Genomic DNA, 72,089 nt, shown 5'->3' on the forward strand with positions numbered 1-72,089 from the left:
CATGGGGCTCCAAGCTCAGTGCAGAGTCTGCTTAAGATTCTCTCTCCCTCTCCCTCTACCCCTCTCCCCACTCAATCTCTCCCCCCCAATCTCTCTCAAATAAATAAAAAGAAATCTTTAAAAAAATAGGGGGATAATATCGAATGCTCGTGAGAACACAGAGAAACTGGGTCTCTCGGACATTGCTAGCGGCAATGTAAAATGGTACAACCACCATGGGAAACAATTTGGCAGTTTCCCGTAACACTAAACATGCACTTACCATAGAACCCAGCAACTGCACTCCTTGGGCATTTATCCCAGAGCAATGGAAACTTCTATTCACACAAAAACATGTACACAAATGTTCACAGCAGCTTTACTTATAATAGCAAAATAATGAAAATAGCTTCAATGTCCTTTAATAGGTGAGTGGTGGAGCAAGTCTGGTATATCCATGATGGGACACGGGTCAGCAACAAAAATGAACTATAGGCGCACACAACAACCTGAATGGTCCTCGAGGGCATGACGCTTAATGAAAGAAGTCAGTCCCTCAAGGTCGCATGCCTTTTGAAGTATGATTCTACTTCTGTAACATTATAAGAAATGACAAAACCATAAACATGGAGAATAGGTTCATGGTTGCCAGGGAAGGGAGAAGGTAGGCAAGAGGGAATTCAAGAGTAGTGTGAAAGAGTTCTTCCGTGGTGATGGAGGGGTTCTGGATCTTCATTATGATGGAAGTTACATGAATCTATACATGAATACAATTACATAGATGCAAACACACACACTTCAAAAATGATGAGAACAAAATGAAGTCTGTAGTCTAGTTCACAGTAACATACCGATGTCAATTTCCTGGTTTTGATATTGTACTACAGCTTGATATCACCAATGGGGGAAGCTGGGGGAAGGGTACATGTGACTCAGTGCTATTTTTGCAACTTCCTAGGAGTCTATAATTATTTCAAAATTAAAAGTTACAAAAAGCCCTCTATTCATCATTTTCCTTTATTTATTTGCTTAATCATTTATTCATGGTATTAATTCAATGATAACCATCCATGTCAAAAAAAAAAAAAAACCCAAAAACCAAAAAACCAAACCCTCAAATATAGAGCGGATCTCCTTGTTTATTCTCAAAGCATCGCTGAGAGCTGTCCTCAGCCTGCTCATGATCCATGGGGACATTTGCCTTACACTCCATCTCTGACAGAAGCATTGCGGGTGGATGGGATTGTCTTTTGTGGGTGGGGCTGCATCTGGAGCATCCTCCAGGCTCTGAAGATTCACTCTTGGTCTGCCATCCATGAATTTATCCACATTCTTAAAGGACTTAATCTTTTCAAACATTGCCACTTCTACAGTCACTGAATTCCATGTGTTTATCCCCCTTGTTTAAAACACTTGCAATCAATGTCTGGAATTCTTTTAGCCTTTTGAAACTTCATGGGTGCCCCTCTTATTTGAGTCTATTGAAATCTGGTGAACAAGTTTATTTATTTTCTATATTTTCTATGTCTTTCATGAGTTCATAGCATTTGCTTATTTCTGCAAAGCTTTGCTCTTTCCATACTTGAATCCATACCCTTTGCACTTGTGCTCAAATGTAGGTTCCTCTTAATAATTTAGTTTGCCTTTTCTGATGTGTCCTCCACATGTCCTTCCTTAAGTGGTGGGATGAAATCACACACATTCCTGCAAGTGCTGACCCATCTCCGTGTTGTACAGATAGATGAAACCGAACTTTTAGTATCCAGAACCAATGAAAGGCTCTTTTACATGCTAAGTTTTAGAGGTATAAATTTTTCTTCTAGACTTTTTTCTTGTCTTGTACTTTTTAACCAATTGAAATATGCATAAAAGGAACACGAGGGCAGCCTCTATCAAAGGAACTGAGAAGCTGTGCCCAAGAACATCAGGCACTGGGGAGAAATGTTTCCAAGGTGCCCATAGCAGGCAGAAACAGGGAAGAGGAAGGAGGAAGGTAGCAGACATTTACATAATGACATCAACACATTTTAGCTGCCAGTCATGAGCCTGTCTTCATTTCTTCTTTCACGTGCTCCTCAAAGTGTGAGACCCAGAGTGACCCCTGGGTTTGTTGGCCCCAAGGACAACTCTGAAAGGAACTACAGTTTTTCTTTTGTTTCTAATGCTCCCCCAGAATAATGAGCAGGATTTTCTCATCCTGATAAGAAACGCACAGGGCAAATATTTTTAGTAAATAATCTACAGTGAATACTGTATCTGCTTTCTGACTGGCAACCTAAAGCCATCATTATGGTTTGATTTGTTTAGACCTGTCCGCTTTTAAAGTGTTTTTATACATTTGTCTATCACACACTTTCTCTCTTCTGCTTACTCAGTTGTCCACTCCTCTCATGTCATTTCTCATTTGCTTATTACCGGCAAGTCCCTGAGTGATGCCCTGGGGGCACACCACAAATAGAACTATGACATAGTCCCTACAGTCAAAACGACAGCAGCGTTTCCTAAGTGGGGCACATGGCAAAGCCCAAGCCAATCCAGCACATCCCACACTCCTGGCTACAGTGATTGGCTCACAGATGGCAGGGCTCCACAGACATCCAATCAGAGAGCCCAAGGGGAAGGAAGCTCTTCTCTCTCTGTATCCATAGCATGTAGAAGAGCCTGTGACACGTAGTGAGCCCTCAATAAATATTTTTTTTAAGATTTATTTACTTGAGAGAGACAGTGTGTGAGGGGAAGGAAGGTCAGAGGGAGAGGAGGGACAGAGGGAGATGGAGAGAGAGAATCCCCCAGGGGGCTCCCCCCTGAGGGGGGGGGGGGGGGGTGTCTCGATCCCAGGACCTTGAGATCATGGCCTGAGCCCAAACCAAGAGTTGGAGGCTTAGCCAACTGAGCCCCCGCCCCAGGCGCCCTTCAATAAATATTTTTTGAATTATTTAATTCTATGATTTTCTTCTCTGTTGTACCAGGAATCTGAGAGGACAGAGGCTAGCGCTGCCATCTTGCCACCACAGGCAGCCTGAGACTGAGCCAGCGGAGCACAAGCCACACAGAAAGGCGAGATTATATGATTACATCTGTGAGCCCTGATCTTGCCATGCCTGACGTCAGAGCTGCCCTTGGCCTTCTCTGTTACATGAGCCAATACGGTTCTGTTTTGCTTACTCCATGTTTGGTTGGGCTTATGTCACTGTTTACTGACCAAGTCCTAAATGAATAAATGAAAAGATCATGCCCCAGCCTTCAACTGGAGCATTTCAGCTCCTTGGAAAGGGACTATGGAGCGCAGGCACAGGGATCTGAGTGTGATGGAGGGCTTTTCACGAGGATGTGCTGGTGCCGGTGGGGGAGGAGTGATGGCAGCAGGTACAAAGAGTGCACTGGCAATGGTGATGATGCTTGTAATAACGCTGCTGAACCTGCTGATGTGGGTGATGCTGTTCATGGTGGTAATGGTGGTGGGGCAGGGACGGCCGCGGTGGTGGGGCAGGGACAGCCGCGGTGGTGGGGCAGGGACGGCCGCGGTGGTGGCCATTAGCACATTAAAAGTGACTCTCCTCCTGTCTCCTCCAACACTCTCCACCACCATAAACTGACCTTACAGCTGCTTCCAGAATAAGAAATCTTAGGTCTGAAAGAAACCTCAAAAAGTATCCAGTCCAGCCTCCTGCTTGAAGGCAGGCAAAGTAATTGTCTTCACTTTACAGATGAAACCACTAACGCTCAGCATCTTTGAATGATTTTCTCAAAGCCCTCCCCGTGAGCCAGGTACACGGCTTGCACCGGCAGACAGATCTGCCCACTTCATCCCCAGCTTTCATTCCTATCTACCTGCAGTGTAGACTCCACAGCAATGGTTCTCATTCCTGAGCATTAAGTAAAATGGAGCTTTCCATATCAAAGCCTCAGCCTCATTCCTGGTTGCCTGAATCGGCCTCTGGGGATGGGGTCTGTTATAAGCAGAACTGGGTCCCCCCAATATTCCTATGTTGAAGTCCTAACCCTCAGTATCTCAGAATGTGACTGTATTTGGAGATGGATCTTTAAAGAGGTAATTAAGTTAAAATGAGGTCTTTAGGATGGACCCTAATCCAATCTGACTGGTGTCCTTATAAGAAGAGGAAATTTGGACACAGTTACAAAGAGAAGACGATGTGAAGACACAAGGAAAGATGGCTAACTACAAACCAAGGAGAGGCCCCAGAAGGAACCAACCCTATTGACAATTTGATCTTGAACTTCTAGCCTCCAAAACCATAATAAATAAATTTTTGTTTGCTTAGTCTGTGGTACTTTGTGGCAACCCTAGGAAACTAATATAGGGTCGGTGCATTAGTATTTCTTAATTCTCCCCAGTTTATTCTAACAGTCAGTGTCAAGAATAATTGCCTTATAAGGTAAACTTACACTCCCCAGCCCTCATTTAAGACACTGGCCCACACTTTACTTGTCCAACCACAGATCCAACTTCCCTATAAAAGTCCCCCACCTCAGTCAGGACCTTTACTGCACCATCTCTTAAGAAGGCCATGCTAGTTCTTGGCACCACTCACTTGCTCCTGCTAGCTATTCCCCAACCCCAAAGTCTTCACCCCTCCTTTCCCCCCAAACCACATGCAATTCAAACTTTCATCAAGCATTTACTAGGCAAGGTGTTATGATGCTTAACCAAGTAACATATTTTTAAAGAAGGGACTTTCAGGGACCTTTGCTCCTAAACAATGTGGGGAGGAGTGGAGAGGGGGGATTTCAGCTTCACACCACACCTCTCAAGTTACACCAACTGGGAACCCATCTAAACCACCCCCTATTAAAAGCTTGACTCTAAGTTCTCAGAGAGCTAAAGCAGGAATTTCTTTTTTTTTAAGATTTTGTTTATTTTTAAAGATTTCATTTACTTATTTATTAGAGAGAGAGAGAGAGAATGCGAGCGGTGGGTGGGGGGAGGGACAAGCAGACTCCGTGCTGAGCATGGAGCCCAACCCCAGGACCCTGAGATCATGACCTGAGCTGTAACCAAGAGTCAGATCAGACGCTTGACCAACCAAGCCACCCAGGTGCCCCTAAAGATTTTATTTTTAAGTAATCTCTTACCCCCAATGTGGGGCTTGAACTTACAATCCTGAGATCAAGAGTCGCATGCTCTACGGACTGAGCCAGCCAGGTGTCCCTAGAGTAGGAATTTCCACCATGGGAGAGGAAGGGAGCAAGTCCTCTGTTCAGGAGAAGCACCATGAAAGAGTTGGGAAATTCCCCTTGGCAATCTTTGAGCTATGTTCTCAGTTCTTATGCCCAATTTTCCTTGTTCCAGATTGCCCTGCTACTCTACCAACTAATGTCAGTGAGAAGGGATGACCCTTAACAGTGAAGAGCCCAAGCTCGGCACTTGGAAGAACCCAGCTCAAATCCCAGCTCCTTCACTTCCTAGCTATCCGGGAGAGTGTCCTAAACTCGGGAATATCCAGGAGAGAGTACTGGGTGTTCTTTTGGTGCAGTGTTGGACTTGACTTTCTACTGACCAGGCAATTTTCATCTCTGTAGGGACAGAGGTTAACTTGTAAATTTTGGTCCAGGAAAGATGCAAATAATTTAACTCTGGGGGAAGAATTAGCTCCACGGGTTATGGTTTATGGCCCTGTTGGACATTAACCAGCTTTCTATCTAATCCAGTAATCTTTCTGTATTAATTTCCAGCTGCTGTAACAATGTACCACATCTTAGGGCTTAAAACAACATAAATTTATCTTAGTTCTAGAAGTCAGAAGTCCAAGATCAGTCTCATTGGGCTAAAATCAAGTGTCAGCCAGGTTCTCCTGGGGGCTCTAGAAGATGTGTTTCCTTGCCTTGTCCAGCCTCAAGTGTCCCCCACATTCTGTAGCTTGTGGCCTCTTCCTCCCTCTGCAAAGCACATCGCTCTAGCCTTCACTTCCCTCTTCTGTCTCTCACTCTGATACTCCCACCTCCTTTGTATGAGGACACTTGTGAGGATACCGGACTACCCAGATAATCCAGAATAATCTCCCCATCTCAAAATCCACAACTTAATTACATCTGCAAAGTCCCTTTTACATATTCATAAGTTCCAGCATCGGGACGTGGGCATCTTTGGAGGGTGGAGGGGCATCATCCAGGCTACCACACCTTTTTTAGATTTCTTGGTTAAATCACCTGCATTGACCTAAATTCTCGAATGCTCTTTGGGTAAACTTTAACATCGTACTGGTTCTCTCACTAATTAATGACTTAAATAAAATCTTTGACATGACGCAATTTGTACTTGAATTTAACTTAATTAATTTAATACTTACCGGAGGGTCATGAGGCGCATTTTTAAAAATTAGACTCAGCAGAGCTCTGTGACCCTAGGCAAGTCACTCAACCTCTCCAAATTTTACATCCCTGTAAGCAAGGATGAAATAAATAATAATAATACTTAACTTTGGGGGTTGCTGCAGTAGGGAACAAAGGAGACAATGTATGAAAAGCAATGGGTTCAGTGCCTCGTGCATCGTAAGACCTCAATAAATGTTAGATGCTGATAAGAACCGAGACCAGTGCTCTGGCCCTCTGTATCTCCACTTCCCTAAAACTCAAGTGCTGTGCTTAGCACTCCCCGTTTGCCTCTGCAGCTCTCTCTAACTTTAGCACCAGAGTCATCAAACATCAGGTACTTCCAGTTTGCAAAAAGGCACCCTCTCCAGGTGAAAAAGGCAATGCAACTCCAGCCAGAACACCTGGCTTGGCAAAGGGGTGCCGGCTGGTTTTCAGTCTCCGCTTGCCCTTCTCCAGCTGGGTCCCTCTGCCGCACACACAAACTGTGCACACCGCGTGGGGAGTCTCTATGATTTTAAAACTAATTGATCCTGGTGATGATCATAGGAAGCACTCACCATTGTTCTCTAGACAGAAGCCGAGTGATGTAATAATCCTCTGAGCAGAAAGGCAGGACTTGTCTTCGTACTGATTTCATGCCAAAACCTGGCAAAGTGCATCAGGCAATTGCTAGGAAACTTATTAGCATCAATACTACTATTCTTGCACAAGTACACACACACACACACACCAAAACTAAACTGAACTAAACTACATCTGCCCAGAACAATGGACAGTCCTCATTCAGCAGACTAACTACCAACATGTCCTCCTGTGGCATATATAATGATGGATGAAACTCTCCGCCCAAACTTAGTAACACAGCCACAGACACACTGTGACCACAGAGCTGCTTGCGCTCAGTGTCATGTTTACATCGTCAATACGTAAATCTACTACGTAAATATGTATCCTCACTCTATTCCTTAAAAAAGAAAAAAAATAACTAACGGTGCTTAAACTGAGCAAAGCAGCTGGCCCACTCGATGTGCTGCATTTAGATGACCGGGTCGCTGGTTAGAAATGCAGAGTCTCAGGACCCCCAGACCTGCTGCCTGAGAAGCTGCATTTTCACAAGAGCCCCAGGAAATTCAAATGCACATCCAAGCTTGAGAAGCTCTGCACTAGGAACTTCTGAGTGAAAGTGGTGGGTGGTAATATCCTTCTGAATAGCCATCCCTCTTTGTAAGGAAAAATCACAGCATTGCTACAAACCAGCAGGGATGTCAGGGAAGGGAAGTCTCGGAATCATTTTTTTCTACAAACATTCATTAGGGCCTGTTGTGTGCCCGATATTATTCTAGGTGCCGAGATACAGCAATAAAAAAATAGGAAAAAAAATCCCAGTGCTGGAGGATCAAATGAATAGTCTATACATGTCAAGTGGTGATAAACACTATGAAGCAAAATGAAAATGGGATAGGGAGGGTGAAATTCTTGCACTTTAAAACAATTTTTTTAATCTTTGTTTTCACATTTTTCTCTTTTGCTTCCAAAAGGAAAGGAGAGCGTAGCTCCGCAATTTTTGCCCTTTTACATAGTATGGATACTTGTGCAAAGATCCAAAGGAAACAAAGAGGCAAGCTTTGCAAATATTTCCTGGAATAGCGTGACAGGTAAAGGGAACAGCACCTGCAAAGCCCCAGGAAGGAGAAATTACAGCATGTGCGTATGTGGATGAGAGTGATCCATAGATGACTGCCTGAGGGAGAGGGAAGAATTGCTGATGAAGCTCTCATAGGCGGAAGAAGAGGAAATGGAGCACACAAGAGAGGCCAGCCCCACAGAGGAGCGTGGAGAGTCGGCCGAATAATCCCGGGGAAGGTAGAACATATGTGCCCAACATGAGTAAGCTGGTAAATAAAGTGGCAGAGCTCCCACAGGTTTCCTCTAGTGTTTACGATTTTTCCTTGAACTAGGAATCCAGTTTATGAGTTGAGAGAGAGAAGGAGAATACTGGAAGTATAAGAATAAGGCTTGGAATTGTGTAGAAGACAGAGTGAACCTACCAGGGAAGCGTGGGCTCGTTCAGCAGCACTGATCCCTCCTGGTGACACATTAGCATCCTCTTGTCTTTCTCCAGCCACGTTCACCTTCAAGTCTGGAGACGAGGAGAGAGTGGGCAGTTGGCAGTGAAGGAAGGGGTGGCAAGCACCCTCTTGACTCTTTGAACCTGCAACGGGAAATGCTTAGCGTTGGAATTTCCCTGGGGAAGGGGGCTCCTGGATGCAGGAGCCAAGCTTCAGGGCCCACCTGAGTTCAAATCCTGACTCTGCCACTTACTACTCTGCATCCTGGGGCACGTCTTCTCACTTCTCTGAGTCTGCACCCCCTTATCTTCAAGCTTCACTCATGCTATCCCCTCTGCCTGGACACTTCCTCTCCCTTTTCCAAGCCAAGGAAATGGTCTGGTCTGCTGCTTGAAGATACACACTTTAAATACTCAAGTAACTGATTGTGTTCATGCATTCATTCACTTATTCAATCATTCATTCAAGAAATACTAATAGCTAGTATTAGGAGAACAAATGGATAAACCCATTTTCAAATACAAGTTCTACCACTTGAAATAGACAGAAATAGCTGTATCAGAAAGTCTCTGATGGCTCCAAGGCTCAGTTTTCTCTTCTGCAAAACAGAAACATTAACAGAATCTTCCTCATAGGGCTATGTGAGAAATAAGTGAAATAATCAAGCTACAAAGACATTTAGAGCAATGCCTGGCACATGGTAAAAACTCAGTAAGTGTTGGTCATCCTTGGTCACAAATACATTCCGGTAGTGCTGGGGATACAAACATAAAGTGGGTCACTTGTGTTTCACACATCTCACACTGTAGCAAGGGAGACAGCATCTAGACCAATACATTATAATTGAGACGCAATTAGGTAAGAGCTATGCCAAAGACATTACACGTCAGTTACTACTGACACGTAATGAAGCAAAAGATTTCATTGCACCTTGGGAAGAAGAGAAGTCTTCCTGGGGTGATATTTGGAACAGTCTTCCAATGACCAGATGTTTGCCAGATGGAGAAGGAGAAGGGCATCCCAAGTTGAAGGAACAACATGGCCCCTTGGAAGGACACAGTGTGCCCAGGAAGCTGTGAGGAGCCACAGTCATTGGAACGGAGGGGACATGGAAAAGGAGAACAGGAGGTGAAGCTTAAGAGGCAAAGGGTCCCATGTGGGGAGGACCAAGTTTGCCGTTCCAATGTGATCTTATAAGCAATGGGCAACTGCATTGAGGTTTTTAGGCAGAAGAACAAGATCGGGCTCTTGGCATTAGACTGGAACATAGATGAGAGGAGGAGTAAGACTGAGGGTGGAGAGAGCATCTAGGAAGCTGTTGTAATAATGCCGGTGAGACAGGATAAGAACCTGAACAAGGACACTGACAGAGGGCATAGAAAGGAAGCTAAGGATGGGAGAGACCACTCAGAAGAAAAAGCCATAGGACTCAGGAATGTGCTGGGCTGGATATGGGGTAGGAAGATGAGGGAGTCATTCACCATCAGCCTATTAAATTCATGCACTTATGGGTTGCTGAAGCAGAGTTTAAAAATGTTTTAACAAGTGAGGCCTCCAAGTCCAGGGCAGCTCAACAGTTACTTTGGAGCATAGCTTCTTTGACTCTGATGAACACTTGAGCATTTCTTGGTAATCATGTAACAGTAAAGCAAACAGCATGCACTCCCTCAGAAAAGACTATACAACCATGTACCTATAATGCAAATATAATATTGCTATAATATTAACCATTATGCAATGTGTGTGCTGTAGGAGATGAGAAACAAAGAATATAAGACTTAGCTGAGGGAAAGATCTACTTCATGGAGGCGCTCATCCACGAGCACATTTTCGAAGGAAAGAGATGGGCACTCCAAGAGGGAGGAAATGCCTGAGCTGAGCAGGTGAGCAGGAAAGCATTTCTCAAGCATCCTGTGAGATGCTGCAGAACAAAAGGACCCACGGTCAGAAACAACGTAGAGATGCAACCTCCCATCACAGCACGTCTCCTTGGACATTCACAACCGTCTCAACATATTAAAGATCCTGTGAAACCCCACAGTTAAAAATAATTTGTCTAGGGGCACCTGGGTGGCTCAGTCGGTTAATCGTCCGACTCTTGGTTTTCAGCTCAGGTCATGATCTCGCGGTCGTGGGATCGAGCCCCCATTTGGGCTCCGTGCTCAGTGCCAAGCCTGCTTGAGATTCTCGTTCCCTCCTGCTCTGCTCCTCCCCCTACTCTCTCTCTCTCTAAAAATAAATAAAATCTTTAAAAAAATTATTTGTCAGGTGCCTGGGTGGCTCAGTCACTGGGCATCTGCCTTCGGCTCAGTTCATGATCCCAGGGTCCTGGGATCGAGTCCAGCATCAGGCTCCCTGCTCAGCAGGAAGCCTGCTTCTCCCTCTCCCATTCCCCCTGCTTGTTTTCCCTCTCTCGCTGTGTCTCTCTCTCTCTGTCAGATAAATAAATAAAATCTTTAAAAAAAAAATTATTTGTCTAGTGAAAAAAGCAAGTCAGTGGTTACAAGGGACATGCTGCAGGGAGAGGAAAGGGCACAAGGAAACATTTGTCAGGTAATGGACATGTTCTATATCTTGATTGGGATGGTAGATTACGTGGATGTATATATATGTCAAACTCATTGACCTGTACACATAAAATGCATATATTTTGGGGCGCCTGGGTGGCTCAGTCGGTTAAGCGTCCGCCTTCGGCTCGGGTCATGATCCCGGGGTCCTGGGATCGAGCCCCACATCGGGCTCTGTGCTCGGCGGGGAGCCTGCTTCTCCCTCTCCCACTGCCTGCCTGTCTGCCTACTTGTGCTCTCTCTCTCCCTCTGTCAAATAAATAAATGAAATCTTTTAAAAAATGCATATATTTTGCTGTACATTTTGTGTGTAAATTATATTTCATTTAACTTGATTAAAAACTGTAATAATCTGTTGGGTTTGTCTTGTGGTTTTTTTTTACTTTTGAGAACTTTTTAATTGTTTTCATTAGTATTCCCTCAAAAGGCCTGTTTCTTTGAACACCATCTGGAGAAACACCAGTGTGTTAGTTTCCTATGGCTTTTGTTACAAATTACCACAAACTTGGTGGTTTAAAACAACATAAGTTGATTATCTTGCAGTTCTAGAGGTCACAAGTCTGAAATGGGTCTCGCTGGACTAAAATCTCGGTGTTCCCAGGGCTGCGTTGGTTCTGGAGGCTCTGGGGAGGGAAGGATCGGTTTCCTTGCCTTTTCCAGCTTCCAGAGGCTCCTGCATTCCCTGCCTCAGGGCCCCTCTTAGCTTCATCTTCAAAGTCAGCAACCACATCACTCCAACCTCTCACTTCCCCAGCTCTCCTTCTCTGACTTCTGTCTCCCTCTCTCACTCACAAGGACTCCTGTGATTACCCTGGGCCCCTCACATCATCCAGGATTATGTCTTCAACTCAAACTACTTAACTGGGTCACATCTGCAAAGTTTTCCTCACAGGTTCCAGGCATTAGGACATCTCGGGGCGGGGTGGGGGGTGGGGGAGACATTATTCTGCTTAACACAACCAGTTTTTAGTGTAAAATCAGAGGAGTGCACAATAAGCCTGTAAATGAAGTTTGAGGCCAGGTCAGGCTAAAGGATTTGGTAAGCGACAGGCAGAATTTCTTTACCATTAAATTGGTACATATACATGTTTTAAAATATGAAAGCTATCATAGGGTATAAAAAATTTTTTTTCAGATCCCCAGCCATCCAGTCTTCCTCTCTGTGACCAAAAATGTTACTTACCACTTTCTTATATATTATTCCAGAAGCAATCCATACCTACATAATTCTTCTACACAAATGGTAGCATAGTATAAAAATTGTCCCAGTAACTTTCTAATTGTCCCTTGACAATATAAGTTGGATATCATACCAGAGCAGAACAAAGAGAGCTTCTTTTTTTTAAGTTTATTTATTAATTTTTTTAGTAATCTCAAATGCACAACCCCGAGATCAAGAGTCACATGCTCCACCGACTGAGCCAGCCAGGTGACCCCAAAGAGAGCTTCTTTATTCATTTCAAATGGATAGATAGCATTTAATTGTATAGACCAGTGATTCTCAACATGCTTGTTCATTAGAATGGCCTGGGGAGATTTTGAAAGATCCCCAGGAGTTCCAGCTATCCGCTCTCTGCAATAAACTGCCTCAGAAGTTAAGAAGCATAAAACAATGACCATTTTATTATGTTCACAATTTGGAGGGCCAAGAATTCTGGCAGGACACCGTGGGGACAGCTTGTCTCTGCTCCACAGTGACTGGGGGTGGGGGGGGGGCTCGGTGGGGTGGTCTGGATGGCTGGGAGATGGCAGGAATGGTTTGATTGGAGCCATGGATCAGGGGCTTTGATTCGGACATCAGCTGGAATCCTTGGTTACTGTCCACATCGTATTTGCAGAGGCTGAAATATGCAAAAATGCTTCCCGACTCATATGCCTAGGGCCTGGGCTGGGGCTGAATAAAGTACTCTCTCTCTCTCTCTCTTTCCCTCCAACCCATCCCCCTTCATGAAGCTAACTTGGGTCTCTTCACAGTATGGTGGCCTCAGGATCGTCAGACTTCTTACATAGCAGCGGGCTCACCCCAGAGCTTAAGTTCCGAGAGGCCAATACAGAAGCTACAAAGCTTCTTATAACTCAGCCTTGGAGGTCTCAGACTATCTATTTGATCTCCTTCTATTGGTCAAGCAAGTCTCTAAACAAGAGACTATTCCTATTTAAGAGAAGGGGAATTAGACTCTACCTCTCAATAGAAGTGGCAGAAAATTTGAGATCATCCTAATATACCACACCCAGGTGACCTGAATGTGCAACCAGGCTTAAAAACCACAGTTACAAATGTACCAGATCTTATTAACCAAGCCCTTATTGATGAGTGTGCAGGCTGCTTCCGATCCACTGCTACCGCCAGTGAGCCAGCCCTCGGTATGTGTGGCGGCCATCATTTCACATGTAGGTCAATATGTCTGGGATAAATTGCTGGGAGTGAAATTGGTGTGGATTAAGGACACCTGGGCTGGCTCAGTCGGTAGAGCATGTGACTCTTGATCTCAGGATCATGAGTTCAAGCCCCACAATTGGGTGTAGAGATTACTAAAATAAGGTGGGGGGGTGAAGAAAAAAAGAAATTGGTGTGAATTAAAGATTAGGCTCTGGAAGTTTTTTGTTTGGGGTTTTTTTTCCTCCATCTTTCTTTTTATTCTCAAAATATGGTAATACTAAAGTCCCAGAGGTATTGGACTGGGCTGGCCCTTGTGTGGGCTCTAGTGCTTTGGAGGAGGCAGAACTGAGTCCCCAGGAATGTGAAAGCATTATATCAAAAGGATAGCAGTAGTTACTGTGCCAAGTTCAACAGCCCAAGTCACACCCGGGGCATATACACAGCAGGGCTTGGGCTCTAGCTCTGGGGGAAGAACAGGGGGTGATAACTGCTCTGAGACAACTGAGCACAAGAAGAGGCAGTGCGCAAGGGTCTGGTGGGAGAAATAGGGAAGGTGAAGGAGAGGGATCTTCCTTTCCCTTCTCCTACGACTTAAGGGCAGAGGCACGTGACGCCAGCAAGGGGCCAAAGTAGGTAGTAGCTACCTGGATCCCATTAGGGAGAGGCCAGACCACTCCAGGGCTGGTTAGCTGGCTTTGGCAGGCGGTGGAATACTGGTCATTAAGAAGAGAGATAAACTGTTCTAATTTCTGGGCAGCTTGTTTCCCAGCCTCTAGTACTTCCTCATGATTGACCTTCTCCTTGGTGTCATAATCCAGGACGACTTTGTTAGTGATGAGGGAGAAGCCAAAGACTCAAAGTCCACAGTGCCTTGCCAACTACAACTTCTGGTACTGCGCTCATGCCAACAGCATCTGCCCCTAGCCTCAAAAGGGGGGCCTGCCCCCATCACACAGGTACCTTCCTTTCGCTCTCTCTGCTCCCCCATCTGTTTCCAGGCACTGTGAGCCTTCCGCCTCATATCCTGGTCAGAGGCATTGGACATGGCAGGGACACGAACTCCAAACCTTTCAACATCGGACCCTCTAAGAGGGTCCAAACCACTGAAGCCAAGTAGGCTGATGTGACCATGCATCAGCATGATTATCTCCAACCTCAAACTCGGGGTTGAGTCTTCCAGCTGCACTGGTGACCACTAGGGTGTCCACACCCATAAGGAAGAAAATCCTCACTGGGAATGTCACCTTCGAGCACGAGTAGCCTTCATGCATGGGGAACCTGCCCTGCACCATCACACAGGCTCTGCCATTCAGGAACCCAGACACCAGTCAACCAGCATGACCCGGCAATGTCTTTTGGAGAAAGTTTGGTATCTCACTGTAGTCAAAGCTCTGGGCCTCAGTTAATTTATCGGTCAGATTTCCTAACTCAGAACCACAGATGACTGCCACTTGAGGTTTGTGCTCGGTGTGGCGCAGAAGCCATTCACTAGTGTTCTGATCATCATCATACGTAAATTCGTTCTCCATGGTGCTGCCGCTGCCACCCTCTCGAGAAGCCCACCCTTCCCCTCTTGGATCCCATCTGCTGAGCTGCACTGCGCTGCGCTGAGCCCTACTCCCCGGGAGTGGTGTGCACAGTCCGGTACTGCAAGTTTTTGAGTGATAAAGTGACACATGCAAGTCTGAACTTGAGAAGATCCAGTCTGTCTGCACTGCCCAGGATGGAGCAGAAGCAGGCAGGAATTGCAGGCAGAGAGACCAGGCTGATTGTGGTCAGACTATCTGGGGGATAGATCATAAGGTCGAAGTGCAGCTAGAAAGGGACAGGTGAGTCAGAGCACCAAAATGCTATGCTTCTTGTTACAAGTGATGGAAGACCAGGCTGATGGGGTGATCAGCTTGGTGAGGGATGATAAGCACTGGAGTGCTCATGGCCAGTTCCTTAGAAGAGGTAGGACTTGAGATGGAGCGTGCAGGATGAGGAGAGCTTTAATAGGCAGCAAGGAAAAGGGAAGACAATCTTCCCACCAGCATTTCATGTGTTAGAAGACATGGAGGAAGCTTCTTTTTTTTTAATAAAGATTTTATTTATTTATGAGAGCGAGAGAGCCCATGTGCATGAGGGGGGAGGGGTAGGGGAGGGGCAGGGGAAGGGAGGTGCAGAAGTAGAGTCCACCTTGAGCAAGGAGCCCAATGCAGGGCTCGATCCTAGGACCCTGGGATCATGACCTGAGCTGAAGCAGACTCTTAACTGACTGAGCCACCTAGGCGTCCTGGAAGCTTCTTCTTGAGATAGATAATGCAGCTCAAGCACTTACGGCTTAGCGGGTGCCTGTCACATAGCAAGTATTCAAAACTATGATGCATTATTCTCAATAACAGCCAGTAAGGCCTATTAAAAGCTTAACAAATTGGGACATGACTTTGGACGGCAACTGTCAATGCTCTCGTTATTTCTCAACAGATCTATATGGAATGGGAAAAGCTTTGGTGAGGCCATAGGTTCCTGAACCATTGGCCCAATTTGAAACAGATAGTGGTTTCCTCATTCTGTCTTAGAACCTTCATCAGCTTCCCTTCCTTCCAAGGGAGAATCAGTGGGAACTGACACTAGCTGGACAGAGAATCCCTAGAATCCCATTCCTGTCCCACCATCACACTCTCAGCCTGGTATTCATCTCCTTGTCATCTTGTAAAACTTGATCCCAGGAACTGATTTTCTGTGGGGTACATTAACAAAGAAAAGATCCCAGAGCAAGTACGGAAAGGGTCTCACTATAAGCACTGGAAAGACTTTATCTGAAGATGTGTTCCGGTTCTGGGTGGCACGCGGTCATGAAAAGAAGTAGCATCTGGATAGTATCCTATGATATGGCTAACCCTAGTCATCCTTTGGGTCTTAGCTTAAAAAATCCTTCCTCCAGGAAGTCCTGATGACCCTGAAACTGTTTGAGTGCCCCCATATGTGCTTTCTTATACTCTGAATCTCCCTTGTTATAGCATTTACAACACCATTGTTATTCTTGTGTAAATGTCTCCCTTAGATAGATAGATAGATAGATAGATAGATAGATAGATAGATAGATACTCTCTTATAAACAAGCTCTTGTTTGCATGTCTCTGCAGTGAGAGACCCCAAAGTGACCCCCAATGACTCCTACTTCCTGTTGCCCAGGCCTTGGTATAATCCCCTCCCCTTGAATATAGGTAGGACCTGTGACTTTCTCCTAATCAATAGAATACAGCAAGGTGACCAGATGTCACCCCTATGGTTATGTTGGGTTACATAATACTCCGTTCCAGCAGACTGGAGCAGGAGACTCTGCTTTCTGACTCGAAGTAACTGGCTGTGTTGAAGAAGCCCATATGGCCAGGGAGCCTACAAGAGGCCTCTAGTTGCCATGGGTAGTTTCTACAGGTAGCTTCTAGAAGTGGTACCCGGGAAAGAAAAGTCAAGAAAAGAGATGGGGGCTGGGGGTACAGGGAGACAATGTTCTATAGCCTGATGGAATCCAGCAGACAGCCAGCCAAAACCAAGGCCTACAGTCTTACCGTGGTAAGAAATCAAACTCTTCCAGCAAGCTCAATGAGCTTGGAAGGCGATTTTTCCCCAGTCAAGCTTCCAAATCAGAACACCACTCAGTGGACATCTTGAGTCCAACCTTATAAGACCATGAGCAGAGGAGCCAGCTAAGCTGTGCCCAGACCCCTGCCCCACAGAAAGTGTGATAGAAAAATGTATATTGTTTAAAGCCTCTAAATTTGTTGTAATCTGTTACAGCAACAGAAAGCAAATATATCCCCACCAGACAGTAAGCTGTGTGTGGGCAGGAACCAATCCACAGGGCATCCCCCGTTGTACCTCCAGCACTTCCCACGGTGCTTAACAAATATGTGTTGAACGAATGTACATCATCCCTACAATACTTACAGAACCACTCTATAAGAAGGATTATTTTTACTCAAGTTTTATTAAGACTGAGAGAAGGTAAGTGACATATCCAAGATTCACCCTGAAAGAAAAGAGATAGGACTTGAACTAGCACCTCCTCGGACCAAACCACAAGCTCATTCACTAACATCACAGCTGTAGGAAGAGTGCAGGCTTTCCATCTTGGCAGAGCCAGTGGAAGCCTACACAAATTATTGTCCCTAGCCCACGCTTGGAGCAGACATCACTAATAAATCCCTGTAGGCTTTCAGGCTGCATCTATTGCAAACCCTCTCAACTCAGCATTTCGGTAGCCACAAGCAATTGATCAGAACTGACCCAGGAGAAGAAACCTATTTATCATCTGAGCTCTGAGTTCTATCTATATCTCCATGCAACTGGACTGGGGATCCATTCCTAGGAATGTACAGGAAATAATATGAAAGAAGTGAAAGTCTGGGCACAGATAGAAGTGGTACCCAGGAAAGAAAAGTCAAGAAGAGATACAGGGGCTGGGGGTGCGGGGAGACAGCCTCACAACACCTCCAGGCAGGAAATTCCACTAATGGTCCACGCTACAGCTGGGTTTTCTCATGGCTGAATTCCCCAAGTTAGCTGATGGATTCTTCCTTGCACAGCAATCAGGTTCAGCGATTAGAATCCTTTTTTAATTATCATCACGGCCATGCCGTCCCAGCCGATGACCCCACCAGGGGAGCAATGCATTGAACATGGGCCATGGCTGATATTTTTGTTGTTTTGACAATTAAGGTGTTACGTTTGCCTGAGGGGTTACAGTTTTGATATTTTAAACATTCATCTCCAGGAAGGAAAGCTCCCTGTTTCAACAAGGAATACCTAGGCTGCCATAAACGTGATGGAGCCTTGAAGTAAGAAAACAGATTGAAAAGTGAGGCAAACAGTCAATGAATTAGTTGTTTGGTTTTGATTCTATTTGTTAATAAACTGATGAAATCCACTTTGCTCTAGGCATTAAATAGACCAGGGTTACCAAGTGTATTGTGCTGACAATACCACCTCTCATGCCATGGCAGGCATTACTAATTAATCACATCATTCTCTCCTCCCTGAGTCCCAGCTTGGTCTTGGAAACCTTCCCAACACAGAGCTCCAAGCAGCCAATAACAATCTATCATTCTGGATCGCCAGGCAAAAACTACTTGCCATCCAAGATTACAGGCACAGCCCCAACTCACAAGTTATCAAACAAAAAACAGGAGAGTGAAGCTTTAGGATTAAGGGCACGGAAACTGGACTGAGAGAGTGCCTGGATTTGAAGCCCACCTCTGCTATCCATTAGCCATCCCATGCCTCAGTTTTCTCACCCATAAAATGGGAATCATCATAGCATCTACCTCGTTAAGCTACAATGATGATTATGTGAGTTCAAATAGGTTACAGATCCTGGAAGAGTACCTCGCAAGCATAAGCATTGGCTATTCTTATATTTTGATTCCCTTTGTTCTATGTACAAAATCTAGCTCTCCTGCTGGACTGTAGGCTCTTCAAAGGTAGGCACCATGCTTTGCCTTCTTTGCATCCCCAGCACGTAATACACAATAGGAGCTAAGTCAGTATTCGATAAATAAACTGTTGTATTAAATTCTTCCAGCCAGACTGGCAGACTCACTATTCCTCCCCCCAGTGCCTGGCACATTTCTGCCTCCTGTCTCTCCCATGGCTTCCCATCCCCCCACTCCTCCTACCAGCCTCCATCTCTTTAAGGCCCCAATTCATCTTCTTCATCCTTCTACTCTCCCCACCAAACCCACCCGGCCAATATTCACCTGATTTCTTCCCATCCTTTGGAGCCTGCCCAGCTGGAGTAGTTATTCACCTGCTCACCAAATAATTCCAGCTCTTTGCCTTCTGGGTACCTAGTGGAATTTTACTTCTTGCCCTGCCCCTGTGGTTGGATGTGACCCTATTAAAAGTCTGGCCCATGAGTGGAGAATCTGACTGCTGGTGTGAGACCCTCCCAATTTCAGATCTGTTTCCTCTGCCACAAGAACCAGCAATGTTCCAACCTGCGGCTGTTCCATCTGTCTGGTTCAGAGTGAAATTAGGGGGAGCAGAGCCACTAGCTGACCCACGATGGACCAATAGCATGAATGAGAAAGAAATCTTGATTTTTTTAAGCCGCAGAAATTTGTTGTTGCTATTTCTGCACCATCACCTGATTTATCCTGCCAGATACATTACCTTAAGGTCAGCAACCTCCTGCAAGCCTGCTCTAGCCACACTGACCCACAATAATTTCTTCAAAAGTGCAGGGGGAAAAGCCTCTTACTCATTTTTATCCCCAAATCTAACATAGTGTCTTGCACACAGTCAGAGGCCCAAACCCTGGAAAGTACTTAGCGCAGTACATAGCACATAGCAGCAGCTCAATAAAGGGCAGGTGTCCCATTCTCACCATGAGCTGTGAGACTGGTATTGTGACCCCAGGGATCAGCCAAGACACCAAGGCCTAAGTAGATCAGGCTCTGCAGCCAGGGGGCTCCTCAGTGGAAGAGTCCAGATGTCAACCCACGGCTGCCAGATGCCAAGTGTTAGACCACCATACCATACGCCCCCTAACACCAAACAGGGCCTCTCTCTTGATGGTCTAATTCTGAGGTCCTCAAGCCACACAGCCCTCTGACCTTGGGATCCGACAGAACCACCTTGCAGCTCTTAAAGTCCTGGTGATCAGGACAGCCTTACCAGGTAGCAACCACGAGCACTGCGTGTGCGAGCCCCAAGAGACCTCTTGTCCGTCTGACTTCCCTTCCGCAGAGCCTCATATAGTGCCAGCCCAAACAGGTACTTAATAAAGCTCCTTTGATAAAAATCTATGCAGCCAATAAGGCTCCACCATACCTACCTACCAGGTGATGCCAACACTGAGCAGTCGGATGCATGCAACGAGACTAACTAGTAGCAGCTAGTTAGGCAAAGGAGAAAAAGTGAAAAGGAGAAAAAGTGAAAAAGGCAAGGCAAAGGAGAAAAAGTGAAAAACGCAAGGCAAAAGGAGAAAATGTGAAAAAGACAGACGATGCACAAATGTTCGAAACCAAAGCTTTTATGCCTTCGAAACTGAACCCAGGGATATGGCAGGAACGCCTGTAGACAGTTGAAGGGCTTCTCCCTCCCCTGGATTGTTGCAGTGTTCGGGAGGCTCCAATTTCTAATCTCACAGGTCGGGAGTCAGCCCTGAAGTCTCTGTGCAGCGGGGTGGGTGTGAGTCAGCCCTGGAGCTGGCAGGGCCCCGGGCCTCGTGTGGAGTCCAAACCCGTCACTGACACATAGGGGAGAGCGGAGGCAGGAGTGGGTGTTTGCTGACAAGCAGCTTCATGGGAACGCTTGCCTTGGCATTTCTCAGTGCTGAATCAGGGAGAAAAGTTGGGCAGAGTGCTGCGGGGTTCCACTGAGGGGGAGGGGGAGGGGGAGAGGGAGGGAGGGAGACCAGAGCCCGAGGTGGGAGAGAAGCAGAAGCAAAGTGACCACCATCTGAAGGCCTTCTGGGTGCATTCCACGCTCTCTCCTGTCCGCCCTCGCCACAGCCCTTGTGGGAGGGGAAACCCCTCCGGGAACGATTTTTCTCTCCTACACAGGAGGAAACCGGGGCTAAGATAGATCAAGGGCTGCACAGCTAACTAGTGGCTAAAATGGAATTCAAACTCAAGTCTAACAAAAGCCGGATGTTCTCCAGCATCTGACCCATCACTTGACCCCCACCTCTGATAAACCCCGTCTCACCTTGGCCTCACCTGCTTCTCCTCCAAAGCTTAGCAGAAGCCAGACAGACAGGAAATGAAGGGGATGTGGAGAGAGGCCTTCACCTCTCAGACAGACTGGGAGGGAGTGAGCAGGACCCCAAATGCAGGAGCCTGGGTGAGTCTTGTTCAGCCCTGAGTAGGGCAATCCTACACCTGCCAATCCAGATGAAGAGAGAAAAATCCAGACCTCCCCATTCCTCCCTGATTATGTTATCCAGAGCAGCACTGCCTAATAAAAATATAACCCAAGCTACATATCGTAATTATAACTGTCAAGTAACCACATTTTTAAAGGTAAAAAGAAAGAGGTGAAATTAATGAATAATAAATTTTATTTAACCAAATCTTTCCAAAATAGTACTATTTCCACATGTAATCAACATAAAAAATTTATTTTTTATGCATGTCTTTTTTCTTTTTTTTTTTGGTACTAAGTCTTCAAAATCTGATGTGCACTTGATACTTATCCACGCCTCAACTGGGACTAGCATATGTGACTAGTGGCTACTGTATTGGATGGAGTAGATCTACAGGATATGAAAATATCCAAATGAATACAACCTCAATCTACATGATGCAAAGGGCTTTTTAACTATCATACCAGAAGGTTGATCTTTTTTGTTTACAGTTCTATGCATTTTAACACACGTATAGATTCATGTAATCACATGTAACTACCACCATAATCAGGATATGGAGCAGTTCCATCACCCCCAAAAAACTCCTTGGTGCTCTCTCTTTACTGCCAAACCTTCCATCCTCCCCTAATCCCCTGTACAAATGGAATCATACAGTAGGTAACCTTTTGAGATGGGTTTTTTTCACTCAGCATGATCCCTCTTAGGTTCTTCCTCTTTATTACTGAATTTTAGCACACTGTACGGATAGACCACGGTTTGTATACACATTTAGCTGCTGAATGACATTGGAATTGCTTCCAGATTGGGATGATTATGATCAGAGCTGCTGTAAATATGCAGACAGGTTTTGTGTGAACATGAGTTTTCATTTCATTTCTCAGGAGTGGGATTGCTAGGCCATGTGGTAACTGTATGTTTAATTTTATAAGAAACACCAAATTGTCTTCCAGAGTAGTTGAGCCATGTTTTATTCCCATCAGCAATGTGGGAGAGTACCAGTTGCTCTGCATCCTTCTCAGCACTTGATATTGTCAGTATTTTTATTTTAGCCATTATGATAGGTATGTAATTGGATCTCATTATGGCTTTAATTTGCTTTTCCCTAATGCCTAATGATGTTGAACATCTTTTAATGTGCTTCTCTGCCCTCCATATGTCCTCTTTGGTCATATGTCTGTTCAAGTGTTTCGCCCATTTTTAAATTAGGTTGTGTGTTTTTAAGGTCTTATATATCCTAAATACAAGTCCTTTGTTGGATATGTGATTTGTATAATATTTTCTCCTAGTCTCTAGGCTGTCTTTTTACTCTTATACATTGTCTTTCACAGAGCAGAAGTTTTCAATTTTTATAATGTTCAATTTATAAATTTTCCTTTTATGGACTTTGCTTTTGTTGTCCTTAGTTAGACCTAACCCCAGGTCTCAGAGATTTTCCTCATATTAAGTTTTTGAACAATAACTCACATGTTTAATACCCAAGGGGTTGTAACTCCTTAAAGAAATTCAGCTATGGGTTTTAGTTGTGAAAATCTACCTTGTCATATGGATTCATTCATCCACTCTGCAGATATTTAATAAGTGGAAAGTCATGACTAGTAAAGGAGAGATGATTAAAATTTGGTTCACAATAGTGGCTGCCATTAATTGAAGGTCTAGGGCCAATGGCCATATAAACATCCTCTATATCCTCCAATCTGGCGTTACTATCCTCATTTTACAAGAGAGGAACCTGAAGCTTAGAGAAGTAATTTTCCAGCCACACAGGCAAGTGACAGTAGAGTTAGGCTCAGCTAATTCCAAAGTCCTCAGGTGTGGGAGGGTTCTTTGCTTTCTAGCAACAGAAGACAGCTCTACCTGCCTAAGGGGGGGGGAGGGGGAGAGAGAGAGAGAGAGAGAGAAAGAAAGAAAGAAAGAAAGAAAGAAAGAAAGAAAGAAAGAAAGAAAGAAAGAAAGAAAGAAAGAAAGAAAGAGAGGGAAAGGAAAGAAGGAAGGGAAGGGAAGGAAGGAAGGAAAGAAGGAAGGGAGTAATCCACAGGTATTTCACAGAACCAACCCAACAGCTCAACCACCGAATCTTACAAGGGAAAAAAAAAATTAAGGAAGTTCAGAGATCTAGGTAGCAGGAAACATATAGATGTTAATGTCCGGACATCCATCCCCTTCGAATGAAGCATCTTTAACTATTTTTAGCCCTTTCGTGTGTCCTCTCTAGATTCAAATTCCCTGGATCAATCATCTCACTGACCTGTCATGGGTCATGACACCATCTTTTGCCCAAGGAATGATGCAACACCTTGATTGATGGTCCCACCAAGACTATGTCCAATTAGGGGCACAGTCCCCTTTCCTTTTTGAGAGGTAGTTACATGAATAGCAGGGCTATTACTGCAGGAAAAAGGAAGAATGGATCCTCGGAAGATAAAAACCACAGAGGCCCACGTTGGCAATGTTTTCAAAATTTTTAACCATGATCCATATTGAGAAATATATTTCACAAGAACGTGAATATATTCACACACAATTGAAATGAAATTTTCATATAACAGTGTGTCCCCTTACAATGTGTAGCACACTCAATATGTAGAAATGGATGTCACAACTCCCTCATGGGTCACAACCTGCAGATTGGAAGCACCACCCTTACCATGATTTCCTTCCTCTCCATCCATGAAGACTCCAGAAGGGAAGTGAGACAGGGAAGGGAGGAAAGCCAGCAAAGGGTTCACAATGAGAGTGCTGTCACTGTGGCATCTGGGGCTCTGTCCCACAGGAGACCCTCTGAGAAACTGTGCAGAACATGCCTCAGGGCTGCCCCACCAAAGGGCAGGGAAGCTGGAGGGTTCATCCACCCACTGACATTCCTCCATGTGAAGGCAGCACCCAAACCATTAATTTCCCAATACTTCCAGCCTGCCACCAGGTGAGGGCAGAGCTCCCATGGCCAGAGAACCCCCCCAAGCAGAGAGATGCAGGAAGCTTTGGGCTGTATGGAAATTATCTTTAGATGACCTCTGGGTGGGTCAAGAGTATACAGGTTGAAGTCCTCCTGCAAGATGTAACTGGGAGGAAGAAGCACTAACTCAGAAAGCCATTGTCAGTCATAAACACCTGCCTCCCTTCCCAGGCCACACCACATGGTCAGGCACATCCTGACCCAACCCCCTTATTTCTAAATTCACCAAGTGTGTCCTGGGCTGGCTGCCTGCTTCCTGCTTCAGCATTGCTGAAGGAAGACAGGAAGTCTGCCCAGCTGGTTCACTGGTCCAACCTGGCCCCTCAGATTCTCAGCCAACGTCCCAGAGAATGTCTCATTTCAGCCTACCATCTCTGCCACAGCATTTCAGTAAATATCCACCCTTGCCCTCCCCTTAGTCCCAGAAAAGAATATGACCCTACTCCTGTCAAGGTGCCAATGAAAACAAATATCCAGGACTCAGGGAGGGATCCAGCGCACAAACCTTGATTAATCACCTGCTGTTTGTCAGATTAAAAGACAGAAGATAAACTGACTTTGGGAGTCAGGTCCAATGGGATGGGAATAGAAGCAGCACTGGGCACGGGGCACAAACTCTTAATCAGCAATGCCTGAGGGCAGTGGGTCTTAACTCGGGTTGCAACAGTCACCTGAGGAGCTTTTAAAGAGTACTGATTCCCACCGGGAGATGGGGTGGATCTGAAGCACCCGAATATTTTTTAAATTCCCCAGATTCTAACACACAGGAAGTATAAGATGGGACAAGAAGGAAGAAATAACATTTCTTGTGGTGGCTTTCTTTTTGAGGTAACCTTCACATCTCATCTAATTCTCTCAATAATGCCACAGTAGCCACCCCCCCTTATCTGCGAGGGATATGTCCCAAGACCCCCAACAGGTGCCTGAAACCAGTAGGTACCAAACTCTATATATACTATGTTTTTCTCTATATATACATAGCCATGATAAAAGTTAATTTATAAATTAGGCACAGTAGGGGCACCTCAGTGACTCAGTCGGTTAAGCGTCAGACTCTTGATTTCAGCTCAGGTCATGATCTCAGGGTCATGAGATTGAGCCCTGCATTGGGCTCAGCAGGGAGTCTGCTTTGAGATTCTCTCCCTCCCTCTCCCTCTCCCGCTCCCTGTGTGCTCGTGCTCTCTCTCTCTCTTTCAAATAAATAAATCTTTAAAAAAATAAAAAATAAATTAGTCACAGTAAGAGATTAACTATAATATAATAGAACAGCTATGACAATACACTGTAGTAAAAGTTATGTGAATGTGGTCTCTCTCTCAAAATATCTTATTGTCCTGTACCCACCTTTCTTGTGATGATGTCAGATGATAAAATGCCTGTGATGAGATGAAGAGAGGGCATGACACAGGCATTTTTACCCAGTGGTAGACTATTTTTGACTTTCTGTTAATTCTTCAGGAGGATCACCTGCTTCCAAACCACCGTTGGCTGCAGGTAACTGAAAGTGCAGAAAACAAAACCAAGGATGAGAGGAAACTACTCTTTATGTTATGTATGACTGTACCCATCTCACAGGTGAGAAAACTGAGGCTGAGGGAAATCAAGTAACTCACCCAAGTCCCCAGTGTTATGAGCAAAAGCTCATGATAGAGCACCATCCAAGACTGAGTGCAAAGGCCATGACTCCTTTTACCTCACTATGCTATCCCGCCAGTAAAATTTTAATAAGATTAATGGTAAAAGGAAGGGAGAAGGAAAACATTTGAGATCAAGAGTGTCACTGGATAAATCAAGACCAGCCAAGGTAGGCAGGCGTGTGGGAAGGGCTCTGGGGCGCAGCAAGAAACCTGGGTACCTGAAGCTGTTCGTAGCACCAGGAAAAATGAGGCAAAGCCACCAAAGCCGGGGGGGGGGGGCGGTTGTTGAGTGCCAGCTAAGCCTCCCCTGTCCCAATGTCCCCTGCGCCTGGCTCTGCTCTCAAGAAGGTACCGCGTCCAAAGTCAGCTCACTGGGCCATTTTCTCATCAGATCGGACTGTGACTTGGAACGTCACAGCCAGACAGCCCGGGGTTAATCTCCCTCTTCTCCCTGGCCTCCAGGCCAACTATGTTCAGCTGCGAGAATAAACCAACATCACAGCAGACAGCTTTTCCTCATTTCTGTCACGGATTTCTCTATTCTCTGTGGCTGCCTGGCTTTCCAGGCTCAGAGGCCCATCTGGTTGAAGGGATGTCCTGCTATTTACAGCCTCCTCTGGGACTGCTCAAAGACAGGAGAAACCCTATCCACTTCTACTCCTCTGTGTCTGCTCCAGGAAACTGAATTGTATTTAAGCATCACATTTTCGGAAGGAAAGGGAACTTCAGTCTGTTCTTTCTTGATGGTATGTTTCAGCAACAAGATGCCCAATAAATGAAGGCAATCCTCAAAAGGAAAACTTCAAAACCAAGATCTCCCTAGCACGCTGTGCTTTCAAAGTCCAAAAGCATCTTTCAGAAAATCCTGGAAAATTGCAGAGCTGGAAGGGACCTACAGATCATCTCGCAGAAGGGGAAGCTTAAGGCCCACACGGGAGAGAGAGTCCCTTGCCCGATATCATGGCCTGAGGTGATAGCAGACCAGGGACTGGGACCTGGGGCTTTGGCCTCTTGTCCCCAGATGGCATTTTACTGGCAGTGACAGAGGACACACAGAAAAGCAGCACACAGAAGGTTGTCTCCCTCGGGCCCACCATGATCCATGCTGAGAAATATAATTCACCAACATACGCGCATATACACTCAGGACTGAAATGTGTGTATAGGAAGTAGAGCGGGTGCCAAGGAAAACACTGGATGAAAAACATGCAGGCTCAGCCCCAACTGTGAAGAAAACAAAGTGATCTTCACTATTTACCAACCCATCCCTCCCAAGTCGACTAAGCGGAGGGCCACCATACGACACCACTCCAGGGGGCATAACTCATGTCGTACTGTTAATCTGTATTTTCCAAAGGCGGAAAAGTAAGAGCTGAAATATCAGCTATTATTTTTCTTGCTCTGCATTAACAGCAGGAACCAAGGCATTAATTGATAACTACAGGATTCATTAAAAACAAATAGTAACTTAAGAACAACCCCGGGAGACTTGGCTTTAAAGATTCCAGAGAATGAATCTATAAAAGCAAGTTAATCATAAAGATGTCTGAAGGAGAGGACACTCAGAAGGAGCCGACTTAAGCCCGCACCCACGGTGCCTCTGGTCGGCATTGTTCTCAGTGCTTTGTGTATGGAAAGTCTCACAACAACCCTACGACATAGGTACTGTTACCATCTCCCATTTCACAGATGGGGAAACTGAGACGTACAGCGATCAACTTGCCAGTCACATAGCCAGGAAGCTGTGATTCAAAGGCCCCCTGACACTGTGTGCTTGACTGTTTACAACGTCGCCCCTTTGTAGGGGCCAGCTTATCAATGTGACCTGCTATGGAGAGCTGGGGGCAATTGCCTCCTGCCCTATTTCTCTCCAGTTACTGCAGGTGCCAAGCGTGAAGTTTGGGGGGTGGGGACAGTGAGGAAGCCATCCTGCTCCCTGTTCCAGGGAGGAGCCTGTCAGCGCTCTGCTCCAGGAAATCTGGGAAGGAATGATGATGTCCTCAGGGAGGCACAGGCCTGGACAGGAGTCCCAGCACCCGCAAATATCCACATGAGAGCCGCTGGGACTCCTCCCTTACCCCCAAGCCCAACCTTCTTCAGGGTAAGGAATGAAAGAAGGGAGAAAATGCTTTAGCCCCTCCCCTGGAGGCCAACAGAAAGGATTCAGAGTAACTTGAGACTCATCCAGCCCTCCTGAAGTCAATAGAGAGAGGAGATACTTTTTAATTCTTTCCTCTCTGCTACCTTGAGCAATTTCCTCAATGCTTCAGAGACTCCACCTCTTCGTCTCTCCACTAGAGCTCCTGCCACACATATGTTAATGCACTTGAGTTGACCAGTTGACGCAGTGCTGACCACCCGCTAAAAGACCAAGCGAACCAATACGTGATGGTTTGCTTCTGCCCCTTTGGGATAAAAAGGACACAGTTAAATTCCTACCCCATGCTCGTTATTTTTCCTTACCAACAGTCCCCTGTTTTCATTGAAGCCTTCAATATGCCCAAATAAAAGGATCGCCTTCCCAGGTTCCTTTGTGAGTAGAGGTGGCCTTCAGTTCTGGCAAATGAGATGTAAGGAGAAGACTATTTGGCGGGAGGTGGCTTTCAGGACCTTAGTTACTCTGGAAAACAGGGGGAACAAGCTCAGCTAGCATTTCCCTTTGCCCTTCCCTCTTCTTCCTTCTGAAGGTGAAGCAGCCAAGTTTCCACCATCAGGACAAAAACCATGGGCTGATCACAGAAACAGAGAAGGAGCCTGGGTCCTCAATAACATCCCAATGCTTGACTCCCTGCCTCTTGGTCTGTCACGTTAGAAAAATAAACCCCTTTCAGGTTTTCCATTATTTGTAGCTAACCACATTCCTAACTGATACTTACCAATTCCAGTCTAATATAGTGAAATAAACAAAATATAGAGAGAGCTGCAAGCCCGTTTGCTCAAGGTCATATCATGAATTGATTGGTGGCGAATCCAGGCCTGACGAGTATGTTGAGTCTTAAATTCCCACCCCAAATACTCTCCTAATAGATTCCATGCCCATGAAAATCCTATTTATGTCAAGAATAGGAATGAGCAGTTATAAAATATTTATATGGAAGCCAGTTGTGCCCATCTCTAAGAACCTCCCATCTAGAAATTTAAGTAGCCAAACTTATTTTTGAAAACCATGAATTTCATTTAATCTGTGCAAGTGGCCTTTTCAGTCTTGGGGCAAATCACACATGAAGCTCAGAGGAGAAGCTGACCATCTACAGAGCCCAGCTTCGCCCCTCAGTAAACACAAGGAAGCACCTTTGCACATCACACCGTGAACTCTACCAAAAAGAGCTGTCTGCCTAAAATCTATCCTAGAGAAGATACTGAATTTGCAAAAAGCAATGCTTTTGAACCACTAATAAATGTTTTATAACCCGATCACTTAGGAAGTCAGGATTGAAAAGCACTCAAATATAATCTTTGCACAGCAAAACTGAGCTTAAGGATATCATCCGCCCTGGATTGTTATAATTTAATGAAAACTATTTGCTAGCCTTGAAAAACTCAATTAATAAAATCATATTCAAACACTCTTGTTGAGAATTTACATCTGCAGTAAAGCTGAAGGGTGTGAGCTTGGTCAGGAGCTCTGGAACTTTTAGATCCCTGGGAGAGGAAAGCTTTTTCCTTTCCTTGGGAAATGTCCTTAGAACTGTCCAAATGGATGTAGGTAGTGGTGCTTAGAGCTAATTCTGCTGCCAAGCATAGCCACCAAGCAGGATGGCTTCACAGTGATCCGCTCCCCCCCCACCCCACCGATCCCAAGTGGCCTTGGCTGTGCTCATGTCCCTGTTTCCCAGGACAGATCCAGGTTGTCCAGCATAAAAACATGCCACCCAAACTGTGCCAGATTCTCTCTCATGGGAAGTCAAGACATAGACAGTAAGTCATAGTGATGGGGCTGGCAGCAAATGAGAAAGTGAGCCCACCGAATGCTGCCCCTGAGGTCCCAGGGGTTTGTCTAGTTCTTATCCTTCCTGGGATGGTCTGATTCTGTGAACTCTCCCAGCGCTTTCCTAAGAAATACTTCATTTTAGGGGCGCCTGGGTGGCTCAGCTCAGTTAAGAGTCTGCCTTTAGCTCAGGTCATGATCCCAAGGTCCTGGGATCGAGCCCCACGTCGGGCTCCTCTCTCAGCAGGAAAACTGCTTCTCCCTCTCCCTCTGTCTGCTGCTCCCCTTGCTTGTGCCCTCTCTCTCTCTCTCTCTCTCTCTCTCTCTCTCGGTCAAATAAATAAATAAATAAATCTTTAAAAGAAGTACTTTATTTTAGGGGTGCCTGGCTGGCTCCATCAGTGGAGCTTGGGACTCTTGGTCTCAGGGTCATAAGTTTGAGCCCCACCATGGGTATGCAGCCTACTTAAAAAATAAATAAAATAAAAAAATTTTTAAAAAGAAAGAAATACTTCATTTTAAACTTGAGCTAGATGGAATCAGTTTCTGTTGCTTAAGGAAAAAGTGTCTTAGTGAATACACTTGACACTCTTGTGCACTTATTTATTTGTAGGGTCCCAGAGTCAGAAAGACCAGCTCCTTCCCACATCCAAACAGAAATAAGCCGTCTTAGTCTTGGGCAAATAGGAGGTGACAGGGAGTCTCTACCTTAGTGTCTCCAGACCTCTCGGGAAAGTAGTTCGGAAATCCGCCCTCCTACTGTAACAGCGGAACCCCTCTTTCCCAGGTCCTTTCTCCTACCTGTTGGGGCACCAGCAGTGTGGCAGGTGGTTCAGGGTGGGGGCTTTGTAGCTGGACCCACTGAATTGGGACCCTGACCCTGCTGCTTCTAGCAGTGTGACCTAGACTAGTGTTTGACCTCTCCCTCAGTTTCCCCATCTAGAAAGAGGGGAGGTAACCACAGCACTTACCTCAGGGGGTTCTTGTGAGGATTGAGTTAACCCAGATGAAGTGCTCAGAATAACACCCCATCCTTAACTTCTCCAAATTTCTCCTCCTGTATTCCAGGCACCCTAGTCTACTTTCCAGAAATGCAGGCTCTTTCCCGCCTAGAAGTCTTAGGCGGGCTTTGCACATACTGTTTTTTCCACCCACGAATCCCACTCCACCCAGATCTCTTCCCAGACCTGTTCCCCATAGCCACCTAGACATATATTGCAAAAATGGCCCCAGTTCTCCGCCCCTCCTGTATCTACACTCACTGAACCCTTCCCATCAGGAGATATTCCCTGTCCATTGATCCTAGGCTTGCTTTGGCCAATAGAATTCAGTAGAAGTGAGCTTGTACCAGTGTTGAGCCCAGGGCCTCAAGAGACCTTGCATGTTCCCAAGCTCCCTCTCGGACCCCTGCCCAGCCACAAGGCCAGGCTAGCTGGCTGAGTGATGACACACACAGGCACCAGCCTCCACCCTTACCCCAGCCTACAACCAACCAGCCCCCTGAAGCAGAGCTGCCTCGCTGACCAGCCTCTGACCATAGAGGCATGATGCTCTCCCTGGACCGGCTGAGACTAGAAGACCTGCCCAAGGGAACTCAGCCCAAATTGTCAACTCACTGCATTAAAAACTAAATGAGGGATTGCTGTCTCAAGCCCTAAATTGGGAGGTGGTTTGCTACATTGTAAATGCTAACTGATACACACCCTCTCTAAGCCTCTGCTTCCTCAATGATATAATGGAAATAAGGCATAATAAAACCTACGTCCTAAAATAAGCATGAAGATTACGTGAGACAATGCTTGTAAAGTGCCTATGTTACATTAAGTATTACCCAACCATTAACTACCACAGACATGGGAATGATGATACTGGATTCTTTGCCTCTTGTCTGTAAATGGGGAAATAATGGTATCTAATGAATAGGGTTGCTGTGAGGAATTGAGAAAATATGTGGCATGTGCTCAGCACCATTGCAGACACAGATCAGCAATAAATGGTTATTATTGACTTGTTAAATGTTATTGCCAAGGATTGGCTTCTTCATTCTCTTCCCTGGCCCTTGGACACAATCCACCACCACCAACTACCGTACCCCTAGCCTTCAGTTTTCTCTCCTTGGTGCTTAGACTGGCCTCCCAGCCTCCAGCCTCACTCTGAGGCACCCCCAGCCCGCACTGCCCCCATCGCGGAAGGAGGCATCAGAACCCAGGGCAGGAAGCAGGTAAGAGTCCCTGAGACCCCTTGAACTTCAGCCCCATGTGGACCTTTGCCACTAGGGGGCAGCCTCACCCTCCAGCCACACAGAAAGCTGGGGTCATCCCGTGGGTGCTGGCCGGTTTTCTGAACCCGCTGCCCACCTTGTCTCAGGGCTCCTGCGGGGCCCGCTGTGATCATGCACCTGCCCGCAGACAATCCCTGCCGACTGGGGAGCCACCCCACCCCCAGCCAGCCTGCGGAGACACTGGTGGCGATCCTTCCCCAGCTCTAGGCAACCTCTCAACCTACGTGAGTGGTTTCATAATTTATGTCTGCCCATCAGCGGACAGATTTAGCCTGCTGCCTGCTGAGTCTGGAAATACTGAATATTAAAATATCCCAGCTCGCCCTTCTGACGCCCTCGCCTCTCTCAGATTCACATGCAGTTGGTTGCACAAACAATTCCAGAGACACACATCAACTTGTCAATTAAGTAGATTTTGAGCACTCATATGTGTAACTTTCATGGAAACAGGGGGTAGGAGTATTCAGGGCCACGGATTTAGGTGCCTGACCTTGGAGAAATCCTAGTCCTCTGGCTTCAGACCCAGTATATTTTCTCCTGCCCCACATTGCTGTCCAAACTCCCCGGCCCTTTTTGTAGCACTGTGCAATGAAGGGATGCAGGAATCCTACTCAAAGGATTTTACTGAGCAAAGTAAAGCAAAAGACCTCTCCAATCCACCCAGGACAGCAACAGAGAGGCTCCCAGGAATTAAAACCGACCATTATTTGAGGATGGAGGAAGCAGAGAGAATCTTTCATATTTGATAAAGACAGGGGTGTGTGTGTGTGTCTGTGTGTGTGTGTGCATGTGCGTGTGTGTGTGTGTGTGAGAGAGAGAGAGAGAGAGATACCCTCTGACAAAACTCTAGCGGACTTCCCTCACGCACATCAAAGACTGCCAAGCATTTCGCACCTTTAATGTTGAGTTTTTAGAACTTCTACTAATGGGGCACCTGGGTGGCTCAATTGGTTAAGCGTCTGCCTTCAGCTCAGGTCATGATCCCAGGGTCCTGGGATCAAGTCCCACGTCAAGCTCCCTGCTCGATGGGGAGCCTGCTTCTCCCTCTGTCTGCCGCTCCCCCTGCTTGTGCTCTCTCTCTCTGACAAATACATAAAATCTTAAAAAAAAAAAAAAAAAAAAAAAACTTTCTACTAAAAGAATTTCTAGGCTAATACACACATTCCTTTGCTATAATATCTAGTGACGACTGACTGCAAAAATGGGTTTAGGATTTCAGGGGACTGGGATGGGAATTCCCCACAGATTGAAAATAGAGGAAGGGGTGGGGCACCTGGGTGGCTCAGTCAATTAAGCATCAGACTCTTGGTTTTGGCTCAGGTCATGACCTCAGGGTTCTGAGATCGAGCCTGGCATTGGGCTCCGTGCTGGGTGTGGAGCCTGCTTGGGATTCTCTCTCTCCCTCTGCCCCTCCCTGCTCACGCTCTCTCTCAATCTCTCTCTCTCTGGAATAAACAAATCTTAAAAAAAAAAAGAAAGAAAGAAAGAAAGAAAAAGAATACAGAGGAAGGGGTTTCTCCTGCTCTCCTGGCAGACTTCATTCTTTCCTCCAGGAGGCATTTGGTGAGCCCCTACAGCAGGCTCCAGGCACTGGGCAGAATTCAGAAGGAGCCAATGTGGCCTCTCAGAGTGTGTGAACTAATTAAGGGGGCAAGACATCTGTGGGGGAAATAAAGGATAATGTCCAGGCAACACAGAGAGAATGTCTGGTAACTTAGCATAAGAACTGTAGTGGGCAACAGAGAACAAGTTTCCACAGAGGAAATCTGAAAATCCTCTATAACATATTCAGCAAGAAGGCAGTCAAGGCTGGAGAGTGTAGTATAGAGAAGAGCCAGGCCAGGCCAACCTGGATTCAAGCCCTGACTCTGCCATTCCCCATGGGACTTTGGACAGTGTACTAATTCCCTCTTGAGCCTCAGTTTCCTCGTCTGTGAAATGGGTACAACAATACCCACTTCAGAGGCTTGTCATAGGAGTTCACTGTAAGCCTCCCTTTAGGGTATTTTTCCTCCAATGCTTCACTAGGAATTTTACCTGATCTTGGCCTAAAAGTGATTTAATCACAGCTGATGGATAAATTACTAATTGGATCAGTACACAGTGAAACGAACATGCTGACTAATTATAAACAGGTGGGCTCTGTCCACACCTCTCCCCTCACTGAGGGAGGTCACAATGCTCTTTTCCGAGGTGCCCAGCCAGGAATCCAGGAATACCTGTTGTATTCATTTCCCATGGCTGCTCTAACATATTACCACAAACTTAATTGCTCAAAACAACACAAGTTTATTATCTTACAGTTTTAGCAGTCAAAAGTCCCAATTGAGTCTCAGTGAACTAAAGCTCAAAGTGTTGGCTGGGCTGTATTCTTTCTAGAGGCTCTAGGGGAGAATCCATTTCCTTGCCTTTTTCAGCTTCTAGAGCATTCCTTGGCTCATAGTCCTTCCTCCATCTTCAAAACCAGCAGCATTGGGCTGTGTCTTTCTCATGCTGACCTCTCCTAGTTCTCTCCTGCCTCCCTCTTCCATCTAAAGGACTCGTGACGGCCCTGGACCAGCTGGATAATCCAGGATAAGAAGCCTATGTCAAGGTAAACTGATTAGCAGCCTTAATTCCATATGCTTTTGCCATGTGATCTTACATATTCACGAATTCTGGGAACTGGGAGGTAGACATCCTTGGGGGCCATTTACCCTGCCTCTGACACCCACCGTTACAGATATAGGGTGGAACCTGGATGAATGGAGAGCGGCTGGCTCACTTCCCATCAGTGGTGGTGACAGGGCAGCCCCGTGGGGACTAGAAAGGCACTGGTCTGGGGGTCAGGAGGTATGAGGTCTAGCCCGACCTGGCTGTTCATTGCTGGGAACTTTGGGCAATTCACCCTTTTCTAGGTATCAGCTCCTCATCTGTAAAATAAGAATAATGACCCCTGCTTCCTGCCCCTCTATCACTACTAGAAGGCTTGAATGTAATTCTCCACTGAAAGCCTCCCATGGACCAGGCAGCGCAGAGGACCCTGAGGCATAGAGGCTGCTCACACTCCAAGGTGTCATCCCCTGACCCATAGCCATTATTCTCCTCTCCACACTTCTCAGATTTGCCTACAAATCACAGCTCTGTTGTCATCAGGAACTCTGAGGTAGAGATCCATATCTAAATACTTTTATTCAAATATTTTCTTGGAATTTTTCTCTAATTTGCCTCCATTTTCAAATATTTGGCATTAATAAAGAATCTTTAAGTGCTTCCAAACCCATTTTATGAAGTTGGCATTACCCTGATACCAAAACCAAACAGGGACACAACAATCAATCAATTGGTATATAAATAAATACATAAATAAATAAAAATACAGATCAATATCCCTGATGAACATTGATGCAAAAATCTTCAACAAAACATTAGCAAACCATATTTAATACTTTAAAAGAATCTTAACCATGATCAAGTGGGATTTATTTCAAGGATGCAAGAATGTCTCAACATCCACAAATCAATCAATGTGATACACCACATTAACAAAATGAAGGACAAAAGTCATGAGCATCTCAATAGATACAGAAAAAGCATTTGACAAAAGTCAACATCCATTTATGATAAAAATTCCAAACAAAGTGGGTAAAAGGGGAACGTACCTCAACATAATAAAGGTCATACATGACAAGCCCACAGCTAACATCATGCTCAACAGTGAAAAGCTAAAAGGTTTTCCTCTAAAATCAGGAATAAGACAAGGAGGCCTAATCTCACCACTTTTATTCAGCATAATATTGGAAGTCCTAGTCAGAGCATTTAGGCAAGAAAAAGAAATAGAAGATATCCAAACTGGAAAGGAAGAAATAAAACTGCCACGATTTGCAGATGACATGATTTTATATGTAGGAAACCCTAAGGAACTATACACATGCAAAAAAAAAAAAAAAGAAAGAAAAAGAATCCAACAACAACAATTTAAAAAACCTGTTAGAACTGATAAATGAATTCAGTAAAGTTGCACAGTACAAAATCAATATACAAAAATCAGTTGTATTTCTATACACTAACAACAAATTATCAGAAAGAGAAATTAAGAAAACAATCCCATTTACAATTGCACCAAAAAAAAAAAAAAAAAAACCTGGGAATAAATTTAACCGAGGTAAAATATCTGTATACTGAAAATTACACGATATTAATGAAGAAATTGAAAATGACACAAATAAATGGAAAGATATTCCAAACTCATGGATTGGAAGGATTAATCCTGTTTAAATGTCCATATTGCCCAAAGCAATCTATAGATTCAGTGCAATCCCTACCAAAATTCCAATAGTACTTTTCACAGAAAAAAAAAATTATATGGAACCATAAAAGACCCTTGAGAGCCAAAGCCATCTTAAGAAAGAACAAAGCTGGAGGCATTAGATTCCCTGATTTCAATCTATATTGCAAAGCTATAGTAATCAAAACAGTATGGTACTGGCATAAAAATAGACACATTAATCAATGGAATAGAATAGAAAGCCCAGAAATAAACCCACACATACATGATCAATTAACTTATGATAAAGGAGGCAAGACTATACAATGGGGAAAAGATAGTCTCTTCAATAAATGGTGCTGGGAAAACAGGACAATAATATGCAAAAGAATGAAACTAGACCACTATCTTACACCACACACAAAAATTAACTCAAAATGGATTAAAGACTTGAATGTAAGACCTGAAACCATAAAACTCCTAGAAGGAAATATAGGCAGTAGGCTCTGTGGCATTAGTCTTGATGATGACTTTTTGGATCTGACTCCAAAATCAAAGGCAACAAAAGATAAATAAATAAGTGGAACTACATCAAAATGAAAAGCTTTTGCACAGCAAAGGAAACCATCAACAAGATGAAAAGGCAATGGGAATGGGAAAAAAAATTTGCAAATCATATATCTGATAAGGGATTAATATCCAAAATATATAAAGAACTCCTATAACTCTCAATAGCAAAAAAAAAAAAAAAAAGAAAGCTTAAAAAATGGGCATAGGATCTGAATAGACATTTTTCCAGAGAAGACAATGGCCAACAGGCATATGAAAAGGTGCTCAACTTCACTAGTTATTAGGGAACTGCAAAGCAAAACCACAATGAGACATCACCTCACACCTGCTAGAATGGCTAAAATTAAAAAGACAAGAAATAACAAGTGTTCATGAGGATGTAGAGAAAAGGGAACCCTCATGCACTGTTGGTGGGATGGTAAACTGGTGCAGTCACTGTGGAAAACAGTATGAGGGTCCTCAAAAAATTAAAAATAAAACTATCATATGATCCAGCAATTCCATTTCTGGGTATTTATCCAAAGAAGACAAAAACACCAATTCGAAAAGATTTATGCACCCAAATGTTCACTGCAGTATTATTTACCATAGCCAAGATAAGGAAAGAACCTAAATGTCTATCAATGGGTAAATGGATAAAGAAGATGTGGTGTATATATACACAATGGAATATTACTCAGCCATAAAAAAGAACAACATCTTGCCATTCACAACAACACGGGTGGACCTTGAGTGCATTATCCTAAGTAAAACAAGTCAAACAGAAAAAGACAAATACTGTATAATTTCACTTATACATGGAATCTAAAAAACAAAAACAAAAGCAAATGAACAAACAAAACAAAACTCATAAACATGGAGGAAAGACAAAGATGGGTTGGAGGATGGACAAAATGAGGGAAGGGGGTCAATAATTGCAAACTTCCAGTTATAAAATAAATTAAGTCATAGGGATGTAATGGTCATTGGGAAGGTGATATTTTAAAAGACTTGAAGAAGGAGGGGTACAATCTAAAGGACTCTCTAGGGAAAGAACATTTGTAGGCAACAAAAATAGCTAAAGCAAAGGGCTTAAGGTGGGGCAATGTGACTGAACAGGAGTTAGGAGACCCAGGCTCTCATCTTTGGGCCTCAGTTTCCCTTCTCTCAAGGTCCTGTCTGGCTCAAACGTGCACAACTCCACCGACTCCATCCCTCAGAACTGCTGGGCCGCTCCTCACCCCCACCAAGCAGAGGCTTTGGAGATCTCTCTGGTTGTCTGAATTCTAGAAAAGGCTTTGCCAAGAGCATTGGGGGAGGGGGTGAATGGAGACAGATAAGGCTTATTTATAGATCAGGACAGTCTGTGGGCTGCTCTGTAAAGCTGGCTTCTCTCTAGGAAAAGCAGCCAGTTGCTGAAAGGGACATCCCAGGGAACCTGCTCAGCTCCTTTGCCAGTCCCGACCTGCCTCCACAAAGGGAGTTGGGAGAATGGCAGGATCGAAGCAAATCAAATCACAATTGTTCCCTAATTGGTTTCCTGCCACCTCTCCCATCCCTATCCCTTACTCTGCTCTGCTACACTGGTCTGAGCACGGCATACTGTGCTAAAAATTGTCCCCATGCAATCACTCTCAGCCCAAAGATCTAAGTAGGGTGAGTGAAGCCTACCACAGCCTGGCCCAACCAGATGCTTCCATTTCCTTTTTCTATGGTGACCCTTCCCAACACACCTCACTCTCCCTGCCAGCCCCTCTGCAAGACTCACCATGCCCCAGCCTGTTTTTGCTCCTGCTCCTTCCTTGCCCAGCTGGCAGTCCCAGCTCAGGTGTCTCCTTCTCAGGTGTCCCCTACTCTGAGAACACAGGTCCTGGGGCCAAACTTTGAATCCCAGCTCTGCCGCTTCCTACCAGGTGTCTAGAGCAAGCTCCCTGATCATCCTAAGCTTTGGTTTCCTCACCCATCACATGGGGTGATAATAAAAATAGCACATGCTTGTGGAGTGTGAGGATTGAGGGACCTAATGCACGTGAAGAGCTTATCACAGTGCCTGGCGCACACTAAGCACACAAGAAGCCTCAACACCATTACCATGTTTTAATATTATTATCATTATTACTTATCAACAACTACTGCTACGACCATGCTCACTAGTGCTATGGCCTGAACGTTTGTGTTCCCCCAAAATTCATACATTAAATCCTAAAGGCCCACCGGATGGTATTAGGAGGTGGGGCCTTGGGGAAATTATTAGGTCATGGGGGTGGAGCCCTCATGAGTAGGATTAGCGCCCTTACCAAACGGTCTGTAGAGAGCTCACCGGTCCCTTCCGCCATGTTAGGACACAGCCGGCAAGCACCATCTGTGGGGAAATCGGCCCTCACCAGACTCCAAATCTGCCAGTACCTTGCTCTTGGACTTCTTGCCTGGAACTGGAAGAAATAAATTCCTGTTGTTTATAAGGCACCCAGTCTGTGGTACTCTGTTAAGAGTAGCCCAAAGGACTAAGTCAGGCAGAATGGACCCTTCCTCCAGTGTCTTCCTACCCACCTTAGTTGGGACTCCCTAAAATTGGTGCTGGTTCCCTCTAAATCAGTCTCTGAGATAAGGACTTGGAGGCAAGGAGTTTATTTGGGAAGTGATCCCAGATAAGACAAAGGAGGAAGACAGGGTAATGAGACACGGGGCGCGAAGAAGCAATAAAGAATGTGTGAACCAGACTTACCTTTGTGGGAAGTGAAGCTCAGCCTCTTGGGAGAGCCCCTAAGGAAAGTGTCACACCCATCGATCAGACAGTGAGTGGTATGCTGATGACCCAATACTGCCCAGTCATGGAATGTTCCTGAGAGACTGGACTGTTGCCGCAGGACACGAGTACAATGTGATGTCAAGTATCTGTCCGAAAACCTCAAAAGTTTGCAAACTCTTCGACGCAGCAATTCCACTTCAAAGAATTTATCCTGGGTGACTAATCAGAGATGTACACAAAAAAACAGCTAAAACCATTTTCATTTCCAGAATTGTTTATAATGGCAAAAAACTGGACACAATCCAAACATCCACCAGGAGAGTGAATAATGAAACCATGGCTTATCCCCACCTTGAAATCCCTGGCAGCCACTTAAAATGATTATACAAAAATATTTCAGGTCACAGAAAACTGACCATAATATACTTCAGTCGTCTTTTTTTAAAAGCAGATCGATACACACGTAAACTAGTATGTAGGATATGACCTGAGAGGAGCTGTGATGTGATAAGCACACACACGCGTGCACACACACACTCACATGCACTCAGGCACGCACACGCACACATGCACGCCCACAGGCGCACGCATGCGCACAGGCACGCACGCTCGCACACACGCATGCGCACAGGCACATGCACGCGCGTGCCGACACAGGCGCGCACATGCACACGGAGACCGGGGAAAAAGATACCTAAAAATGATGACAGTGATAATAACTGAGTGGTTGATTTGTATTTTAATTTCTTTTTTTTTCCCTATCTGTATTTTAAAAATGCTCTATTGCATTCCTGTGTGATAGGGCCGCTCTGACAGCGCCAGGCTGCCGACACAGAAAAGCTGCAAGAAGGTGGAGCACCGCTCAGCTTGCCGCCTGTCCAAATAGGCTTGTATTTTTCTCTCATATGAAATGTCCTGAGATCAGGCACCTTGGAAGACGGGCTTGCCTCCAGTCCCTAAGTAGTCCATCTGAGACGTGTGCATGTCTGAAAACACGCAGGCTTTTGCAATGAGAAGATACAGCCTACAGCCAGGAAAGGAAATTAAATGCTTTTCCCAATAAATTTCTCCATCTCCAAATTTTAATCATTGAAATAGGGCTACCTGCTGGTTTATGTTGCTTGAGGACTGATTACAATAGGTTGATTCCATGAAGTTACCAGTAGATTTTAACGGGGGGGGGGGGGGGATGCAGTATTTATACTGGGCTTTCTAATCTCCGATCTTGAGGTCCTTTTGATATCATTTCATGTTCTCCGACACTCCTTTGAGGTGGGCTTCAGGATGTAAGTAAGGAAAGGAGGAACTGTATGGAGAATCTTTACGATCACTCAAAATATATTTTCTGATTTTTAGAGGAGGAGGAAAGCCTTCTGCTTTTCTCTGGTTTTTCTCTCTCACAATAGGATTAGAGGAATTGTCATCCCTTTTATCACTTACAGTGCCTCAGCCTATTCCCTCCTGTAATAGCTTTCCCCAAAGAGAGGGACGAGCTCCTGTCACTGATCAGAGCCCAGGGTGATCACTGGACCATGTTCTATGAGCAGGTGGACCTACTATGCCCTTCACATCCTGCATCCATTAACACAGTCCCCTTCCCAATTCATGTGCCACAGGGCAAGGCCTACTAGACCCAGTTCACCCTCTATGCCAGCTCAGTGCCCACCCCTGAGCATATGGTGCAAGCTGGCCATCCTTGCCCACACAGTTGGTCGGGTAAACAGGCTTACAGCTGGCTCTCTAGACCCAGCCATTCTAAATTGGAGAGAACAAGGAGAAGGAAGCACCATTTTTTCTTCTGCCCTGAGGCCCCAATCTCCTCCAGCTTTTACCAAAAAAGGCCTTCTTTGGGGGGTTTTATGGTGCTTGCAGATCATTAAGCAAGCTCGTATTTTGTTCCCCATTTGACTACCGATCCTTATATATGACTTGGCCAAGAACCCATGGGGCAGCAGGGATGATTGGGAGGATTTACTCTCATCCTAAGAGCTGAACTATGAACCAGATACGTTCCAGGTATTGTGCAAGGTCCTGAACACACACAGAAGAGCCCATCGTTGCCCCCAAAGGGCTCTTAGCGTGTGGAAGTGACATTTAAGCTGCGCCTTGAAGAGTGAGAAAAGAAAAGGAAGGAGATTCTGGGCAGAGGGAACAGTATGTGTGAAGAAAAAGCAGTGTCACTTCCAGGTGTGGTAAGGCATAGACTTTTGGGGTCTTAGTGATTTTCCTATTAGTTTGTAGAAGTTCTTTATAAATTAAGGCTAACATTCCCTTGGCTAGTCCTGTTGTAAATTAGATATGTAATCTATCACAGTGTATACAGTAGGTCATCGTGGGGAGAAGCTGAAGATAAGGCATTAGTTAGGAAGTTTTTTGTCTACTTAAAAGCAATACAGACTCAAGGGTGAGATGCAAGAAGAAAGCATCCCAAGCGAGCTGTCCAAAGTCACACTTTGGTATACAGCAAGCGTGCAAGCCAAACCAGAAGGTTAATACACTACGTTCTAATGAGGTAGGAATTCTTTGTCCTACCTCATAGACGGTACAGTCTGGAAGGGTCTCAGGCAATGAAAGGATGCCTATGGAGCTTTTAAAAGGAAAAATGGGGGGAAATTGAAAAGAAATATCTTCTTTACAGCTTCCACTAAAGTCCTAGTCTTCTGATGAATTGAATTCCATGTACTCACATTTCAACTGAGGAAGCCCTTGGTAACCAGGAAATCAGAGTGGTTTTTAAAAATGTGCACTGTGCTGGGCCGTTAACAAGGGCTTCATGAGGAAGATGGAACTTAATCTGGTCTTGAATAAGATTTGAGTGGGCGTCTGCTATGGTCTGAATATTTGTGTTTCCCCCAAATTCATATGTTGTAATCCGAAGATGATGGTGTTAGTAGGTAGAGCCTTTGGGAAGTGCTTAATTCCTGAGGGTGCAGCCCTCCTAAATGGGATTGGTGCCTAATAAAAGGGGCTCCAGAGAGCTCCCTCGATCCTTCCACCATGTGAGGATACAACGAGAAGTGTGTGCCCTGAAAGAGGACCCTTAACCAACCATGCTGGCACCCTGTCCCTGGACTTCCAGCCTACAGAGCTGTGAGATATAAGTTTGTTGTTTATAAGCTACCTAGTCTGTGACATTTTGTTAGAGCAGCCCCAATGGACTGAGCGGGAGAGAGATTGGCATAGGAATTCCAAGAGAGGGTTCCTTCATGCTGCTACTAAACTTGGTTGAGGTTGACCATCCTTTCTCAGGTAAGTCCTCTTTGGTTTCAAGTAACAAAAATCAAGTCAGTGTAGCTCAGTGAAAAAGGGGAAAACTTGCAGAAGAGATGTATCACACAGGCCATCACCTCATCACAAAACTGGAGCTCTCTGAAGCCCAACTCTCAGAAACAGATCTGATTGGCCCAGCTTGTCTCACGTGACCAACTTCAGCCAATCAACGCTTGCTGAGAGTCTGGATCCCACAGGATAAACATGGCTGCCTTGAGCAACTTTCAAAAAAGACAGTCACCATTGGGTAGTCTGGCTGGCTCAGTTGGTAGAGCATGCCACTCTTGATCTTGGGGTCATGAGTTTGAGCTCCACATTGGACATAGGGTTTCCTTAAAAACAAAAACAAACAAACAAACAAAAAAACCCAAAAAAATAGTCAGTGCAAGCTGAACTATAGTCCCCCAATTCAAGGACCTTTCATATGCTCAAGATTCCTTCTGTTTTAGAGCTAAAGATTCAGCTGAAATCTGTGAACAATTAGAAGTCTTAATTCAGTGTGGAAAATAGAGTTGCCAGATTTAGCAAAGAAAAATGTAAGGTGCCCAGTAAAATTTGAATATTTAACAAGAAAATTAGTATGTCCCTTGTGATATTTGGGACCTACTTATACTGAAATATGCTTCATTGTTTGTCTGAAATTCAAATTTAACTGGGCATCCTGTATTTTACCTGCCAAACCTAGTGGAAAGGTAATACTTTTGCAGGACTCTAAATTCTTGACATTTCCAAAATAATGATCACATCTCTGGGAATTTAAATGCCCAAGACATATGTAAGGGTTTTCAATATGCCAAATTGAGGACCCCGTGACTGAAGCTAGATAGCATCCTGAGAGTGAGAGGTGGACCTGCATAATTATCAGTGAGTTAAATTGCTTTGTTGCAGAGAGTTGGCTATTAAATATGCATTTCAATTTTGGAGTGGCTGGCTGAAAAACTTGAGTATCAACAGATGGGAAATCCCTCACTGCAGCTGTGACCTTTACCTGTCAGGCTAGCACACAGGACCACGTGCAAGAAGACATCATTATACGTCCAGATACCATTCTCCAGAGCCTTTGACAGAGATTGCTGGGCTCCCCTGGGCTTGGCTAGGAAGGTGGAGAGCCACCATGGCTACCTAAAGGCAGATGTGGCCTCTTTGGCTTATATGGGTATTTTCAAACCTTCACTCTTCTCTCTGTATGAAGAGGACACTATTCTTAGTGTTAAACAAACTGGGGTCTTAGTCCAGCTGCTACTTCTTACAAGCTACCTCTTTATGAGCTAGAGTAAATCATAGAACCACTCTAATCCTCAATTTCCCCATCTGTTAATTGGGGATAATAATATTACCCATCTTACAAGGTCATTGGAAATGTCGATGACCTCCTGCCTATTTATGTGTCAGATTCCGTGGACCCCAGTCCCTCAAACTTGTCCCAGTCTCCCTCCCTATTATCCAAGGCCCCGAGGCCAGTTGTTAATAATATCCTCCCAGCTGCCTAAAACTGTGTGCCTTGTCCACAATCCTACTCTGCTTATCACCAGCTTCAGAGATTTGTCATCCCATTGTCTACCTCTGAGCTACCTGGCATAAACCATAAATCACTTTATCAAATCAAATCATGCCATCCAGCACCAGGTGGGCTCTCCCTGTGTTCAGTAATAATATCCTTTTACTCTTCTCCAATGGCTGAGAGGTTTCATGACTACAACAGAAGCTGGGGCTTTGTTCTCATATCACGTGACAGGGACGAGGAACAGAGAGGATGGGATCTAATCCTTGGAGTCTTGTCTAATCCCTAAGGTGAGAGATTCTTAGTCCCCTTACCCTGGAGTGGAGCCACATGACCTATTCTGACCAACAGAGTGAGCAGAGATGATGCATGTCATTCCCACACCCAAGCATTTAATTGCCCCTTGGAGCCCCTCCAGAACTTTCTACTCCTGGTATATATACAAAGAGGCTGAATGTTCTAGATGGTGCAGCTCCAGGCCAGAGGACATTCCATCAGCCTGGACTACAGAGTTGCCCCTAAATTACTCAGGATCCAGAGCAGACACTGCAATCCACACACATGTATGAATGTGGGGATGTCATCAGAACAAAATTCCCCTCCCCCCAAAAATTGTACAGCTTACCTTTGCTACATCCATCATGCTTTAAGATATTTCATTTCACTTCATTTTTTTGAATGCAAGTCAACCTCACTAAATAGATTTCTTGCTCTGTGCTCTGATCTCAGACTTCTCACTCTCAATTCAGCCCCCTATCATTCTCTTTCCCAGGCTGCCCTGGCTTCCTTCACTCCGCCGTCAGTCTGTGATTCCAGATCTGTTTATGTTTGCTCAGTGCCCACTTGTCCACTAGACTGTGATTTCCATGAGGGCAAGGACCGGGTCTGTGTTATTCACTCCCTTATGCCCAGCACCTGGCACAGAATGAACTCTCCTGAAACCTTCCTTGACAGGTTTTAAAAAAAGGAAAATTGCAGCATTATTCACAATAGCCAATGTATGAAAACAACCTAAGTGTCTGTCAACAGATGAATGGATAAAGATACTTTATGCTTTCATTATGTGTATAATAGGGTTCGGTACTATCCATGGTCTCAAGCATCTCCTGTGGGTCTTAGAGCATATCCCCTGTGGATAAGGGAGGGCGGTACTGTATAATACTCCGCCTACTTCCTCCAACGGGTTGTTTTAGTCATTAAATAAAATAAAACCTGGAAAAGCATACTTTCTTTAACTGCGAAGCCCTATACAAATATAAGGAAGAATTTTAAGTTCTTACTAGTTATTTGTGCTTTTCTTTTTCCTTAATTAGTACCAACACTTTTACATTCATATGAAACAGATCGAGTTGTCCATTCAGGATAATTAAGAAGTAAGGTTTATTTTAGAAAGACTGTGGGATGTTGTTGGAGGGATGGTATGTCTTTTCTTCCCTTCCTTCTTTTAGGAAATAATATGCCAATGTCTTTATCTGCTAAGGTTCTTCCGTACAAACTGGACTAGAAAATATCTTGCACCTGAACAATATGAGTATGTTTAAATTGTAAATAATAACCAAGGGGAAAGACTAACGTGAACAAGGAAAGGACAACACATGATTACAACTGGAATGTCACGGGGTGAGGATCCAAAGCAGGCAGAGGATATACATGGTCAGAGATGTGTTTGGTGCCCCTCCTCACCCATCATCTCTCCCTGTGTAAACCAAATCTTGCCTTTCCTTTCTAACAAGGTGGGGGGTATGCGCACACCTGAGTTGTATGTGTGCATGTGTGTATGTATGTGAGTGTTGGTATGGGCGTATTTTCTCCTAGTCTTTTTTGTTTGGTTGTTTGTCTGGGGTGGCGGTATTTTTTTTTTTAAGATTTATTTATTTATTTTAAGAGGCAGAGAGAGGAGAGAGAATCTCAAGCAGACTCCCCACTGAGCGTGGAGCCTGAGGTGGGGCTCCATCTCACGACCCTGAGATCATGACCTGAGCTGAAATCAAGAGTCGGATGCTTAACTGACTGAGTGGGGTGGGGGTATTTAATTTTATTTTTGACAGAGTAACACATGCATGTGGTATTAAAATCTAAGAGACTATGGGTTCTATGGAAGGCTGCCCCACACTCTCTGGGGTTATGCTAGAGAGAAAATTCCAGAAGTGGCAGAGCTGGCAAGGAAGACGACAGTTTTCGCTGACGTGGTCTTGAGGTGGAAGGAATCTTAAAGATCATCTTATCCAACCCTGTGCACCTCTGCACTTCACAGATAAGGACATGGAGGATGACCAGAGAGGGAAACTGACTTGCCTAAGATGAAAGCACTTTGTCAAGCCTTTCCGGAGCATCTCCCACAAGCAAGCCTTTATTCTATCACTTGAGGTGGTTGCAAGATGAATAAAGCGTGATCTCCATACTCAAGGAGTTGACAGACTAATGGAGGGGCATTAAATGTCCTATAACACAAGGCAGAGCGAATCAAGACTAAAAAGAAGTGCTTAAGAATACTGGAAGAACTGAAAAGAATTTCTGATTGGGAAATTAGAAAGGGTTTTATGGAGAACATGGCATCTGAGCCGGACATCAAAGACAGAAGGATCCAGGACACATAGGACGCACACTGGTCTATTTATGGTGTCACCTGCTGTCTGAGGCATCCATTTTGGAAAACAACATCAAAATACAGGCCAACAAAAAACATAACAATAATAAGGCACAAAGGGAAACTGAGAAGAAGCACAGGCTGGAAAAGGACGAACGGAATGAAATCTGCAGGTGATAGGGGAAAAAAACACGGAGCACCTGCTGGAATATTGCTTCAATTTAAAACTTAAAAGCAAATCAGAGGGTAAGTATTTTCTGATCATGCTAAGGAGGTAAAAACAATTCTGTAAGATTACTAAATATGATTATGGTGCACTGATCTCATGTATATAAGCTCTAGGTGAGATGACTGCTTAATTTGAGGTAAAGCAAAGGAGACCAGCTAAGGGGGAAAGTGCAAAGAAAAACAATTTTGAACTAAACTCCAAGATGAGGAGTGGTTGAAATGCCACTGTGAGTGTGGGGACACTAAGCCCTGCTGTGGGGGGCCAGGTCAGCATGGGAAATAATAATCCGAGAAATTAACCAACATGATGTCATCACCTTGAGTGATTATTAAAGCCTCACAGTTGGGGTGAGATGACCCAGCAAGAGTGAGGGCGAGTGCAGGGTGAGAGGGGAGACTGCCCCGGGACTCTGGAAAACTCTCAAGGGCAGGATGTAGCAAGGAAGCATCATTGGTGACTTGGCTAACTGCAATTTTCTGCTGTGGTGGGAGTGGAGGGCAGCTCTGTGGTTTGGAGTAGACGCAAAACAAGGAATTGTTCTTAAACCTGTACTCTAGGGGCGCCTGGGTGGCTCAATCAGTTAAGCGTCTGCCTTCGGCTCAGGTCATGATCCTGGAGTCCTGGGATCGAGCCCCGCATTGGGCTCCCTGCTCGGTGGGGAGTCTGCCTCTTCCCCTGCTCGTGCTCACTCTGTCTCTCTCACTCACTCTCTCAAATAAATAAATAAAATCTTAAAAAAAAACTGTACTCTAGGGGCAACTGGGTGGCTCAGCCCGTTAAGCATCTGCCTTCAGCTCAGCATCTGCCTTCAGCCCAGGTCATGCTCCCGGGGTCCTGAGACGGAGCCCCGCATCAGGCTCCCTGCTCAGCGGGGAGTCAGCTTCTCCCTCTCCCTCTGCTGCTTCCCCTGCTTGTGCTCTCTGGCTCTCTCTTTCTCTCTCAAATAAATAAATAAAGTCTTAAAAAAAACCAAACCTGTACTCCAGTTTGCTGTATCCTACTGCAAGCAGGAATGGGTATAGAATGATTTGATTTGGGGGCAGACCCTGCATAGCAGGACACTCCAAAGGCCGAAGGGAAAAATCTCTCAGGCAGCTCTGGGAAGGTAATTTGCCCTAGGACAGCTGAAGAGCTTCATTAAGAGCTTCACTCCCTCCCACACCCCCAACCACACACACATACCTCCACCAGTACCACCACCTAGAAATAAAACATTTAATTAGGGACCAAACATCACAGTTTACACCTGCTGTCTTAGCATAATAATTGATGGAGTCCCCTTTCACTGCCCAAAGCATGCCAGTTTGGAAAACAGATTCATGGTAGCGAGGGTTAGGTATGGTGGGGACAGGGAGTAGGTGTAACTATGAGGGGTGAGCAAGAGGGAGACCACTGTGGTGATGGGATATTTCTGTATCTTGATTTTGGCGGTGGTTACACAAACCCACACCAGTGATAAATGATACAGAACGATATACACACATTGTATCAATGTCAAGTTCCTGCTCACTATACTTATGTAAGATGTAATCACTGGTGAAAACTGGGTAAAGGGTACAAGAGTCCTCTCTGTAGTATCTTTGCAACTTCCTGTGAGTCTATAATTATTTCAAAATTAAAGGTTTTTTTGTTTTTTGTTTTTTTTAAATGCTCTAGCAGCATCCACTAAGTGATAGAGCAGGCACTTTGCAGAACTGAGATTTGTGCGGCAGCATTTGCTGAGATCCGTACAGTTGCTAATAGGAACATAAATCACAGCTGCTCCAGGCTGGGGGAGACTCAGCTCTTTGAAGTTGGGAATTACAAGAAGGGAAGACCAAGAATTCTCTGTAACTCTTTCATTAGCTGTTACAAGAAAGTAACTGTTCCGGCATGAATCGGCAGAGATAGATATAACATGTGGAAATGGATCACGGGAAGACCCAGAACCAGCTCAAAGACAGCAAAGGAGATCAGGAAGACCCAGGACAAGAGCATTTCTTTTGGTAGCCTTGGCCCTGAGCTTCATCGTTGTTCAGGAAGCAGAGAATTAATCATTAAGCCCAGACCCACAGCATAGGATAGCTGTAAATACAGTTGGGTAAACTGTTTTTAGTTTACTCCATATCTTGACTTCTATTGTTCTCAACTGCTCAGTTTTTTTTCAGGACCCCAAGGTAAAGGAATCCCATGAGACGTTTGGTTTGTTTTGTTTTGTTTTTAATATAAATCCTTTCCACTTATTGAATGTCATATGTCTACACCATTCACATATCATTTCAATCTTCCCATAAACTTACCAAGTGGATATTATGATTCCTCCCACTTTGCGTCTGAGAAAACGGAGACCCCAAGAGGTTAAGTAACTTACCCAATATCACACGGATAATAAGGGGCAGGGCCAGGATTCAAGACCAGGTCCCTTCAACTCCAAACCAGTGTCATCCGCACCTTGTTACACCGCCTCTCCTGGGATGAGCAAAGCAGGGGTAGTGAGAGTTACAGGGTCACTGAGCACAAATGCCATTAGTCACAATCTCATTGCTATGGTGGATAGACCAGGAAATGCACCCCTTGGAGAACAGCATCCAAGCCTGCCCTATGCCCCATCTACCCTCCATCTCCCCCAGAGCCAGGGGAACCAAAGACCCCTCGGTTCCTTCCATCCTTCCCTTTTTCCCCTGGAGGTCTGGGTGAAGAAGAGAACCCTCCACTTACACCAGGAGCCAGGTGCTAATAAGCTCTTTGCTCAGAGAGCCCATGGGCTCCGTGCAGACCCACCCATTCTGTCTCCCCGCCCCTGAACTGCAGGTACTTTGGATGTGACACATTAAACTAGACCCTCATGGGACGGCCAGATGTCCTTGGCAGCCTTGAATACAGAACAGAACCTGGGAAACTCAACCATGGTGTCTCTTTCACTGTGTCCTTTATGTAAATGGCATCGTCAAGTAAGAGAAGAGAGAAGAAGAGAAGAGAAGAGACGAGAAAAGAGAAGAGAAGAGATTTTCCTGGACTGAGAATATCTCCAGCAAGGGCTCCACTGGGAAAAGCCAGCAAAATCTACTCTCACAGCAGAATCTGAGGATACCCGGCCAAGTCATTGGATTGGAAATTCTGAAGCCAAGAAAGGAGAGAAAGCAACCGAGACAGCTGACATCTTGACCATTTGGCTCTGCAAACACCGCCAAGGATTTTGTCTCCTGTTCACGTGACTCCAATGGGCAAATCCAGTCTGTGGGTCAGACCAGGAGAGGGTCCGGGTGAGGTTAAGCAGCTCCAAGATCTCTCGGCCTTTCTCCTCAGACACGGTCACAGAAGAAAGAGAAGGGCTAGGAACAATTAGTGGCCTAATAAAATATACTTAGAAACTAGCAGCTGCAATTTCTCCATGTTCACCTGCAGACCTGGGATAGTTAGTACCTGATGCGCATCTCACTGCAACCTCACGACAGCCGCTCTGATCAGTGTAATGATGTCCCCATTTTATAGGCGTGTAAACTGAGGTTCAGAGACACCAACCAGTTTGTCCCACTGACAAACTGGATTTGAAGCCAGGCAAACTAACTCCTGAGTCCACACTTTTCATGGCTTGTATTCTGTCTCCCACACAGAATGATAGTTGGGGGCTGCTGGGGGAGGGAGCAGAACTAGACCCCAGGGTTGCCCCGCTCTACTGTTCTTAGCTACTCAAACTATTCCGTATGGGTGGTCACTTGGGTATGGCCCCCACACACGTGCATGCACGGAAGCATACAGCCAGGCAGTGAGCACATGCCCTCTCCCAAACACACACACACATACACACACACACACGCACACACACACACACACATGCACACACACCTTGCTTTAAATGTCTGCCCCTTGTGCGTGTGTCTAGTGCCTCCTCTGGGAACTACAAGCTCAGGAGTTTGGAAAACCCAGAGGGAAAGGAGGGAAGGTCTCAGTCCCAGCCAGATCAGGGCCTTGCCCTGGCCTCCTCTGACCCCCCTCCGCTGTGGCAGTGTGATATCGGGAAAGTTACGACCACCGCACTCAAAATCAGTAAGTGGTCAGCTTTTCCAGTCAGGTGCCCAGTAAGTCCTGCAGGACCTGGGCTTGGCACAAAAGAGGCAAAACCGTCACTGAAATACAAACCTCGGGTCTTACTTGTAAAAAACAAAACTCTAAGAGGAGCAAGGGGAGTGGCAGGTAATGCAGATGACAGAAGGGAGAAGGGAGGAGTCTTGGGGAAAGGAGCTGGTGAGAGGAGAGAAGCCCCAGGTGGGAGGAAGATGCACACTCCAGGAAGGGCGACTGGGGCACCCTGGGCGGGAAAGCAACCCGGAGGGGAACCAGCCACGAACACCAAACCTGCCCAAGATGGCAGCTGGGAGCCGGCCTCCACGGGGCTGGGTACATGGTCTCATTGTAGGACTCTGTGCAAAGGTTTCTTAAGCAGACAGGGAAGGTTGCTCAGCCCAAACATGAGTCTCAAGGGTGTAGTGTCATTGGGTCCAAACTCTGGGCTCCTTGACAGAAGCCTGACAGGCAGAGGTCAGATGGGTCACCTTGCAAGGACCACACCCCTTTTTGCCTTAGAGTCTGGGGGAGTCTGGGGAAGGCCCCAGTGACTTTGCAGTGGGTCTGATCTGGGCAGTATTAAGATAATAGTAGTAGAAGTAGTAGTAGTAGTAGTAGTAGTAGTAGTAGTAGTAGTAGTAGTAGTAATCGAGTTTAATCACAATAAACAAAGACTCTTTGGGAGGCTAGAATGTTCCAGTTACTGCTCTGAACACACAGAGAGTAACTCACTGAATACATCTACTAAATGGAGATAATGGACTCATGATACTCATCGCACGTTAGGAATATGATCAAGATGACCCGTGTGAAACTGAGGCTAAGGATGACAATGCTAGTACTCATCACGGTGATGGTGGTGGCAGCTGAAGGTGACTCTGACAGAGGGGGGGCGCTCCTGGTGGTGAGGGTGTACGCATTATAGAGCAGTGGGTAAAGATCCAGATTGGGGGTTTCACGGAGACCTAGGTGCAAATTCCAGCTCCAGGCTTACTCATAGTGTGGTCTGAGGCTATTAAGGTCGACGAGCCTCAGTTTTCCTCATCTGCAAAATGGGAATAGTATTTCCCGCAGGGTGTTATTGAGAAGAGAAAAATGCATGTGAGTTTGTTAGCGCCGTCCCCAGTACTTGATGCACAGTGGCTACTACAGAGGAGAGAGGGACGACAAGAGCAGCTGTAATGGGGAAGATATCCCAGTAGATATCAAGAGCTTCTCCCCAGCGGAGGGGGAACTGGCTCCTGATTACAGCCTCCACAGCTCTTCCAGCAGAGACAAGCTTGGGAGCCTTTATTTCAAGGATGTTTTTAATTTGGCTACGTTCAGTGTTCAGTCCCAAGTATGCAGGAAGGCCTTCCACACTCACCCACATTGCAGGCGCCACTCACTTAACCATTAACCGAGCTGGCTTTAGCTAAGCTGGGAAACAGAGAAAGGTTATCTCTGGAGATGTTACGTCACCTTCTCACCCCTGGCCCTGGCACCATGTGGCCTGAGGCTGACCCCTAGTCTGCTGGGACTGCAACTGCTTGCCCCATCTCCTTCCCCCTCCCAGACCCTCATTCTCGCTGCTTTAACCCTTCCATGTCTAGCCAACACCTGTCATTGGAGGTTCTACAACCTCCAAGTTAATGATAATAATAATAACAACTCGCTTGCCTGTATGGTGGGCTTGCTGTGACATGGGGATTGGTTTATTTACTCCTCACAACCACCCTGTGAGCTGGGTAAGAATCATTTACCCCCTTTCATAGGTGAGGAGGCTGAGGCTCAAAAGGCCAAGTCACTTTTCCTAGGTCACACAGCTTATAAATTGCAGAGCAGGTCCCTTATTTGAGGTGTGTTTGATCTTGGATCCCAGGCTGATTCTACCATACGATGCTGCCTGCCTTTCAAAGACTGAATCCGCAGGAGTGAGAGTTAATTGAAGAGCCAGGATGGAGGGGTGGTGTGTGTTGGGGGGGTAGGGGGTGTGGAGAATGTACTTGGCTGATTCTCAGATCCCCCTAGGAAGGGAGCTCTCCTCCACCAGCTTTTCTCTCTAGACACTGACCCGGCATAACCGTGGTCCAATTGTCATGGTCAGTGTGAATCTTAGAAATGATGCGTCATGCTTTCTGAAAAGACAGACATTAGAGAGAAAAAAAATTGTGGCATGCCCTTTATCTCAGCAGTTCCACTTCTAGAATTTTATCCTTCAGACATACTGGCACATGTGTGAATTGACATATTTACAAAGTTACTCATTGTTTGTAACAGCAAAAAATTTGGAAGCAACCCAAATGCCTGTCATGGGGGAATGGTTAAAGAAATTGTGGAATGCGCATATGATGAAATACTCTGCTGCCATAAAAAAAAATTTTTAAGAATAAAGCTCTATCCACAGGGATATGGAAGGGGTATGTCAGAATACATAAGATAGGAATCTCTACAACATATTGCTAAGTAAAAAAAAAAGTAGTCACAGCATGTATGTTATGCTGCCATTATGTCAAATATAGGGAAGGAGGAAGATAAATACCGATGTTTTCCTGGATATGCAGAGGTGGTCTCTAAAAGGATGTATGAGAAACGGGTGCCATCAATTGCTTTCAGAAAGAGATCTCGGTGGCTGGGAGACAGAGGTGGGACAAGGACTTTTTGCCCCATCCCATTATGCACCTTCTGAATTTAGGCACCTTCACCCAAATTAATTTATCTGTATAGAGCGCCTGGCTGGCTCAGTCGGTAGAGCATGTGGCTCTTGATCTCAGGGTCATGAGTTCAAGCCCCATGTTGCCTGTGGAGCCTACTTAAAAAAAAATGATCTATATAAATATACACACACATATGAATAACCATAAAGGAATGTTCGTGGCACATTAATAATGTCACTGGACATGGCATCAGAGACCTTGAATTTGACCATTGTTTCTGTCACCTTGGAAAAGCGACTTGATGTTTCTGAATCCAGGTTTCCTTGATTATAAGGCTGAGGGTGGGGGTAGCAATAACTACTTCCCAGGGATGATGGAGAGGATTAAGAGGCAAAGCGTATTTGGCTATTATTCACTCTCCAGATACTTGTAGAGCACTTACTCTGGGTCAGGCCCCGAGCTCACACTACATATTAACAAGGTGTGTCCAGCAGCGAGGCTCCCCCACCATGCATCATGGGGTTACAGTCTAGCGGGGGAGAAGGACATGAAATCAATACAGTGCTATGCAGTCGCCTGTTGTCATAAATCCAGCAGCAGTGGAGACCTGGCTCTGCGAGGTGAATCCCGCTGCGGTTACAGAAGGCCTTCCCGAGACAGGGACACTTAAGCTCAGACCCACAGGCATCTGCTTAGCCAACAGAGGAGGGAGGGGCATTGCAGGTGAGAGGTCTGAGCCAGAAATAAACTTGGAGAGTTCAAGGAACCAAAAGACAATCAAAATGACTGGGAGCAGTGAGCTGGAAGGGAGAGCTGGAAGCCTAGGGGCGGGGGGGGGGGGGGGGGGGGGGGGGCAGTGAAAACATCCTGAGCCTCCCGGAACCATGGGAAGGACCATGGGGTATGTTCCAAATGCAGGGGGAAGCCACTGCGGTCCTCCCCAAGGCAGCGTGGCAGGGCAGAGCAGGGCACAGGCTCAGACAACCAGCTTCAAGTCCTGGCTCTCCTGCTTTCTGGCTGGGTGCCCTGGGGCAGCCCTATGCTTCTCAATAAGGAGGCAAACAGTGCCTCTGGTACTGTGTATGAGGTTCAAGGGCATCCCAGGGGAGCTCTTAGCTTGGTGCCTGGTGCCTCGTACACGCTCAGCAGATGGCTGCACGACAGCCTCCATAATAGCAGTTATAGCGCATTTCTGAAAAATCCTTCTAGAGCAAGGCTGGGCAAACAATGGCCCCTGGACCAAATCCAGACAGCCTCCTATTTTTGTGCTGTGCACAAGCTAAGAATGGTTTTAACAGTTTTAGGGGTGCCTGGCTGGCTCAGTCCAAAGAGCATGTGACTCTTGATCTTAGCGGTCATGAGTTTGAGCCTCACATTGGGTGTAGAGATGACTTAAAGAAATAAATAAATAAACTTAAAAAAAAAGAATGGTTTTAACAGTTTTCAATTGCCTTAAAAAAACAAAAGAGGAAAAAGGAGACTATTTCCTGACTCGTGAAAATTTTATGAAATTTACATTTCAGCAGCCACACATAAAGTTTTATTGAGACAAAGCTGCCCGCATTCATTTACGTATCCTCTAAGGCCGTTTCTGTGCCGTAATAGGAGAATTCAGCAGTTGAAACAGAGACTTGTGGCCTGTGAAGCCTAAGGTATTTGCTATCTGGCCCTCTACAGAGAAATTTTGCCAACCCCTGCTCTAGAGAAGAGATTGGAGATGCCCAAAGATACAAGAAGCAGGACTGGTTAGGAAGTCCTCATGGAGTCTGAGCAAGAGATGACCGTGAAAAGGGAGAGACAGAGACAGAGTCTGTAGACATGTTTTTGGAAACTAGCAAGGGCTCACAAATATTGGGCTTTTCGGTATTTCCTACATTGATCATGGTTGTAACTGCATCTCTCTGTAAGATTGAGAGGCTTTTGAGATTTGGATATCAGCTCCAACACGTTGTAATCCCAGGCCACTTGATGACAGCAGAGGATGACTCCAGACTCTGGGTGACTGACAAGCTGATGGCGTCACAGGTACATAATGTAGGCATCCTCTGAGCAAGCCCAGTGCTGGGCTGTATAAATAGAAGCCAGTGGTCATCAGGAAGTATTCCTGGTGATGAGGTCATCCTCCCTTTACACTGTCATGGCCGACCCCAGGCGAGGGCTGGGTCCACACCTATGCCCCACAACCAGCTTGAGTCAGGAGAACATGGCAACATTGAGAGGGAAGCCAGAACGTTGGCTGGAGGACAACACTTATGAGAAAGGTAAAGCAACTGGGATTAGCCAATAATGATAAATACCACGTCTTAGCAACCACCAAGCGCCAGGGTGGCTGTAAGCTCTTTACATGAGTTGGTTCGTTTAGTCCTCGCGATCACCATTAATTACATGGTCACTACCACCATATCTCCATGTCACAGATGAGGACGGAAGGGTAACTTGCCTGAGGCAGTACAGCTAGTAAGTAGAGGAGTCAGGATGCATTCCCAGAGATCTGGGTCAAGAGTAACCACTATGCTTCATTACCTCTCTGCTCCAGCCGTCAGGGAAAGACTGCGAGTCCTTAAGGAGCAACATTTAGGCCCCTTTGGTTATTTCCCTTCCCAACTCCCAGGGATTGAAATACTTTGTCTACCAGACAGCATTTATTATGTAATGATCACTTCATTGTTTTCTTGAAGTCATGTGTGACTATCAATCCTCGTTCATCAGCATGCAATGCAACCCTCCCCACCAACACACACACACACACACACAAACACACACACACACACACACAAAATGCAGTCTCATCAAGGACGGATTAGGATTTCCAGTGGGCTTTTCTACAACGTGCAGGTAACTCTCAAAATACCCACGTCACCGTCCATGGGCTCTAGACAAAGGACTACTGTCTGGATACACAGCTCAGGCCCTGTCCAGCTCTGCCTGGCATATCACCATTTAAAACCTAGCTGAGTAGTATGGGCATGATTATCTGCGTAAGAAACAGAAATTAGACATACCATGAACAACAATAGTTATTTATAACTGCTATTTATTAAGTGCTATGGGCCTTCAATTTAACCCTCTCAACAACCAGTGGATTGAAGTAACTCAGTGAGAATTGTTAGTCCTATCACTTACAAAGGATACAGAGGGTCAAAGAGTTGTCCTTCCACATGAAACTCAGAGAGAAAATGTCAGAGACAGTATTCCCACTCAGGACTGCCTGACTCTGAACCCTGCTCCTCACCACGAGGCCACAGCAACTCCTCTAAGGAATTAAGGAATATCCCAGAAGCAGCTCAGTTCAGTAGATATTTATTGATCACATACTATGTGCCTGGTTCTGTAGGAAGCCTTAGAGATCCAATACAGCAGAAATGGTCCCTGCCTGACAACATTTAGAGTTCAATGAATACAACTATGGAGTTTATTCATTCAACAAACATTTGTTGAGAATCTATATGCCAGATCCAGACCCAATTCCAAGTGTTCGAAGATGCAGCAGTGAGCAAAAAAAAGGCAGTGATGCTATCCTCATAATGTGAGGACATTTCAAAACAACGTAATTGAGCATTTTTTAAATTGAGCGTTTTTGACAGGCAGGAGGTAAGCTGGAAGGAGAAACACTTGGCCCCAGTTGGGATGTGCCTTCCCAGCCCTCCTGGGAGCCATCCAGTTGTCGGTGGGAAGTCTGGCCTGCTGAAGGGGCAGTCACTGGCACTTATCAGAGTCACGTCCCAGAATCAGGTCAGAGAAGGACTGGCTGCTTTATCCCCAGGTGTGCTGAATCCTTGGAGCTCTGCAGTTATCAGAAGGGGCATCAGGAAGTTCTCCTCACAAGTGCTCCAAAGGAGATGAGTTTTGATTCTTTCCTTTAAAGAGTACTCTTTCATTAAAGAGTAACTATGTTGATGTGGTAAGCATAGCATAAGGTATAGAGTGGTTGAATCACTCTGTTGTATGCCTGAGATTAATGTAACATTGTGTGTCAACTATATTTCAATTAAAAAAAAAAACCCACCACCACCACTTTGTCACAAGGAAGGGGGAGCAAAAGATTCCAACCACAGTGGAATCAAACTGGAAATTAGTTAAAGTGAAATAACAGAAAAATCTCCAAATACTTGAAAACCAAAATAAATAAATAAATAAATAAATATAGATCTTCAACAAAATTAAAATTTTTGCTCTATCAAAGACCATGCCAAAAGTATGAAAAAATGAGCTACAGAGTCAGAGAAAATATTTTCAAACCATATATCCAACACAGGAGTGCTATTCGGAGTATATAAAGACTTCTCAAAACTCATCAGTATAAAAACAAACAATCTAATTAGGAAACGGGCAAGAGACACAATGAGACATTTCACCAAAGACGAGATAGGCAAATAAGCACATCAAAAGATACTTAATATCATTAGCCATGAGGGAAATGCAAATTAAAGCCACAATGAGATATCACTACACACCTATCAGAAATACTAAAATAAAAAGTGTTTACAACCTCAAATGCTGATGAAGATGCAGAGAAACTGGTTCACTCAGACATTGCTGGTGGAATTCTAAAATGGTACAGCCACTCAAGAAAACAGTTTGGCAGTTTCTTACAAAACTAAAAGTGCACTGATCGTAGGACCCACCAATCGCACTCCTGGGCATTTATCCCGGATGAATGAAGTCTTAGGTTTCACCAAAACCTGTATACAAATGTTTGTAGCATCTTTATTCAGAATAGCCAGAAACTAGAAAAGACCCAGATGTCCTTCAACATGTAAGTGGTTAAATAAACTGTAACAAATCCATATCAAAGAATACAACTCAAGGGACGCCTGGGTGGCTCAGATGGTTAAGCATCTGCCTTCGGCTCAGGTCATGATCCCAGGGTCCTGGGATCGAGCCCCACATCGGGCTCTGTGCTCAGCAGGGAGCCTGCTTCTCCCTCTCCCTCTGCTTGCCTGTCTGCCTACTTGTGATCTCTCTCTCTGTCAAATAAATAAATAAAATCTTAAAAAAAAAAAGAATACGACTCAAGAATAAAAACAAATTATTGATACATGCAACAACCTGCTGGAATCTCCAGAGAATTATTTGGAGTGGAAAACCCCCAGTCCTAAAACGTCACATACAGTATGCTTCCATTGATGTAAGATCCTGAAATGACAAAATTACAGGAACGGTGAGCAGATTGATGGTTGCCAAGGAAGAGAAGTGGATATGGATATACAAGGGCAACATGAGGGATCCTCTGACTGTGAATCTATAATTATCTCAAAATAAAAATCTTGATTAAAGAAATAACTACAACATGAAAAACTAAACTTCAAATTTCAAAGGACAAAAAAAACAAAAAAACAAAACCACAACCTTTTTTTTTTTAAATACCGCAGGAAAAAAAAGCTAGTGAAATAAGGCCAAATAAGCCCTGTACTAGTATTGTACCAACATCAACTTCTTAATTTTGAAAAATGTACCAGGGTCATTGGGGGAAGCTGGGTGAAGAGTACATGCGATCTTCCTATACTATTTTTGCAACTTCTTGGGAATCTTAAACTATTTCAAAATAAAAAGTTATAATTTTTTAAAAACCACTTAATATTCTCATTTTCTTACCTCCGATCAATTCTTAAAGGACCACAGACCAATACAGGTCCTGGTGTCTGCACGTCCATAGGACCACTCTATAGATACAACCATGACCCTGGAAAAAACAATCTGTGACATGCACATCAGTTATAAGTCAGACATCTCAACTCAGGCATACAAGATTCAAGTTTCTTTCATTTCTATAATGTGATTTCATTTGCATTTTGAGCTCCCATTCAGCCAATGTGGCAGAAATCATCTCAGGCAATTCAGCTCCTGGGGAGATGGCCCAAATTTTGGGAAACGTTCATGAAGTCTCATATCAATGTGGGGTGAGGTGGGAGGGCGGGGGGTAGGGGAGAAGCACCTTCTTACCTTTGGTGTCTTCTGTCCACACTCCCATCTTCTGGGGATCCATCATCCCCGAGTTATTGGTCCACATAGGTCCAGAACCCTTGGGCTGCATCTGGAAGGCTTCTTGCCCCCAATAGCATCATCAATATCACCTGTATTTGCCTACTTATGGCTGCTATAACAGGTTACTACAAACTTAGTGGCTCAAAACAACACAGAAGTATTATGTTACAGGTGTGGAGGTCAGGAGTCTGGAAAGGGGTTTATGGGGCTAACATCAAGGTGTTGGCAGGGCTACATTCCTTTGTGGAGGCTCCGGGGGAGAATCCATTTTCTTGCTTCTTCTTCCTTCTAGAGGCTGCCTGTATTCCTTGGCTTGTAGCTAAAGACTCTGACCTTAACTTCCATTGTCACATCGCCTCTGACTCCACCCCTTTCCCTCCCTCTTACAAAGACCCTCAAGATGACATTAGGCACACCCCGATGCCTACACACAAAGAAGAGGTCACGTGAGCACACCGTGAGATGGGAGCTTCCCACAAGCCAAGGAAAGAGGCCTCAGGATGAAATCCACGTCGCTGGCACCTTGGTCTTGGACTTCTAGTCTCCAGAACAGGGAGAAATGAATGTCTGTTGTTTAAGCCCCCCAGCCTATGGTGTTTCATTATGGCAGCCAGAACAGACTAAGGTAGTCTGCTGGTTGCGTGAGCTGTCTATCCAGAACCCAGCATGAGGCTGACGTATCCACAAAGATGAAGGTATTGTGTGAGGGGCGCCCCTACCCATGCTAAATCCAGAACTGAGGAGACTTGGGCTCTCAGGAGCAGCGCCCCTGAGAGGATGTGTGGAGCAGGGCCACACGTGTCCAGAGACTGAGAGGCAGGAGCAGAAGGCAGAAGGTTTTACCAAAAACCCCTCCTCATGGAAACTAGGGGTAAGGAGAAGCCTTCCCTCCCCTGTCATTTGTAACCACACAAAGTGCGCGTTCCCATTCATGTGTTCATTCAGCATTTACTCAGTATCTGTCCTTTATCAGTCTTCTACTGCTGTGTAAGAAACTACCATAAACTGAGCAGCATAAAACAACACAAATTCATGATGACACAACCTGTAGGTCAGACGTCTGGACGTGGCACCATTGGCTTTTCTGCTCAGGGTCTCACTTGGTACAAATGAGGTGTGGGCCCTAGCTGCAGTTCTGGTGTGGAATCTCAGGGTGTTCCTCCAAGTTCTGTGGTTATTGACAGAACTCATTTCCTTGTGGTTGTAGGACTGAGGTCTCTGTTGTCTTGTAATGGCCAGCCAGAGACCGCTCTTAGCTCCTAGAGGTGGCTCTCGGGTCCTTGCCACACGGAACCCTCCATTCAGCCACGGAGAACATCCCTTGTATAAGATCCCTCTCCTGCCTTGAATGTCTCTGACTTCTCCTTCTTCAACCAGCCAGAAAAACCTGTCTGCTTCTAAAGGGCTCATGTGAGATGCCTGGGTGGTTCAGTCGGTGAAGCGGCTGCCTTCAGCTCAGGTCATGATCCCAGGGTCCTGGGATCGAACCCCACATCGGGCTCCTTGCTCAGCAGGGAGCCTTCATCCCCCTCTGCCTGCCACTCCCCCTGCTTGTGCTCTCTCTCTCTCTGACAAATAAATAAATAAAATCTTTAAAAAAATAAAGGGCTCATATGATTAGATCAAGCCTATGCAGATAATCTTCATAATCTCCAGATTTTAAGGTCAACTGATTTGTGAATTTAATTACATTTGCAATATCCTTTCACAGCGGTACCTAGCTTAGTGTTTGAGCAACCAGGGGCTGGGGATCTTGGGGCCATCTCAGAATTCTACCTACCACAAACTCTATGTTAGGCGAGACATGAGGACAGAGATGCCTGGCAAAATACGCATCCATGAGGGATTACAAAGCAATAATTCTAATTAAGGCAAAGACAATATTCTGTAGGACTTCGGAAGAGGCTGGTGTCACTCTCTTGGGAAGAGTAGGTTTCCCAAAAGAAGTGACATTTAATTTGAGTCTTGAAGCATTGGAAGAGGGAAGGCATTCCAGGTAGAGGGTGCTCCATTTACAAAGATGGAAAAGACCATAGCAAATCTGGGGAGTGACAAGTAACCCAGAGCTGCTGAGTCTTTAGAGGACAAGGTTAGAAGAGGCAGAAGGGGACGCCTGGGTGGCTCAGTCGGTTAAGCGTCTTCCTTCGGCTCAGGTCATGATCCCAGGGTCCTGGGATCGAGTCCCGCATCAGGCTCCTTGCTCAGTGGGGAGTCTGCTTCTCCCTCTGCCTGCTGCCCCCCTGCTTGTGCTCTCTCTCTCTCTGACAAATAAATAAATAAATAAATAAAATCTTAAAAAAAAAAAAAAAGAAGAAGAGGCAGAAGACTGGGCTGGAAAAGTTGGTGGGGACCCGTTTGGGCCAGATGACCCATGCCATCCTAGAGAAGCAACCAAAGATTAGAAGCAGGGAAATGACCTAGCAAGATCTGTGTTTTTGGTGACAGCAGGGATAACAAGGACAGAAACTGGAGCTAGGAAAATGAGTTAGTTGGTGTTTACAGCATTTCGAGTTCCTCAAACTAACCGTATGCTTCCAGAGGGAACAATATTATAACTGATTGATCCGTGAGAGGCAGATCGGTGTTAGCAGTATGGGACATGGGCCACTGGTAGCATGTGTGAGACAGGAGATGGTTTTAAATGATGCATGGACGCAGCAGTAAATAGCTCTGGCTCAGAGAGAAAGTTGCTCCTTTCCATTTCTCTTTCCATCCTTTTAATTAGCTCAAGGAAAAGTTCTCAGTTCGGAGGTAGTCTGTCTTTAACACCTTTCCAACACCGTTTTCCCAAGTTCCACCTTCTGCAAATAACAGTAGCTAGCTAGATTAATAGCACTATTTCTTTCTGTAGATTATTTTTCTGTTCCTTTCATTTGTTCCAATCAGTATTGGATTTTTTCCATGGTGATAAAAAGCTTTATTATTGTTGTTGTTGTTGTTGTTATTATATAAGTACATTTACATTTTCAAATGTGAATCAATATAAATTAAAAATGTTAAAGAATCCTGCAGATGGTACATATGCTGCTGGGGCAAAAGTTATGAAGGTGGTTTATAAACGAGTCACTTTGGGACACACAGGTGGAATGGGAAGCAGGCAGGATTTGTAGTCCGTCTAACTTGGGTACAAGTCCCACTTTTAACTTACTAGCTCAACGGCCCATGAATAATTCATAAACCTTTTGGGCCTCAGTGTTCCCCTACAAATTAAGGAGATGATACACCTCCTCAGAAGGTGGTGACTGGTTAAATGAGACAAAATGAAAGAAGCTTCTAGGTGCCTCCTACATAGTAGGCGCCTGGATTTCATAGCGCATATCTCTGAAGAAGGAAACCTCAGTTTTTGGCAACACCCAACAGGGACTTAAATCCAGCACCACTGAGTATCTGTGCTTGATAAAAATTACCTAAGAGCGTTCATCTGCTTAGTGTCTGTGACCTGTGGGCAGCAGTGGTTCTTAGGCTGAATCCAGTTGTTTTGTGAGAAACTATTTAGGAAAAGCATTTAACTCAAGAGTGGCCAGCCCTGGCATCATGGCCAGGCCCCCAGGGCCTTGTCCTGGCCTCCTCTAAGATCTCAGAATACTACATCCTGCACAGATCAGTTGGGAGTGGATCTGGAACATTCAGATATATATGTAAATGAAGATACATAGAAAATACCTCCCATTTTAGTTATCTATCGCTGTGTAATAAACCACCCCCAAACTTCATAGTGCTTAACAACTACCATTTTGTTATCATCTCTCACAATTCTGTGGGTTGACTGGGTTACACTGGGTAGTTCTGCTCTATGTGACATCAACTAGAGCTGTCATCACCTGGAGGGTCAATTAGTCTACCAGCATCCAAGATGGCGCACACATGTGGTTATAGTCTGACTGGGTGTTAGCCGGAAATCACAGGTGCTGTGGTCCCTAGCATCTTGGTTTTCTTCCATGATGCCTCTCCATGGAGTTTGGGCTTCTCACAGAATGGCGGCAGGATTCTAAGAGGAAGGAAACAGAAACTGCCAGTCTTTTAAGGCCTGGGCTCAGATGTCCCAGCATATCACGTCCATTGCATCCAAGCAATCGCAAGAGTAGTTCGGAGTCAAGGGTAGGGGAAATAAACTCCACCTCATAATGGTGAAGTAATTTTCATACAGGGAGGAAAAGGATTGATGGCAGCCATCTTAGGAGACTATGAACCACACCTCCTACAGCTTTCACTTTTTGCAAAGGCTTGTCACTCTGAAATTATGTGTGTATTTCAACCCAGCAAATATTTATCTAGGAATTTATCCTAAGGAAGTGATCGTGGATGATTCAACACAAGGCTGTCCACTGGGAAAAGAAAATGAAACTACCTACTATTCAACAGTACTGGACCAGTTAAATCCAATGGCGTCTGAGGATAGTGTTTTGAATGTCTATGACCTGGAACCAGACAGAGTTAAGCTTAAATTCCAAATCCATCACTTAATATTTGGATGATGTTAAGAGAATTACTTAATTAACCTCTCTCTGTAAGTCTCAGTTTCTTTATCTATAGGAGGTAAAATGTGGATTGTTGTGACGATCCATGGAAAAGGTTCAGCACATAGTGAATGATCACTAAATGTGAATTGCCATTATTATTGGCAATCATTAATGCTATGGTTTTAGGACAAATATTTCTAATTTCCCCATTTCCAGGCACGTAACACTTTCATGGCTCCATGTGGGTAACTTTGTGACTAGTTCCGACCAATGAATAGTAAGCAAAAGTGATATATTACTTCCTGGCTGAACATTTAATTGTCTGGACAAGATGTTTTTTCTCTTGCTCAACAATTGGCAATGTCCGACGAATGTGTTGACTGCTTTGTTAGCCTGAGTCCCTGAGTGACTATGATGGTCAGAAGTCTCCTTGCTAACCCTTCATGCACATGTAGCAAAAGCAAGAAATAAAGTGGTTTTAAGTTACTGAGATCAGGGGGTATTTGTTACTGCAGCGTATTTTAGCCCATTCACACTAGTACAATGTTGTTTTTGTTGTTGTTCAATCTTGCAGTGAACGATATTATTAATGGTCCCATTAAAGGTGGCGTATAATAAAGGCATTTAGATTCTTAATGACAAGAAAAAATAGTCATTCTATAAGGGCCACCTTCACTATGGAGGGTTCACTATACACAGGGCCACTTAAAATATGTTTGTACTTCCCACCAGATTCCCTTCATTACTCATCCAAATATCAGCTCAACAAAGAGGCCATTTCTTTCTATCCTTTTACCAAGTTTTATTGATGTTCATGCAATTTATCACTACCTGATATATTGCGTATTTACTTATTATCTAGTTCTAAAATAAGCTGTGTATCCCAGGCCCTAAAACCATGTATGAAACAAAGTAGACAATTTTTTTTTATTTAATGCAGACATACATATATAGCAAAATGTGCACTGCGCTTTCTTCTGGGTGGGAAAATTGAGTGCTATCTATTTATTGAATATATTTATTTTTGCTTATGCATTCTTTCAACAAATATGCTTTGTTTATGTGAATTTTCATTTTCAATGATTAATATGTATTATTTTCACATGAGAAATGATAATAATAGGTAACATTTACTGAGCACTCACCGTGGGTCAAGCACTAAAGCTCAATATTTTACATGAATTATCTCAACCTCCCTGGGAGATAGGTCTAATCATTATCCCCATTTAGTATTCATAGATAAGGGTACTAACATTTAGAGAAGTTAAATGAGCACTGGGGCTGGAATTCAAACCCCAGATCTCTATGCTATAGCCAAATAACTAACCAGACAATGTATATATCAGGACGCATACATAAGCTCATTATAAAGAGTAAATAGGCACACTCACACGTGTTGTCTCATTGGAGGCTCACGAAATCTTATGAAGGTAAGCCAGCAGGCATTATTATCCCCACTTCAAAGACCAAGTCTTGGGCCCATATGACTGCATCTTGCCATCTGCCTCCTTCCACATCTTTGCAGCAGGTGCTTCCTCTCCCCTCCTCATAAGCCTTTTCCCCCACAATACTTGGCTATGCGCATCTTTCCTTTGCATACCAACTGAAGACACAGCTCTGTTTCTCTGTGGCAGGCTTGAGGCTTTGTTGCTTATAAGCAAATTTGCATGGGAATTAATATAAGCCAGAAATTAGGAGACTTGGGGACTGGTCTTGGCACTGCCACCAACTGCAAGCCTCAGTTCTCCCACCTGTAAAATGAGCTGGTTGGAGAAACAGATCCCTAAGGACCAGGGCAGAGTTAACGCTTTTCATGCTGGGAATCCAAATGAGGACTGACGAGTGATGCTCTGCTTAACCAGACCAAAGCCCACGCACCATAGAAATAGAAGCCTGGGGCACAGGAAATGAAGGTCTCAGCGAAGATCATTCTAGGTAAACAGAAAATGCGTACATCTTGAACGGCATTGGCCCCCTACTACCAGATGAGCCCTGACAAGAGCGCACTTCCTTCCTTCCTTCCTCCCTTCCTTCCTTCATCAGTCACTTACTGTGCACCTACATATAATACACCAGGCAGGTTTAAGAACGTGAACACAGCAGCTAAGGAAACAAACGTGCTTACAGGAACCTTTCATTATAGTGGAGAGACAACAAATAAATGGATAAGCACATAAAACAGCATATGATAACAAAGACCTTGCCAGGTGATAATTCTCTTCCAGGATATTGCAAGAGAGAGGGACAAAGTCTGATAGGGCCACGCTTTGGTTCCCTTTTGGTACAGCAGCAAATGATGAAGAAGGGCACAGAAATAGCATTGGCCTTGCAGTTACAAGACCTGGAGTTAAATCATGGTTCTGGACGTAGTCTGAGAACTTGAAAACTATTACGCCCTGTATATAATCACTGCAACTTGTAAAAGCTTCAGTAACCTGCTCTGTGAAATGGGGGTGGTAGTACCCACCCTGCTTACCTCACAGGAATGAGGCGAGGATCAAGCCAGACTATGAAATCAAATAAATAACAAGCTCTGAGTTTTCCCCACTGTAACTTTCTGTTCTACACTCCAAGCAGGTTCAGATTTCTGCGAAGTCAAACTCCTGCTATAAATGTCAAGTCCCCCCCCCCCCCTTTGATCCTACCAATGGCATGGGATCCCATCTCAAGGCAAAAGACATTTGGTATCAAACCATGGGGCTAGGGGTTGCAGACGTGGAGGGAAACAGCATCTGCTGGGCAAGCTTCCCTTTTTCCTCCCACGCGCAGGTATTTGGCAAAGTGATCTGAATGTTCCAAAAGGTCCCACTCTGTCTCGCTTTTTTCTAAGTTTTGCCAGTCGTGGCTATTCTATGCTACAGTTGGTAAATTGATATTTAATAGTTTTCATGTCTCTTATCAGTCTTATAATGGAAAAATTAAATAAATGTAACATGTGGAAGGATATATACTGAAATTAGAAGCAGTATCTCCTTGGACTGCTGAAAAGCACTTTCTTTCTCTTGCTTGCTTCTCTGTATTTTGTGCTTTCTTTTCTCATTCATTAAAAAAATATTTATCTAGGGATCAGACAGCTGGAAGGGGCGATCCTGCAATTCACATCTTAATTCCAAATCTTTCTGCTCTGCCACCTTTCCTTTGGGTTTAGAAACCAGTGTGGATTTGTTGTCATTAGATTAGGGGCTCCTCAGGGATAATGCTGGGTTTTTTTGTTTCTTTTCCTCCTGCAATTGCTAAATTTGCAAGACTTCCTAGCCGGGCCTGGTTTTCACCCAGTTATGAACAGAAGCTGCTTTCTCCCTGCTAGGCATCTATAAAACACCATGATAGACTCTCGTCCTTCCTTGGTTTCAAAGCCACTAGACAAAGATTTGAATCCAGGTTCTACTACTTACTGGCCGGGTGAGTTTGGAGAAGCTCCCTAACCTCTTTGAACTGCAGTTTTGTCATTTATAAGATGAGGGAAACAATATTCACAGGGTAGGTGGTTGTAAGGATTTGACAAGATAATGCATATGAAGGGCTGGCACCTAGCACAGCCTCAAAACATAACTGCTGTTAACGAAAGTAGTCTTGGGAAGCACTAGAGGCTGTTCTAGGCTTGGGGAGGATGTGCGTGGAAGGAGAGCTCAGGTTGTTACTAAAAAAGGTGGCATCATGTAATCATTAAGAACTCTGGCTCAGACCTTTTAAATCCTTGTTCCCTCCATTTGCATCGGGCAAGCTATGACATTTCTCTGAGCCTCAACTTCCTCATCTGTAAAATGGGCATGATAATATAACTTACCTTAACAGCGGTTCTCAAAATGTGATCCAAGGACCCTGGAGGTCCCCAAGACCCTTTCAGGGGTCCTCAAAGTCAAAATCATTTTCATAATAGGGCATATTACTTGTTCTTTTCTCTCTCATACTCTCACAAGTATACAGTAGTTTTCCTGAGGCTGTATGACCTATATTGGTGTCATTGTTCTGAGGGCTAACAGAGAGTGTGTCAATTTCTGCGTTTTGATTTTTTTCAATTTAATTTCTAATACGGTAAATATCAATATGTATATAACTCACACAAACAAAAGCTATTTGGGGTCCGCAATAATTGTAAGAGTTTAAAGGGACCTGAAACAAAACATTTTGCGAATCACTGCCTGGTAGGGGTTGTTATAAAGATTAAGTAGCAACTGACATATGCATATAAAGCACTCAATAAGCATTACCCTTATAATTATTGATTCCAAAGCTCCTGAATCACATAAGGGTCCATCTACTCCACTTACACATAAAGCAAACTGAAATCATACCACTTAATGCAAAGTCACCCTTGTTTTATTCACTGCTGTTTATGTAGCGAAAGTTCAGTCCATGCTAAACTTTTAACAATTTACGGACACTGCAGCCCATCAGAAACCTCCACGGTGTCCATGACATGTAAGTGCCCTGAAGACATGGGAACTCAACAGTGCTGAGGGCTACCCCGCTTGGCTCAACCCCGACCCTTCCCACCCTGTTAATCTCTCACCCAGCCAGAGGCAGATGGTAATAAGATGGAGGCACAGGAAACTTGGCTTACAGAAAACCGTCCTAAGTGAGGAGGGGCAGCCTCAAAATGGGAATAGTTTCCTTAAGGTTTCCATGATTTCCTTGGAACCAAACAGAACTATACTTACTTTGGGGGGGGGGGGGGAATGACCCAGAAGAGTGAAGGGAAAGAGCGAGCAAGACCTGGAAGGGTCTTGAGTAAGCAATATAAAATTATTAAAGTTGGTGGGGGAGGGCGCCTGGGTGGCTCAGTTGTTAAGCATCTGCCTTCGGCTCGGGTCATGATCCCAGCGTCCTGGGATGGATCCCGCATGGGGCTCCCTGCCCGGCAGGAAGTCTGCTTCTCCCTCTCCCACTCCCCCTGTTTGTGTTCCCTCTCTCCCTGTGTCTCTCTCTGTCAAATAAATAAAATCTTAAAAAAAAAAAAAAAAAAGTTGGTGGGGGAGGCTTTTTTTTTTCTTTTACTCTCCGGGCACACCCTTGAGGGAAAAAAAAATAAAACAGTATTCCTAGATTCTCCTGTTGATGGCAAATACATTAGGATCTTAGACAGAAGTTTTCAAATGAGTTTGAGAAAGATGCGACGCGATCTGGGTCATGGTCATCAAGGAAGTTGTTAATGAATCCTTTAAGAGCTGCGACAGTTCTCCTCTCGGGTCTGTGAACATCACACAAGAGACCCCCTCCCAGGCCAGGCCCTTGTTTTATGCGTCGTTAAAAAAAACGAACAGACAGAGCCTACATGAGCAACAACCGAACAAACAGGTGCAGACCAGTAAGAAAATTTTGCATATGAGCTATTTTTATTGTCAAAATTTCTGGAGACCCAGTGGGGCTACATTAGAGAAATTGGAGCCCCTAGGGGAGACCCCTTAGAAAAGCCTTTCACCTAGTTTCTTCTCCCCAACCTAAGAAACGAAAATGTCAAAAGGTCACCCAGTGCGTTGGCCACGCGGTCCGCCCCCAAGGCCAGCCGTCCCCACCCCAGTCCCCGTCCTCGCCTCTGGCCACTCCGCCGCGCACGGCCACCTGTTGCTGCCCTGGCGCCCAGAGCTGAGTCGCAAACCGCCGCTAGAGTTCGTTCTAATTCCCGGGAGCAGAGGCTGACCGGGAAGCCCCGACGCTCCGCGCCTGCTAAGCCTCAGGGCGGGCGGGGACTCCGCGGAGCCTCCCAGCCCCAGGCTCCCTTTGTTTTCTCGCTGCGCTCAGACTGTCAGAAGTAGACCCCAGACAACATCCCTTGGCCCCCGCTCCGCTCGTGCGCGCTTGCGCCCAACTCACACCGCGAAAGGCTGACGCGCCGAGATGCCCTTGGAGGGGAAACGGGTCCGTCCGGGCAGGAATGCGAGGCGCAGACAGGTTGCCCGTGAGATTCCGAAGCGTCCCCTGGATCCCGAATTCCTTAGGGCTCCTTAGCGTAGCAGTGCTGCGGGAACGCGGCGCCCGGAACGCAAGTTCACCGCACTGAGGCCGCAGGCGAAGGGCAGCGAGATCCCGGCCCGCCTTTACTCTAAAACGCCCGAGGGGAACCAGGGGGCAGCTTAGGGATCCCTTCCCGCCGGGAACGCCAGAGTCCCAGTTCCGAAAGTGACCCGCCCTGCTTCCGAGGGACTTCCCTGCGAGCGCCGCAGGGGTGTGCATTTCTCCGAGTCTGAGAATCCCAGCGAACGCCGGCCCGACAAGAGTTTAAGTCAGCTCCCGGGGCGTCTGTTTGTTTATTGGCTCTTAAGGGAAAAAGTTTGAGGATCTTTAACCAACCTCAGACCTGGCGCAAGCGCAAATCGCCGAATCTCCCCAGCAAGAGTCATCTAATTTCGAGTCGTTATATAAGTGGGGGCTCTTTCTCACCCTCCCTACCCCAAGCCCTCTTATTACTATTCCTGGAGCAAAACATATCTCGCTTAAAAAAAAATTTTTTTTTTTTTTTTTTAGTTATTATTTCCCTGAGCCCAAAGACGCGGAGAAAGCGCGGCAGCGCCCTGGGCGCGTGGCGGCCCCACCCGCGCGCGGCCCCTCGAGCCGCGAGAGGGACGCGGGGTCGGGGGGTGCCGCCGGCTCAGGACCAGCAGCCGCGCCCCACAGTCCCTCTGTCTGCCACTCCACGTGGTCAGGATCAACAGTTTGTTGAGCTCATCAGTGACACCTTGAACTTTTCATAAAGAAAATGGGTATTGCACCGGGAGGGTTTGGCCGCGGCCGCCGGGCCGGGTCGTGCTTAATATTCAATGATCTCGCTCGCGCCTCCCCCTCCTCCCCTTGCAGAAATTCCACCGAGTCCGTTACTGGGCTCAGACTTTTAAGTTAATTTACTGCCCCCCCCCAACCTCGGCTAGTAACCAGCGCCTTTAGGGCCAGCCTCCCCCCCAGCTCCCGCCTGAAAATGACATTTCGCCGGCGTCTCCGGAGGGGGCTGAATTTCACTTTGTAACTTTCTGCGGAACCCGAGCCCGGGTGGCAGCTCGGGTGGTGGTATCGTATGCAAATACGCATGCTGACGTTACAGATCATGTGGGTTTTGGCGTAGATTCCCCACTGATCGAGACATTTTTTTTTCCCCTTTTTTTTTTCCTTTTTTTTTTTTTTCTTTTTAAAATTTTGGCCACTGTTCCCCGTACGGGGGCTTTTCCTGTCCGTCTGTCTGGCAGGCTGGCCGTGCCCCTCTTTCCCACGGAGCCCGAGCCCGGCGCCCGGTGGGGAGTGGGGAGTGGGTGGGGGGAGCCAGCAGAGTTCCATTTTGGAACGCCCGTGCCGCGTCTCCGCGCTCCCAGCCCGGGTCCCCGCGTCCCCAGCCCCGGCGCAGGTAAGAAACTTCGCCTCGGCGCCCCGCACCCCCCGCCCGGCGCCGCCAGCCCCGAGCCCCGCACGCCCGGCGCCGGCCACTCCAGCCCAACTTTCCCACCGCCGCCGCCGCCGCCGCGGCTCCCGAAAATGTGTTGTTAATGGGACTTGGCCGGGTTTGTGATTGGAAGGGGGGTGCGGAAGGGGGGGTTGCGGGCCCTTTTTGCGGGTGGGAGGAAATAAGAGGATCCGGAGGGGTGGGAGATTTTTTTTTTTAAGAGTTTTGATTACAAGTTTGGATAAATGGGAGCTAGACCGAGGAGGAGGAGGAGGAGGAAAAACATGTCTACGTTTCCCTATGTCGACATAAGCCACAAAAAAATATGGCGTCCGCTTTCGACAGGGCGTTACGTAGACCCGACTCTGTTTTTATTTATTTATTTCGTGGCCGTCTCCCTCCCTCCGTGGCCCAGCTGCGGCGCTTTGTGCAAACGGGGCAGGTCCCGCGGGGACTCCGGCGGGACGTGGCCCGGCCCGGCG

The 72,089-nt window shown here is 45.4% G+C and overlaps 1 protein-coding gene, 1 long non-coding RNA gene and 1 pseudogene across 3 annotated transcripts in view; 1 reads left to right on the forward strand and 2 right to left on the reverse strand.

Annotated features, from left to right (window-relative positions):
- Nucleotides 1-14,013: 14,013 nt before the first annotated feature.
- LOC116639450 lies at nt 14,014-14,857 on the reverse strand (annotated as a pseudogene).
- Nucleotides 14,858-28,271: 13,414 nt separating this feature from the next.
- On the reverse strand, nt 28,272-39,741 carry LOC116639451. The gene is made up of 3 exons (XR_004300843.1): nt 39,503-39,741; nt 39,075-39,209; nt 28,272-28,393 (listed from the first exon to the last, which is right to left on the reverse strand). It is a non-coding gene; the product is annotated as an uncharacterized LOC116639451 (long non-coding RNA).
- Nucleotides 39,742-71,296: 31,555 nt separating this feature from the next.
- ZHX2 (zinc fingers and homeoboxes 2) overlaps nt 71,297-72,089 on the forward strand; it is a 154,290-nt gene continuing 153,497 nt past the window's right edge. For both annotated transcript variants that reach the window (XM_032415941.1, XM_032415942.1), the window contains exon 1: nt 71,297-71,571. The gene's annotated coding sequence lies outside the window, so the exon portion shown is untranslated. The remainder of the gene's footprint in view (nt 71,572-72,089) is intronic.

This window comes from Phoca vitulina, unplaced genomic scaffold, assembly GCF_004348235.1.
Source record: "Phoca vitulina isolate PV1807 unplaced genomic scaffold, GSC_HSeal_1.0 scaffold18, whole genome shotgun sequence".
Taxonomy (NCBI): domain Eukaryota; kingdom Metazoa; phylum Chordata; class Mammalia; order Carnivora; family Phocidae; genus Phoca; species Phoca vitulina.